A 72089-nucleotide genomic window follows, 5' to 3' on the forward strand; every position below is an offset into this window, starting at 1 on the left:
AAAAACAATTGTCATTCTTCTCATAAAATGTGTATGAATCAAAGCGGCTAGGAGCAATGCCTCAAATAACCAGAAATGACCTTCTGTTGATACAAATTGTATCTCTTTTTTTCCTGATTGTATAGAAGCAAATGTACAAAACTCATCTTAAACTAGGTTTGGTATTGACTTTTCACTATGATGTTTGTGGCACTGTGTGTCACAAGGGAGTAGCCCAGGGGTCATGAGAGAGCTTTTATTTCCAAAGGGCAGCAGTTTATAGACAAAGACAATTTTTCAAGGCCTCTTTATTACTATGTCCAACAGCTACTGTGCATAGTTTCAAGCATTATATTGCATAAGTTTCTCTTTAGCCTGTTAAGTTTAATATATCCTTGCAAAAGAGACTTTGTGTAAAAAAGTGTCAGTGTTAGTGGTTCATCTGCAAGAATCTACAAATCAAGCTGGGAACTCCCCTGGTGGTCCAGGGGGTAAGACTCCACGCTCCCAATGCAGGGAGCCTGGGTTCAATCCCTGGTCAGGGAACTAGATCCCACATGCATGCCACAACTAAGAGTTCACATGCCACAACTAAGAAGTCCGCATGCCACAAATGAGTCTGCATGCCACAACTAAGAAGTCCATGTACCGCAACTAAAGATCCCGCATGCCACAATGAAGATCCTGTGTGCTGCAACTAAGACCCGGTGTAGCCAAAATAAATAAATAAATATTTTAAAAAATATATATAAATGGAGCTGTACAATTATCAATGCATTGAGGTCTGCACACTTCTTGACTTCCATTTTGTCTGCAATTATAAAACAGTAAATACAAAGAAAGCCTGGAACCCCTTTGGCTCCCTTGATAATAAAATCAAGCTTCCTTCCTAGGGCTAAGTGTGTGTCCTTCAGGATACTTACCTCCAAGCACTAAGCAGGGGTTACTGCACAGTGTTTTGTGTGGTTTTCAAGAAGTATATTTTGCAAGAGGTGCTTTGTAATTTTAATTCTTTCACTGAGTTTCTGAACTCATAGCAAGTCTGTGCTTGTTCAGGCCTTATATCTTGTAGATTTTGTGAATTTTTTTTCTTTTTGTGATTTTGTTGTTGTTATTTTTATTTTTATCTGAAGAAGTGTGACTCTGGAGTGGCATGGTCAATCCAGGGCACCATTTCTGTAAAACAACTCAAAGGAAAGTGAGCTTTTTCAAAGGTAACAAATAGCCATTGCACTCTCTCTTAAGGTGCAAGAAATGGGAGGATGACAGATGCTTTATGGAAATGGTATATAAAACTTTTCTTCTATGTAATGAAATATACATCTATATATCTATATCTATATCTATATCATCTATATATCCTCTCTCTCTCTCTTTCTGCTAGTTTCCAGGAGAATACTTCTAAATCCATTTTTTCTATTTTAGAATAAATTATCTTTATACAGTAATTCAAACACTGATATCCATTAACCTTTGGCACTGGGTTTTTTTCTAATATAGAAGAGTTCATTTTGAGAGGCGCTCAGTTACTGTTCTATCTATGCTTTAAGTATGGGACTTTGTATAAACACCCTTTTTGAGGGCCAACAATTTCAATACACTTTAACTGTGAACTAGGTCTGGAACTGCACAGGGAAAGTAATGTCAAGCTGTCCAAAGAGCCCTGCTCAGGTGTCCTCCCAACCCTTCTCTGCCTTCCCCTAGTTTGCTTCTCCTCAGGTCTGACACTGAGGTGTGCATAATCTTCAACTGAAAAGGCACTACACTTAGTTCTCATTGGAAACCAAACTAGTATATTTTGGGAACCTGCTTATCTAAATAGCTGATGCCAAAAGACTCAGCATATTCCATATCTATCATAGTGTAGCTAGCTATATACATAGGCAGATTGACTAATTTTAGTCCTGGTTTGTGTATCACTGAGCTATAGTAGTTTGCTTTATCCATTTGTGGGGTTAAATGATACTGTATAATGGCTATAAACTTTTATAAAATCTCTTTGGGTTTTTTGTTTGACCCAAACATTATGTAAGTCTCAACGACAAAATACACAAAGCTAACCTGAGGTGAGTGAAAATATATCGTGTCCCCAGTTTTGTCTGCCCCTCTAATGCATGTGCAATGCTTTGCAATATGTTCTCACTAGCATGAATGTGCTACGACTACTTCATGAGGTTTTAATTTGTTTCACCTATCATCATGATGGAAAATGCTGTCATTGACAACAATGAACTGTAACCACACTTAATTACTGCATAAATGTTTTGTTTACTAACCACTAAGGGCTCTGTTTCTTTAAGAATATCACCAACAAAGCCATACCACACATATAAATACACACACTCAGCTCCTAAAAAATTAGACTTCTGTCCTTGGGATTTGCATCTTGAGATAAGCTATAATGGGAGGGATCTCCCCAAATGAGTTCATCTGAATTTCATCACAGTAAACATATGCCCTCTAATTTTTGTATACTAACACATCTATAAGTGCTAATCAATCGGTGTTTCCCGCAGGGGTGGGCTGGACCAGGCCTTCACTGGTGGGTCAGAAACTGGTGGAGGGCTCAGGGCTCAGGCTTATTTCTGTAAAAGCCTACTGTTTCCCCCCTGAATAGCCTCAGGTCCACAGAGACATCATCTGCCGAGCCATAGCCAGAATATCAGAGCTAGAAGCAGCCTGGCACCCTACAGTTCACAGAGAAGTCACATGGGGAGTGCTCAGTTGCATGGACTCAATCAAGTTATAGGTATGAGAACTGAGGCTCCAAGAACTGAAGAGATTCAACCAAGGCTTAACAGGGAGTTGATGGCAAAGCCAGGACTGGAACCCCAGGCCTCATTGCTCTCAGGCCAGTGAGCCCTTTATCACAGTGGTGTCTGCTCTTCCCTTAGGTCTCTCTGAAGCCTCATCCTTACCCCTGCACTCCTCCTCCCCTCCCCGACACAACAGGCCAGTCTCATTCTAAAGGCAGAGGTGGACACAGTGGCTGCAGGGGACCCCAGGCTAGGAGACTTCAGAAGGGGCTAGTATTCGTGAATCTTTTTTTCTTTTATCATCCTTCTTGGGACTAAGTGTGCTCATCTCTCCCCGTCCTTTTCCTCTTCTGTCTGTTTACTCCTGCTGTCTCCTCTCACATTTCTCAGACATACATACAACAAATTCTTACTGAGTACCAAATAGGAGCTTGGCCTATACTGGACTAGGGAGAGACTGAAGAGGAGGAAACAGTTCCTGTCTTCTGGAACTTGCACTGCAGTGAGGGAATGAAACATGCTTAGAAAATAAATGAATTCCCTTTCTTAGAGGGCAGTGACAGTGTGAGGTTAGGGGAAGTGATAAGAATAATTAGAATTCTAAGAAGGGACAATTCAATGTCCAATGCTTCTCCCTAATCACAGGCAGAAAATCAATTAGTCTGACAATATCCCTCTCTAGCTTAACCTCTCTGGCCTCAGGACCTCCCATGTTCTTCGCTTAACCCATATTCCAATTATTCTGGACCCCTCACTGGTGCCCCAACATGCCATGGTCTTTCTTATAACCCTCCAGACTTTTACCTTCCTTCTACTGTTTTGACTAGTAAAGTCACCTCCTTATTAAGCTGTCCCACCTCCTTGTCCAGACATTGTTAGTCCTTTCCCCCGGGGGCCTTGCAGGCATCTTGAACAATACCTCTATTTTAGCACTTGCCACTCTGTTACAATCATGTTGGCATGCAGATCCCATACAAAACATGAAACTCCTTAGGGGCAGGAACCATATTCTTCATTACTAATGAAATTAACTCCTATCAGAAGGGGTGTGTTGACTTAAAAAAAATACACAACCTGAGAGTTGCAAGTTAAGTTTTATCTGGGGCAAAATGAGGACTGAAGCCTGGGGAGACAGCCTTTCAGATAGCTCTGAGAAACTGCTCCGAGGAGGCAAGGGGAGGAGCCGGGATATAGGGGAGTTTGCAACAAAGGGCAGGTAGTCAGGAACATCAAAAGATTACTGTTAAGTAAAGAAAACCAGATAGCTCAAATTAAGGAATTTAGCGCTTTTCTGTGTATGGGAAGATGCAAGAGTCTGGGCTTACTGAAATCATTCCTTTGATATGCACCTCAACCATCTGGGGCCAGTATCCTGTATTTTCACATCCTGAGTTTCCTCAGGGCTCACCGCAGGGAGTGGCTGCAGTCTGATGGCTGCTAGATGTCAGGTATTCTTTTCAGCCCTGAGTTTCCTCAGGGCTCACCAGCTCACGTTGGAGGGCTGCAATCGTTGATGACTGTGACATCCTTTGTTTATTGATAAGGCAGGAAATATTCCATTTATAAATATTCCATTCCACTTATATTCCATTTATCAGGTGACTCTCATTATTGTTGTTGACTAGCAATATAATCAGTGCTCCCTTCCCTTGACCCTGAACCCTGCTCCTCGGTTAAATGTGTGCAGTTCAAAGACTTTCTAATCAGTCTCTGGCCTCTAGTCAGAAGGAAAAGGTGCAAGGGCACTGGGCTAAGGTTGCTTCCTGGCCTGTCCTCCCCTATGCCCCCTCCCTCACTTCCTACCCCCAGCCCCCGCCATCTAAAGCAGCCCTTCCCAGGGACCTGGCTTCACAAATCCCAGGTTTCAGGAGGACTCCAGCCAACAATAACGCTTGGTTCTTACTCTCCCTGGACCTGGACTAAAAATGGCTCTGATAGCCTACTTCTCATCTTTAGGTCAGTTTTTGAGGGCCAGGGGAGAGGTCTTTGTCCTAGGTTATATGGAGACCCAAGTCCTGAGTTCAAGGCCTGTGAACCCTGGCATGAATCCACACCACTCACACATACAAAGCATGAAAAGCTTTAGAAAGCAATTGCACATCTATTATCTTATTTGATCCTTACAAGCCCATGAGGCAAATATCCTCCTTCTACAGATCAAGAAACTGTGACATGATTTACCCAAGGCTGTTCTCATTAAGTGGTGGAGCTTGCCTGGAATCTAGGTCTTTGGGTAGCTTTTTCCGCTATACCAGAGCATCTCAAACTTTAGTGTGCATCAGAATCATGTGAAGGGCTTGTTAAACCAGATTGCTGGCCGCCCTCAACATTTCTGATCCAGGCCAGGACTGGGGTTCAATAATTTGCATGTCTAACAAGTACCCAGGTGATGCTGATATTACAAGAAACTCGTTCTACACCAAGCTGTTAACTTGTTCTGTGTCCTTAGGCAAATCCCTTCCCTTTTACTCTGCCTTAGTGTCTCAATGTATAAAATGAGGGGGCTAGACTAGAACTATGATTTCTAAACTATTTTTTTGGCAGCAAAGTCCACTTTGAAAAAAAAATCTTATATACAATACCAATACATACACAATAGATAAAAATCCAGGCTGCTTTAGAGAAGTGCTGGACAGAACCAAGAGCTTGCAGCACCTATCTCCCCACAGGGCAGATGCTGAGGCTATGTCCCAGAATACACATTTGCAAATCCCTTTAGATGTGGCCTAGATCCTCCTTGAGGGCTCCGTTAGATCTGACATTCCTGGATGCTAAGACTTAGCATTTGGCAGGAGAGGGAAGAGTTGGAGGGAAACTGACTTTGCATTAACCTGTGCAGGAGACTGCTTGGCCCATGCCTGGTGCTTGGGTCCACACAGGATAGGAAATTGTAACCTTTTCAGCTGTTGGGCTCATGGACCACTTTGATAATCTGATTAAACCTGTGAACTAGCTCTAGAAAAATGATTACATACACATACCCACAAAGATATTCAGGATATCTTTTAAGAGGTGTTGGGGACTCCTTAGAGTCTTAACTAGTTTAAACCCTTGACTGGGCTCTGGCAGGACACTTACACTCAATTCCTCCTTGGCATTTTATAGCATATGCCCTCTCCTTCCTTTCACCATTCCTTGGCTCAGCCGCTTCTAGAGCCAGCTTCTTGGCTGGAATGTGGCCTGGTTCTGTCCCTTGTTTCACCTTATCTGGGCCCAAACGGGCCCCACAGATGCCCACTCTCTCACCCAGTTATCACTTCCCCAAGTTGGGGTGGGAGATACTGTAGCCAATCTTAACCTCAGTCAACCACCACCCTGGAAATATCATCCTGAGAAAAACAAACAACTTGTGTACACTGGGGCTTTCTTAAGACACTTAACAAAGGCATCAGGTTACCATAATTGGTGGACTTTGTCCTTTTTCACCCAGCAGAGGGCTCTGACCGGTGAGACATATTTTATTCATCCCTGTCTCTTGGCAGCTCAGGGCTGACAGGGTAAGTAAGGCACTCTGAGTGTCTGAAGGAGTTGGGTGACCATAGAAGAACTCTGGTTCAGTCCCTTAGACATTTCTCTTTCCAGTGCATACCACAGGGAAGTCCACTTCATCTTTTCTAGGCAAAAAGGTGACAAAGAAAGGTTTCTCTTTGACTTTCAGCTGCTGTTTGGTGCCCAGTGAGGGCAGGCAGGTAAATGAGTCAGAAGCCTGCTGAATAGCAACAGGAAGACCTGGGTCTTCCAGCTGTCAGGGAGGTTCTGAGCAGATTCCCCTGATGCTGGCTGGGCTTTATGGCCAGCAATGCCTCTTCTGGGGCCTGATGCTTCCTAGTGAGCTGGCCTCACACTACATTCCAATGAGGGGAGTGAAAATGGTTTGAGTCAGAAAAAAAGGCAAAAAAGGGGCAGTGGACCCAGATCCTGCTCTGTTATGATCCCACCTTTTCCGGAGCCCCCAGAATAAAGGAAGAAGCACACAATCCCTCATCTCACAAACACCAAAACAGTTGCCTGTTTATTGTTTTTCAAAACAAAAAACAAAATGAAACAAAGCAAAACAAAATAAAACATATTCAAAATCCTACTGTGATTTTGAATCCTACTGTGATTTTGAAAGCTGAGCTGATATGGCTGATGCAGGCTGTCTCCCAGCTTGTTTTATGGAGCATTAGGTGCACTGGCAGAGTGGGGGAGAGTGGGCTGTTGCCCCAGTAGCACTGGATGAACACCTGCACCAGGGCTGGCATCAGAAGAGCTGTAGGCCACTTTTGAGCCCATGCAGCTGGCCCTGGCTCCAGAGAAGGCCGTCCAAGTTGCCACTGTCATTGCTGCCGTTGCTGCAGTTGCCACTGCCAATGCTGCAGCTCAGGCCCAGGGTGCTGCAAAGAGAGGGGAGAGGGGAGGTCAGTCAGGGAAGGAGGCAGCTTTAGGCTCTAGAGGGGCTAAGGGTGCTTGATGTGTGTGTCTATGGGAAGGGCCCACCCTCTTGCCTGGCTTTACAAAGAGACTGGAACACATCTGAGAAACCACTTCAAGATGGGCCCCAGGGGTGGCTCTGCCCTGCCCTCAGTTGAGGGAGGAGGGAGAAAAGGAGTGGAATTTTTCAAATGAAACTTTATATAGAACCCCAGTACATAAACCAGATTAAAGCAGAGCTAATTGGGTTGAGGTAGGAAAGGAAGACCCGTACCACCCTACCCCCAGGAAGGCATTAAAAGTGGCTGCCTTAATAGGCTTTCTTCTAAGGCCCTAGATCTTGGGGGCCCAGAGGACCCTGAGCTGGATCCCTCCCACCCCAACAGCAGGTTAAGGGGCCCAAGGCCAGGCTTAGGCTGCAGGGCTAGGCCCAGCTCCCATCTCAGGATTGCAGAACTGACCTAGGGAGAAGACTGCCCTCCTCTTCCCTGGCCCTGCTCGGAACACTCTTGCTTCCCCTGCTTCCTGCAGGTCAAAAGTTCTTCCAGGTAGATGAGGGTGACAGCTGAGAGCAAAGCCATCATCTTTCCTCTCAGGGAGATCCACGGTTACACTAATGCAGCTGAAAAAACCCTTAGAGATGATCTAGCCCCATCCCCTCCCATCACTCACCATCTCACAGACAAGGGAACTGAGGCTCAGAGATGAAAAAGGACTTGCTCAAGGCCACACAGCCAAGTCGGGGTGGAGCTGAGACAAGGAGCAGGGGCAGGCACGCTGGCTCCAGCTGAGGAAGTCTCCCTACTACAGGGGGTGTGGGACTGGGCCTCCTTCTGGATAAAACAGCTCTACCTGCCCACAATTCACCCTTGATACCTTGATGTTCATCAAGACAGCCCTACCCAAGGGAGAGGAGGTCTCTCTCTCAGACATGTGGGCCCCACTCGCAACTACAGACAACCTGGCTTCCCCCACTGCCTCCTCTTCTCTCCAAGAGGCCTGCTGCCCCGGCTTACAGCAGAGAGTCCATGACACTGCCTTGGGCCTGGCCTGTTGCTGGGGTCCCTGGGTTCCATAGCCCTCTCTCTGAATGTCTAGAGGAAGAAGGGCTCATCTCCCATGAAGTGGGCAGGCAGCACAGGGACAGACTGTTTCAGGGGCCCACAGAGGTCTCTCTCTGGTACTCACAGGATTGTCCCAGTCACAATGGCCCCACATTCTGGAATGTACAGGCCCTCTGGACGGGCTCCTCTGTGTTACCAGCAGAGCCCCTCAGCAAGGGCTGCTTGGTTCCTGCCTTCCTGATGACCCAAGGGCTCCTACGCCTGTGATCCAGAGGTGAGTTTCGAGGGACAGCATGGAGCCCTGCATAGGCCTTGCTACCAAGATGCCTGGACAGTGCAGGGAGGCCTACTGATTACTCTGTGCACCTTTGGACAAATCTCTTCCCCTTTCTGGGCCTCAGTTTTCTCCTCAGGAACATGAAGAAGTTAATTAGAGCACCCGTTCTTGACTTTTTAGGAGTGGTGGATCCTTTAGAGAATCTGTTGAAAGCTATGGACCTCTCCCTTCCCAACACACACACACACACACACACACACACATACATACACATAAACACACACACACATGCATGCATGCACAAACCAGATGCAATCTGAGAGGGATGCCAAGCCAGTTCTGTGTGGCTGCCTCACTGGTCCCCCACACTAGGGGCTGGGACTCCTGGCAAGGGCCCAGCCAGGGACTGGAGCTTATATTTCACTCATTTTGGCCCTGACTGGGGACAGTTACCTCCCCCAACCACCCCACTCTATGTTCTTCCCTTCCTCCCTCCCTCCTGTGGGAGGCAGAGAAAGGGGTGAGAAATCCTGCTGCCATGGGCACTCACCCAGTCTTGCATGTTGGGGGTTCCAGCCGCTGGTCTAGCACAGGCTGGTCCAAAAGATACATGGTGTCATAATTCTCCAGCATAAGCTCTGATGGGTCTTCGGTCTGACCTGGCATTCGGCCTAAGGGGAAAGTGTCCCATCGTACATCTTCTGTGGAGCAAAGTGAGGAGGCAAGAGAGGGCTGATGAGCTAGTTCTCATATGGGTGCACAAGCCCACCTACTCTGTCCATCCACCCACCTTACTTAGCCTGCTCAGCACAGGCTGTGTATCTTCATCCTCACTCCTCTCTGCATCATTTCTCATCATTTCTCCTCTCCACCTTAGCATTCCCTGTCCCTTCCATACTCCCCCATACACTCTTCATGGTCCTCCTATGTGTTCACATGCAGCACCCCCACCACAGCCACCCCCAACCCCCGCATACCATGCACACAACTATCACAACTGTAGACATTTTTGTTCCTCTCCACTCTTCTTCTCCTACTTCCCCAAACATGTCCCTACACAGATACAGATGACACCTTCTTCAGACCTGGCTGTATCACTGCCTCAATCGCTCACCCTCACCCCTATTTTCACACACGCATATATATATATCCTGGAGAGTCTGGATGCCCCTGAATTCCCACCACACCTCCTCCCCAAACTGAAAGATACCTCTGCATATCTGAATGACCTAGATATCCTACACATCTATGCACAACCACCCCTCCCCCCCCAACATGTTTGAGTGCCACATCATTTCTTAGTAGCCTTGCCTTGAGAGATATACATACAGGCCCACATACCACCTCAGGGTGAACACTCTCTCAGCAGTTATCATGCTCTCCCTGCCCCCTGCAAGGTCTTGTTGCCCCAGATGTGCACACAAAGAACATCCCTTCTCTAGGAAAGGACTGTCTCATTGCATATCCCACCCCCTATAGATGCCTCAATATACATACATAAGCACACCGACCAAACCCTCCACTCAACAAATGTTTCCAGTTTTACTCCCTGCCTCTCATACTTCTCCTGCACAGGCACACAAACCAGAAATCTTAACGTCCCTGCATCTCCACATATGTGTATACACATACAGAGGAAGTAACAACAAGGGGGAGAGGGAAAGATTTCAATGCCCTAGGCCTTTCCACATTCACAACCCCTCCCCGCCCCTGCCATACTCCACTTCGGAATGGACCATGTCAGGCACTCCCCACCCACTCTGTCCTATCACTTAAGTACCCTCCACACAGTATTATATTAAATCCCTTCCCCATCCTTACACTAGTGCATCCAGTGTTTTCAAGCGAAGCCTTCACTGGTGAGCTCCTCCAAGTAGATCCAGTTTCTGGCCTCCTGCATCTCCCTGGTACCCAAAGAATTCTCCCTGTCATTATGCCCCTGGCATTCTGGAAAGTATCAACCCTGGACTAGAGTTTTATGTTACCCAAAGAACCCCCGCAGGAAGGGCTGTACCTCTGCTTGCCCATCTCCCCATCCCTGGCTCTCTTACACGAAGGAAGTTGTGACTCTTAACACCCTGCATTGCCCTATGTATACAAAGACACCTTTGTACACAGGGACCATTCCCCCATGTCTGTCACTGACCTGACCATCCTCCCTACTCCCAACCCTGTCTACATCACTGCCCTTGGCTCTCTAGCCTGATACCTTTGTACATGTCCCCTCAGTGATAGCACAGACCACATAGGCCATCTCAACATGGCTGTTTCACTGCCTGTTTTCAGGCCTTTCCATATCCCCCCACCTCTTATTGTTTCCACTTCTCTCCCTCATACAGATGCCTCCTGGTCCTCATAGGTCTTAGCAACCCTGCCTCCTCTTCCAAAAACATATATGACCATGTGTGCATGTATGCACAGATGCACATACAGCCCACTTCACACTTTCTCTTTTCACAACCCCTACTCTCTCTCTTTCTCTCTCTCTCTCTCTCTCTCTCTCTCTCACACACACACACACACACACACACACAAAATTCTGCCTGAGTCACTGCCCCTCCCTTTGAATATTTACAAACACAGCCCTCCTTGCTCTAAGAGATTTCTCTGTTGCTGCGCCTTGGTTTGTCCAGCACATGCAAGCAATACCCATTCACACACACACACACACACACACACACACACACACACACACACACACAGATATGTTCCCCCATCTGTAGCACTCAGGGCCTTTATGTCCCAGCCCTTCCACACACACGTCCATAAGGGCAAAGACTTCACTTTTCCCCTAAGCTCTTTCACTGCTTCCCCTTTCTCTCCCTATTGTTCCCCACCAAGCCTACCCCACAGCATACCCAGTCCCAGCCCCAGGCTCCATCACATGGGCTGTGCCCCATGTCTACCCCTGCCTCCAGCGTGTACACATACACACATGCCCATGTGCACACATCAGACTGTTCATTCCTGCGGAGTCCCCCTGCCTTAAGGTTCCTGCTCCCCAACCCAAATGAGGGCATTCAAAAAACCACCCTCAGGAGCTGACTCATGTTCCTCCACCTACCATTCAACCCCCTGCTCCCTCCTGGCTTTGTCTCACTAACTTGCATACTCACCAAAAAACTGCACTGCTCCTTATTCTCCCCCTTCTGATCTCATTTCCACTTCCACTGACTGAATACCCTTGGGTTCCTTCTTTCTCATACACACAGCAAAATCCTGTCCTATCACCAACCAGCCTCCACGTGTCCATACACATTCACATATACACAGAAAGCACTATTCTTTGGCTCCTTGCCCTGATCACTGCACATGAAAAACACACGCAGAATCATACATATATCAACCACCTAACTCTAGCTTTCTGTGTTTTGCTGCCCAGTGCCCACACCCACACCAACCTCTCTGAATATGCTCTCTGCATGAGGCAGCTGGCAGCATGACAGTGCTAAGGTCCCTGGCGCTCACATGCTCCATCTTAAGGGGGAGGGAAACCAGCTGTCATCCACACACCAGGCTGTCTCCCAGGCTTGCCTCATGCTGGCTACCTCCTGCTACTTTCCATCCTTTCTCTAGGGTGAAGGGAAGCCTCAAGAGCCAGCCAGAGAGGGAAGATAGATGTGGGGAGAAAGTGGATATCAGGCTTCTTACCTGAGCTAACTTGCCATGTAGAGCCCTCTAAAGCTCCTCTTTTCTGGGCCAGGAGCCTGGCATTCTCAGCAGTGGGGGACTCTTCCTCCATAGAGAAAGGCCCCACTTCCATCCTGTCTTCCTCCTCCTCATCTTCGCCGTCGTCGTCATCATCGTCGTCGTCGTCGTCGTCGTCATCATCATCACCTTCCTCCTCCTCCTCCCACTTCTGGTCATCATTTTCCTCTTCCTCCTCCTCTCCCTCCTCCTCTTCCATCTGGTCTTCCAAGGCCTCTTGCTTCTTCTTCTCATCTTCCTTGGCATCATTAAGGCTGCCCTGTTCCTCCTGTTGCTGGGCTTCTCCTTCAGGTCCAGAGCTCGAGCCAGCTGGTTTGAGGCTCCAGTACAGGCTGTCCAGTGTGTATGGAGACTTCCCAATGGGGGAAGCCTCTGAGCCCTCCTGCACCAGGTTGTTTTCTCCACTCTGGGTATAAATGGAACAGATGCGCAGCAGCTTCTCCTGCTCCTCGTCTGGCAGGACCTGCCCCATGGCTTTGAAGATGCTGAGCAGAGGGATGGAGTAAGAAAGATTCAAAATCTCAAGTCATTTTATATCCCAAAACTCCAGTTTCAATTTGGTCTCTGAGCTTCCAGACCTGCCTCTGAAAGGCAGTGCAGTAGAGCAGACAAAACACAGATACAATAGGGCCATGGACCCTGAACGAGCTCCGTAATTCATCTCTGTGGCTCACTTCCACTCTCAGTAAAATGAGGACAATAATGGCACCTAACTTAGAGGGTTGTTGAAAGGAGTAAATAAGATAGCTCACACAGAATGCCTGGCACAGTGCCTGGCACATAGTAAGCAATCAATAAATGAGAGCTATTAATCTGTACTGAAATGCTATGTAAATACACAAACTAGCCAACAGGCCTGCAGGGCTGGACATGAGAATAGATCCCTCTCTTTAGCCGAGCAATGTATCCTGAGCTCCAAAGATATGCCTGGAAGTGTGCTGTGCTCCTTCTGCATGGAACACAAAGTGTGATCCCTTTTGGGAGACAACTACAGCCCAGCCTGGAATGGAGGAAAAGAAAAAAAAAAAAGCAGCAGCTGACAAGACAAAGCAGAATGTGGGCGGGAGGCCAGATGAGCAATGCAGACCTGGGCACTACAGGAGCTGGGGGGAGGCAGAGAGCACAAGGAGGGCAGGAGAGATCAAGGGAAGGCTTTGTGCAGAGACAAGAGCGAGCACACCGGGCTGTGTGCATGCGGTGAGAGTAGCCTGGCTCGAGCGGAAGGGCTGTGCTGAGCAGCTGTGGGAGCAAGAGAAGCCTGCAAAGGTTAAGTGTGTGTGTGTTGGGTGGAGGGGGTCATCTGACGTGTGCTCAAGCACAGGTGAAGGCTGCATTTCTGAAGATCACCATGGTGACCATGTGGAGGATGGCCTGGGTGGGGCAGCCTGGAGTCAGGGAGAGTCGGTGAGGGCTGACCTAGGGCACTGGCAGCAGCGATGGGAGGGAGAGAAGCTATGAAGGACAGACAGAGAGCAGGGCTTGGTGATCAGATGGTAGGGGGGAAGGCAGAGGGGAGTTAAAGATGACGACATCGTGCATACAAAGGACGGCGCTAACAGCAAAACCACCAACAAACACAGAGCGGTTGGGAAGGAGAGCTCCTGGGGAGGAAGAGGGTGAGTACCCCTTGCAGAGCCTCACATAGAACTGGGCACCCAGCAGGCACCTGGTCACCGCTGGAGGCATGGTAGGATGGACAGATGGATAGTTTCCTTCTAAGTGTATTGAGTTTAAATTGTGGGTTGTTCACAGAAGGAAGGGCCATGTGCTCAGCGGGCTGTTTTCTCTCTGGGCCCCATAGGCAGACCAGACACATAGGTGTGGTTGCTGGTCACTGGCTGCTGGGGGTAGGGCTGGGAGCTAGTGACTCCACTGGGAGACCCTCTCTGCAGGGCTAATTTCACATTCCAAGATGGCACTGGCTCAAACTGACTTGATATTGGCTGGCTGGGGGAAGCTTTCAAAAAGCTTCCAGCCTTACTACTAAGAGGAAAAGCCAGAGAGAAACTCTCTTCCCTCTCACTGTGGTCCATTTGTAGGATTAATAATAAATATTCCCAGGTACTTTATGTTGGCAAGATGCCATATTACCACTGTTTATTATTATTACACACCCACTCTCTCAAGCTGTCTAGTCTGACCACTGAGGTGCAGGGGTGATATGAATCTTAAAATCCATCTCCTTCCTCGGGTTTGCCTGGTCACAGCTAGGGACTGAGAAGGTCACAGGTCAGGCTGGTGGAAAGAAGGTGGACTTTGGACTCATAAGCCCTGGGCCCAAATCCCTGTCCCACCACCAACAAATTGCATGACTTTTGGATAAGTCACTTCACACTATTCAGAACCTTGGTGTCTTTCTTATCTGTCAAATAAAAGTATATAATATCTCCACCTCCAAAGACTGCTGTGTCAAGTTAAATGAAAATGCTTCTACAAACACAGCACCATGTCCGACACTTAATTGCCAGTGGTATCTTTTATTTTTCCTGTGGGGAAAAGAAAAGTCATGTTCTGTATGTGCAATCTAATGGAACACTGTAGAAAGAGCACAGGAGTAAGGACAGTATATCTGGAATCTGGTTTCTGGCCCCAGCTCTGACTTGCAGACTTGTTACTGACTTGCAGCCTAATACCTGGGGAAATCCCATTTCCCAATCTGTGTAACAGGATGATTAGGACTAGATTCACCGATTATCTGCGAAAGGCAGGATCTGTGCACAAGAAATCGTACCCAAGTGAGCCGCTGTTACTGCTGGCATGTGTCGCATCCCGCTGGTATGCTTGGGTTGGGAGAAGATCTCTGTGGTCCAGACTTCTCCAAGACCAGCAGCTTCCACTCTGTAGGCACTTAGGATTGGAAAGTACCTTGAAGGCCACTTATCCAACCTTTCCATGCTGCTCTTTTCATTCCCTCCCCCCATTACATACATATGCCATATTCCTTCAGAATTTTGAAATTTCCTTTATTCTTTCTCTTGCTGGAATTGCTCAAATGCCTCTAGGATTTTTTGGTTCTCCTCCCAGTTTCCCACCCATCCATATCACTTCCAGTCTAGAGCATACACATCTGGAGATTTGGCTGTTTGGTTCAGTCTCATCTCCTGGAGGTCTTGAACTGGCTGTCTTTTGTCAACAAGGCTACTTTTTTCTCTTATAAGTTACTTATAAGATACAACTGTGCCCCAAATGTCATTAGGGTTCAAGAAAGACTTTCTGACTCCATGGGAAAGATCAGGGGACTAAGACGGTCTTAGCATCCAGACTCCCACTTCATTTATTCCTCAAGCCTGGACTCAGCTCCCACCAAAGACAGCACTGCTGGCAATGAGACAGCAGAGTACAGTTCAGTTCAGCATTTACTGAGGTTTATTTGGGGCCTGGACTTGCATGGCGTGCTGGGGCACAGATGGCTAATGCAGAACCCTTGTCCTTGAAAAGCTTAGTCTGATAGAGGGAAGGAGACACTAGGGGAAATAGACACGAATCTCAGATTTGAGAAGTACTTGAGAGAATCAACATGACACAGTAGATAGTGCTGCCACCAAGTGAGATAGGGAGCAGAGGAAGAAGTTCACTTTGGGGCTGGGGTGGGGAGTAAGATGATCCATGCTCTTTTGGTCACAGTAAGGTGACTGGAGGCCATCTAAGGGGAGATATCTGGCATGCGGTCAAATACAGGAGGTTTAATCTTAGGGGAAAGGCCTGAGCTAGATAAAGAGATTTGAGCTTTGGCACTTTACTGGAACTAGTAAAAAAGCACAGGCATTTGAAGGAGGGAGTGGTAAACAGCATCAATGCGGCAGACAGGCAATGGACAAGGGCCCACTGGATTTGGTAATTAGGTCAAAGCAGCTCTGGGGATGAATGCCAAATTGCAGCAGCTTGAGGAGTAAGAAGGTAGTGAGGAAATTGAGACTGCTGAGTATAGACTACTCTTTTAAGATGTTTTGATAGGAAAGGAAGGAGTGATAAGCTAGTGATAACCCAACAGAGGGATGCAGGGTCAAAGGAGATTTTGCTTGTGTTGTTGTTGTTGTTGTTGTTTGGTTTAAAGATAAGAAAAACTCAGGCACTGTTCACAGGTTGAAGAGTAAGAGCCAGTAGAGCAAAGGAGAGGCTGGGGTGAGGCCCCAGTGATGCTAGCAGAGAGCACAAGTGGAGGGAAGGCTTTGAGGTTGGGCAAGGCCACCTCATACTGAGACTGGCGACAACGTTGAGTGTAGCCGAAGATCAGTTCATGAGGGCTGGACCTCAGGTCAAGGGGGCCCTGCTGGAGGCCTCCATGTGCTTGAGGAAGCTAGGGTGAGATGGGAGGGGGGGATGGGGCTTGAGATGAGTGGTAAGGTTTTCAGAACAGTCAGGAAACAGGAGAGAAAGTGGGCAGAAAACAAGTAAAAGTTCAGACAAGCAGAACTGAGGCCTGGCTTGAGATTAAAAATCATACCTCTGCAGTGGCAGCAATCTGCAGGGCTATGTGGTTTTCTCCAGCAGAGCTCAGCTACCCGGGCTGAGGAGTGGGAGAAGCAGAGTGGGGAGGATCACTCCTAGCTTGGGGGTTTGCAAGTCAGACACACCAAGGGATGGGCAGAGCTGAGGATGCTGATGATGGGTGGTTGAAGTGATCAACCACAGATAGGATTGAGGGGAAGCAAAATTGAGGCGGGTAAGAAATGGAGGGATGGAGGTCTGGAGGCAGGCAAAGAGCAGATGTTGTGGGATGCGAGGGTGAGAACTGGTAGGACAACAGGTGGTGGTCACCGAGTGGGATGCTGGGATGTAAGCTTTCAGAGGTGGAATAGCTCTGAGTGATGGAAGTGGGTTGCTGAGTGTAGTGGAGAATGAAGGTCACTGGAGGTGAGGAGCTGCAGTGTCAGATGGGTCACTCAAATGAAACAGATATCATTCCAGAAAGCAGGAAGAGAATTGGGTGCTAAAGCCTTCCATGAGTATGAGGGAAGTGGCTCAGGGTCAGGAAATGACAGAAAAAAAGGGAGACAACCACAGGTATTTACAGGAACCAGCGCAATATTCAGTTTGACCACAGCGCCCAGAGGAGACTGGGTAAAGGGGAATCACAGGAGGTATGGTTGTCATGATAGGTTGGGGCAGAATCAGAAAGATCTTTGAATGTCAGGCTAAGAAGCCTAGACCTCATTAGGAAGGCAGTAAGGAGCCACTGAAGGTAGTTAAGCACCTATGAGAGGTATACTTTGGGAAGATAATAGAGACAGCACTGGGCGTAAAGTCAGAAGAATGGGTTCAATAATAAACAGCAGCTACCATTTATTGTGCACTTACTCTGTACAGGCCACTGTGCTAACCACTCTAGGGGGGTTGCCTTGTCCATTTTCATACTGGACTCAGTTCAGCCACGTCTTAAGCTCTGTGATCTTAGGCAAGAATACCCTACCCTCTCTGGGACTCAATTCTCTCATCTGTTAGTAGGACGGCGACAGGACTAGATGTCCTTGCAAGGGCTCGTCCAACTGTGCCATTCTAGGGCTGTGTGGCCCTGAGGCCTGCAGGGTCTCACCCTCTTACCGAATGGAATTCAAGAGACTTACAGCTGAAGGAGTTGGGGGCTGGCCCAGCAAGGTGAACCCAAGCAGGACTCAACCACCTGGGGCCAGTCAAGGGAGGCAGAGCAGTTGAATAGCCTCCAGTTCTTCCTCGCTTCCCACTGGCTTGCAGAAAACCGGCGGGCGTTCCGTCCTGAGAGAGAAGAGAGGGCCTGAGGAGAAGGAACTAGAAATCCCCCCCACCCAATCTTGCACCTTGAAAAGCTTGGCTCTGCCCATCCCTGTCTCCCCAGACTCCGACTCCCCATTCTATACCTCCCAATTGCTCAAAGTATTCAGGACCCTTTGCCCCAGTCCAGTTTACTTGGTTCTGAGAAGAAAAATGTGAAGGGAGATTTGTCCACTGCTGCTGTGGGGCCCTCTTGGGCAGACCTAAACCTTTCACAAGGGATGTGTCCTCCTGGTGCTATTCAGTCGAGAGCTGAGCACAGTGGCAGATGCTCTTGCCTGGGCTGCATTAGGCCCTGGGGCTAGGGCTAGTCTCCCTCACCAGTTTTGGTGTTAGCCACGATCAGTTCAATGGTCCATCTGAGGATGTAGGTGGGCCGGATCCCAGTGTCCCCCAGGGCTGGCAGCTCAGAGAGCATCCTTTCCAGCAGGGCCTGTGTGAAGGTCTGGGAGTGGAGGCCCCTGAGCAGGGGCTGCCAGAATTGAGAGAACGGCCTTGGCACCAGGACGTCATTCAAGTCCACGTTTTCTGGTTTGTGAGAAACACCCATTGACAGGAAAAGGGGAGGCAGGGAGGGAGAGAGAAGGAAGGAGGGAGGGAAGAAGGCGAGAAAGGGAAAGAGGGAGAGAGAGAAGGAAGAGAGGAAGAGGAGGAGAGAGAGGGAGAAGAAGAGGGGGCCCCACCAACAATAACAGAGTTGCCACCGCAGAACAGGAGGAAAGAGGAAAGTAGAAGAGCGGGGAGAGAAACCAGTTAGTATCTGGTAAACAACAACTGACTCAAAATAGAATATAAAAGAAAAAGAGTTCTGGTTCTAGCTTCGGCTTTGTCAATAACTCACTGTGTGACTTTGGGTCAGTACTTTCCCCTCTCTGGACCTCAGTCTGCCCATCTGTAACATGAGGATGTTGGACTAGATGACCTCACAAGGCCCTTCCAGTTCTGCTGTTCTAGCTCTCTACCAAGTGGCTAGATCACAATTAACATAGCACAATAATGGCATTAAGACCCCCACCCCCACCCCAGCCCACCTTACCCCACCCAATTCCAGGCCACCTAAGGATAGCCCAATAACTACTTATCAGTGGGGCTACATGTTCTGCTCAGCCAAGAGGGCTTCCAGTAGCTATGGAACAGCAGTAAACAGCCCTTACCTCCCAGTCCAGGGCCACCCAGCCCACCCCTGGTGTTCTTGCCCAGGATACACAGTACCCTAAGGCTGCATCGAGCCTCCAGGACCCTACCTTCATAGTCTAACTGCAAAGCCGCCAACTGTTCAAATGTGGGGATGAGAAAGCCGTCATCCAGAAAAGCATCTAGCAGAGCCTCCCTGGAGCAAGAGGACACTAAATTAAGTAAAATGAAACAGGCAGAAGACCCTCTTCTACTCCCCTACCCACTCCCAAGGCAGCTAATGCCTTTGACTCAAATGGCCAAACCAGCATGGGGGAAAAGGAAGGCAGATGACAGTTGGTTCTCAGGCCTCAGCCTCCCTGAGTCAGGGGCTGAGCCAAAGACTGGGATCTGTGGGTTTTGAACAAGCATTTACCTAGCACAGGCAAATCTAAGGCCCATAACAAGGGCAGTAGTGGCTTAACAAGTCCGAAAGCACAGATGAAGAAAAGTCCCAGGCCCACAAAGGAGTTAAATGCCTGAGGTTATAGGGTCAAGGGCTTTTAGACTTTAGTTCCTGCTTAGTCTTTGTTTCCCTTGACAGTCCTCCAGTCTCCTACGCTTCCCTTCTCCCTGGTTACCCTCTTTCAGATCTTACAAGCAGAAACTTTGGGGACTCAATTGCTGGGCCAAATATTATATTATCCTCATTCCTAAGGACCCCAAGAACCCAGAACTAAGATACAGAGGTTAAAAGTATAAGCTATAGGGGTAATCTCTCATCCCCATCTAGCTTAAACCAAAACCAGCAACATCCAGCTGTCTCCTCCAGAGCTAGCAGTTCCCTAAGAGAGGCTCTCCTAGCTGATTGGGCTGAGGGGGAACAAGAGCTCCCAAGGTGTCTCAGTGTCTGGAGGGTTGTCATGCTCAGATCCCTCCCTCTACCAGGCTCAAGGAGGAAAGAGTTGTCCTTCCATCCATCTCCCATCTCCTCAGGTCAGTATGCAGGAAGAGCACTTAAAACAGTCAGCCAGTTGCCTGCTCAGCATGACCAGGCAGACGCTACTGTATAGCACAAGGATAGTTTTCCAAGCTACGGAGGGGGCCACCACTCACCCCTTTACTGAAGGGTACAGCTAAGAAGCCTAGGCTGGGCAGACACTGATAAAACACCTTTGGAACTACTGGTATCCTGGGAATAAAGAAGACGCCAGGGACAATCCTAACCTGCACTGCAGGCTCCCCACCCAGGCCCACTCTGCCACATACACCACCTTCCTATACTCTCCGCTCCATCCCAGATTCTTTCCAACCTCTTCCCAAAGCCCTTTCCAGCTGAATGTAGGTAGCAAGCCCCAAAGAGCCAGGGAGGAAAGGAATGGATAGACACTGTCTGCTCTGACTGAACTGAGTACTACTTTGAGGGGAAAATAAGGCTCATGGCCATACTGGGTGGGTCAGTGGGGACTTAGTCTTTGGAGGATCCAGGCCCTGGGAAGGCCCCTCCTCTCTCTCCTCAACCACAATTATCCAGGGGATGTTGATCCTCTCTAATAGCAGTTCAAAAGAGACCAGCAGTGCCTACCATATATCTTTTACCTCAAACTCGGACAAGAGATCGGCAGTGAAAAAGCAAAAGGTTAACGGCTTTTCCTAGTTGCCAAGAGCTCCACATACCACTGGACAAACAGGAACAAAGCTGGCCAGGGGATGGATGACGGTAGACATTCCTGCCTCTGGCCATTTCAGTTACTCAGAGTAGGCAAACCCCACCTGGTAGCTGGCAGGGTTTGGGGAAGAGGATCATGTGAAATGCAAGGTCACCCGTGGTGGGTCAAGATTATCCCTGGGATTTCCTACAGCAGAGGTTGGCAAGCTGGGATATGAAAACCAATTTCAGTGAGGCTGCTACGCTCTACCCTAGAGAGTAGGCAGCCCCTGATTACCTAGTTACACACCTGTTCTCCCATGTAATGCCCTTGAGCTCTGCCAGGATGCATTCTACAGGTGGGGACAGGTTATTCCACGCCTTAATGGCCTGAGGTAAATACCTAAATTTCTCCAGCACCTGCCAGCAAAGAGGGTCCCATCAGAAGGCTGGTTCAGCCAGGTAACACCCCCCCATCCCTCCAGGATTCCTTCTCATAGGACCTCTCAGCATGTCCCTTCAGGGGATACGGCAGGGTATGCAGAGGTGAGCCCACAATGTCCCTATTGGTCCTGCAACTAAAAATATCCTGACTCTCAAACTCCAGACTTTCTCTTCTTCCTCCCTCCCCACCCTCCAAATTCCCTTGTTATTGTGGCTGTCAATAACCAGATAATCCAATACATAGATATCCAATGGGGGCATTTGGCTGGAGTTGGGCAGAGACTCTTGGACCAAGGGGTGAAAGGAAGCAATGGGTTATGGAAGAAAGTGAATCAGGAGACTCAGGTTCTTGTCCTGGTTCTATCACTAACTGCATATGTGACATTGGGCCAGTCATTTCACTCATCCATGGCTTCAATTTCTTCATCTGTGAAAAGGAAGGGTTGAGGTGAATGGTTTCTAAGCTTACCTCCCTTCCTGCTAAAACAGCACCCCTCAAGCTCACCTGATCTAGGAAGGTTCCTGGACGCCATCTGCTGATCAGCTGCAGTACCGCAGGTCTAAGCAACCACCTAAACCCTGTTGTTCCCTACCACCCAGTGGGACCGATTATCCACAAACTTCCAGTGATGTGCAGGATCGGCCAACTGGACTCTGCTCCTCTTGTCTCCTTCCTACTTCCCCTCTCTCTCTTTCCAAGAAGAGTTTTGGAAGAGCTTTCCAAGCTTTGCCACTTTTCTTTAAATTTCATTCTCAAGACTTCTCTCAGGTAGCTGGCAAGGGGGAAGAAATGGCTGGGGCAGATGAAAACAGGCCAAGTCAAGGGCACTTTCTTACCTTAAACTGCTCCTCTTCATAGGATACCAGCAGTTCTCGGGCTCTTTCTGAAAACAGAATAGGGAAACAGATAGAGCAGCCAGCCCTGTGTCTTGCTCCTGATGGAATTTTGAGCCCTCTCACCTCATTTCTTGAGTTGTAAATTGGGAACTAGAATTCTTGGCTCTCCTGCCTCATGGAGCTCAAGGAAGATGATTTGTGACAGTAATTTTTTTAAGCTAAGCCTCACCACAACCCCAGAGGAAATACTGAGCCAGGGAAATAACCAGAGTCAACCTAAGTCCGAGTCTTCCAAGCTCATGGGCCCCTTTCTGTATCAAGGACACCTACCATACAACTCTTTATGTCTCACAGCCTTTTGCCAATGTGGATCAACCTCTTTGTTGCCTTCGCTGTCTCCATCAGCCTTAACATCCAGCTCTGCACCTTTCTCCTCATCCTTAGGCTCTGGTTTCTGTTCTGTGATGTCATCAACGACAATGTTCTTATCTTCCTCTTGGTCTTCTTCATCTGTCTCTTCCCTGTCCTCCTCCAACTCCCAGGTCTCTCTTAGGCTGTTCTCCAGTTGGCGGCACCAGTAGGTCTTCTGGAGCCAATCCAGGACAAAGTAACAGCCTAAAGGAGGGGAGGAAGGAAGGCAGCGCCATAGTAACAGCCCAGGAAAGCAGCTCCTAGCAGGCCTCCAGCCTCATCTTGCTAACATTATGGGGAGGCCCCAGGTAAGAGGCTTGGCTCCAAGGAGGCACAAATCTCAAATATCTAGAAGCAGCCCCTCTTGCTCTGGGTTATCCCCGAGTTCTTTGCTTCCTCCCACTCACCAGCACATTTCCTAGAAAAAACCTATACCAGACTTGAAGATGGGATGCCAAAAACGGCACGGGGCTAGCAAGTGGGAGAACAGAGACTCCTTAAAGTTTGTGTCCAAGGCAAATGCCTCACTCACCTCACCCTAGTCTCAGCTCTGACCCCAAGTGAAGACCCTCCTCCCTCTCTCTCCCCCCACAGTGCCACGTAGCCCAGGCCTCTGGGCTAAACTGTGATAGGTATACTCCCTGGGGACTCACCCCTGCGGCAGTCATTTATATGGGGCATTTTCTTGTGGGTCAACTCATGGCGAAGTTCAACAATCCAATCCGGAATGTTCACCTGATTATGGGGGAGGGTGTGAGTGCAGAAATTAGAAAATATTAAAGCAGAAAGGGCCACAGAGATGAACTAACCTGGCTTCTCCCCATTTTACAGATAGAGAAACTGAGCTCCTGAGAGGAGGTTCCGTTCTTAGTGGCAGAGCCAAGATTAGGAACCAAGTCTCCTGATTCTCTTTACGCTCTGTGGAAGTGATCTTGAAAATCAGAAGACACTCGCCTCCCCCAACCACCAACTACCCTCCTCCAATGAAGAGATTCCTGTGAATGAGCATTAACAATCACCTTCTTCAGCCTCCCTCTGCCCTTGTCTGTACCAGTTGCTCTCCCAGGGTACCCTTTACTCTCCCCTCTCTTCCTCCCTTCCTCCTTCTCTCCCAGACCTCCTCCAGGAAGCTTCTCTTGATGGCTGAGAACCTGTCTGCCATCTGGGTCTCTACACACCTCCCATACTCACTCAAGGCGGGAATGTCTTGCATTTTCACCCTGCTTGGCTGAGTTTTTCTCCTCCTTCAGACTGTCAACAACCAGAGGGCAGGCACTTTAACTGCCACCTCTTTCCTGTCCCCACTCAGGGGTGCATTGGGGTGCTTCAGCTTCACCTGGGCCACTCCCAGCAAGCTGGGCAGGCCAAGCCCACTGAAGATAGCAGCCATGAGCAAGGGAGCAGGTCTGCTTCTTTCAAGCTAGAAGTTGAGGCTCTGGGGTTCTTGCTGGGCTTGGCTGACAGTGATGGGATGAGCTAGTCTGACTGTATCCATATCACCCCATGCCCCATTAGTGAGTCCTCCTGAGAAGAGAGAATTTAGCAAGTCCACTTTATCATACACACCTCCTGAGCCAGGAACTTGAGAGGGAGCTTGGCAAACTTTGTCTTCCTCTCCGAGATAAGGTTCACAAACCTGAGTTTGGGGGAGAAATAAGTGGCATAGCCCAAGTAACTGTTTTATTCAAACCAGTGGGGCTTTAAAACACCTTGCTGAGTTACTGTCGACTTGCATTTCCACAACCTTTCCAATGACTGTTCTGTCCTGTTCTTATGGTTGGTGTCAACCAGAGCAGGAATGGTTCCATCCAGTCTAACATTTACTGAGACTCTGCCCTGTACTGAAGCCATACAAATGAATAAGACACTGCTCTGGCCTTGAAGAGTTCAGTCTAGGATAAATAATCATGACATAATATAATATATTATGCTAGAACATAATATGTTATAAATGCTACAACAAAGGACTACATCAAATGATATGGGGAGCACAGCTAAACAATGGAGAAGGTAAGAAGAGCTAGGGAGGACCTCAAGGCAGACAAGGCAAACAGTATGAGCTAAGCAAAGACTCTGACAGATGAGAAAACTCAGAGGCAACCTTTTTCCTGATGTACATGATACAGCTAGAACCACTCTGAGTCGCTTTGTAAATCAGGAACTCCTGGCCCATGTCTCCATCTCCACAACTCAGTAACCTTTCAGTGTTCGTGGAGAGAATGGAAAAAAGGTGTAGGTAGGGGTAGGATTAGAAAATCCACATTAAATCATGGGCAAGGGCATTGAACCATGTTGAAAAGTTCCTCTGGGTGAAAGAGTAAAAGGGGGAAAGTAAATCAAACTGTCAAGGCTGGAAGAGACCCATAGAGACCACTTGGTCTGAACCACCCCCACCCAACATTCCAAAGAGAGGGAAAGAAAAACGGAAGAGAGAAGGCTCTCAGGAAAAAAGAGGAATGTGTGTTAACAGGGGGTACCAAAAGCTGTCACATTAAGCAATCATAAGGTGACCCATACACAGGGACACACAAGGCTTTTTGCTTCAGGTAGAACCCAAAGCCAAACTTTGCTTATCATGTGCTAAGCCCACGCCCCCCCCTCAAAAAACCACCCCCCCACACCCCTACCCATGTAGGTCTTACCTGACCAATGCCATGCCATAGAGCAGTCTAAGTTCATCAGTGCCCAAGCCACCAGTTACATCCATGAGCTTACAGCGTACCAGGTCTGCAGTAGAAGCCACTGCCAGGGGGAGTTCGTTGCCTAACCTAAAGGGCCACAGTCCAGCACCATCATAAAGGTCCTTTACACAGGCCCACCCTCCATCTCAGAACCTAGGTTGTAGGTTATTGCAATTATATACTGGCTCAAGAGTGTGTGGATAGACACAAATCAAGAAGCTGGGAAGAGGGAGGGTAATGTCCCTGGGATCCAATAGTACACAGGACATGAGAGGCTGGTTTAGGACATACAAAGGATATCTAACTGCTACACAGCCAATCAACAATTAAGTGTGGACACACTCCTTTCTTTCACCGTGAAACCCTCAACTCTTTCACCCAGAGAAGACCTTATTCTTGGAGGCATTAGCCCCTTGTCTGCTCCCAACTAAATCTTACCAACTGGACTGAAGCGCTCCATTCAAACATGCTTTTGCAGGCAAGCTCCCCCCACCCCCTTTCTATTTCGAATCAGAAATCCACCCTAGAGTGCTACTCCTTAAGACAAGGCTGGCTCAGCCACAGCGGTGCCCTCTCATCGGCACCCACCCCAAGATGAGAGAAGGTAAGGATCAAAGCTCACAGACTTGACAAAAGGGCTGTTGAGGCACACCCCGTTTCTTTCCGCAAAAGGGATTAGTGCACGAGCTTGGCTGCGACCTTCCCCCGGGCACTTGGGAGACAAGCAATGCCCAAACTACGCGTAGCGGGGGGCCATTAGGCATTTAGGAGAAAACTGGGTAATAAGGCCTTATGGAAATTCTACAAAGGAAGAGGTGAAGTGCCACCAGCACGCAGGCAGGAGGGCTAAGCCTGCCGCCTTACCTGCTCCTCCACACGGTGATGCGGTTCAGCGCGTACCGCTGCAATTTATGGTCGTCAGAGAACAGATACACTGTCACCTGATCCCACTCGGCCCTACTGAGCCAGGCGACCACGATGCGCTGGGCCCAGAGTGGCGGCGACCCTTTCTCTTTGACGCACTTCCCGCACCACGCACTCCACACGCGATCCATCCCCCGGGGACTCAGGCCTGGCTCAATCCCGGATTACCACCAGACACCGGGCTCGTTGCCAGGCTTTGGGCCGCCGCACTCCGCACAGCCTCCAGCTCAACGTGCTACCCTAACTCCAAACCGCCGCCGCAACAGCAACCAATGGGAGAGTGTGACCCCGACGCAAGCCCGCCTCCCACCGTTAGCGCGGCAAATCGAAACGCGAGAGCTAGAGGCTGACCAAACCACAAGTTGCGGGAACGGCCTCTCCGACCGGAAGTGTTCTTTCCTCAAAGCAACCGTACCAGCTGCAAGCATTCAGCCTCAAGGTTCCGCTAATTTCCTGGTTGCTAACGGAATTCTGTCCCAGACCCGGAGGGACACTTCTGGGCTGCAGGAGGAATTTTAGTTTGCGCTCCCTGGCGGGCCGGGGAGGGATTGTGGGCGTCCAGTGTACTGGAAAAACGCTTAATGTTTTCATTGCCATGAATCAATACCTGATCCAGTAAAACACTATGGACTCTAAAGCAAGACTGCAGAACAAATATCTAGTACCTAAATATCTAAAGTTGGGTTAAAAAAACTCTGCTGGGTTTCACATCTGTACAGTGAGGAGCTTAGACTGGGTGATCTCTAGGTTCTTTTCCATAGCTGAAAATTGTAGGATTTTACTCTGCCAGCATTCCACTGCTATGTTGGTTTCAACATCCACAAAGGTATACTTAGTTTTTCTGCACAATTTCTTGGGATTCTGGAGTTCTGGAGGGGAAAGCAATATTATGAAACCCTTCTGATTTTATGGGTTGGCTAAAATATGTTCAAGACTCTGTCCCAATCTTTCTCACAGAAGTTATTTTCCAATCTAACACATGAGAGAGAACTGTTGCTAACACTCTAACAGCATTGCTGGGAGTAACTCTTTTGCACTTTACATCAATAAATTCCAATCCATTCTCTATATGTGCTTCTTTCTCCAGCCATCTTCTCCTAAGATCTAGTCTGCCCATGGTTCTTGAATGATAGTTACTCTGTCCTGAGTAGCCATGCCAAACAGTAGGCGAGGTGTCTTCCAGAAACCAGATACCCTCTCCATGCTCAGGCTCTTAGCTGTGTGCAGGCAAAGACAGGGAGATGGCTTATATGACCCCTTAAGATTCAATCCAGTCAGAGAAGTTGCCAGGTCTGCAGGAATCATTCATGAACATTTTGGTTTAGAGGTTATTTTTGGATAGTACTTTTCAGGTAAAGGGCCCTATCCTTCCCCATTCCTTCCCTATGAATTTGAGGGTCTCCCTATTCCATGTGTTCCAAGAAAACTTGACAAAGCACATAACAAGAGTACCATGTCTAATATGTGGCAAATGAGGCCTGACACCTATTGAGAATTAGGAATTACTGGATCAAGTCTGTTAAGTAGTGATAGCTTTGAGGAGGCCCTGCATTAATTTCCTGTGGATGCTATAACAAATTTCCACAAACTTGGTGGCTTAAAACAACAGAAATTATCTCACAGTTCTGGAAGTCAGAAGTCTAAAATCAGTACAGTTTGGCTGAAATCAAGGTGCTGGCAGGGCCAGAGTCCTGCTGGCTATTCTAGGGGGAAATCCATTCCTTGTCTTTTCCAGCTTCTGGAGGCTACTGGCATTCCTTGGCTTATAGCCACATCACTTCAATCTTCAAAACCAGCATCTTCAAATGTCTCTCTGCTTTGTCTTCACTTCACCTTTTCTTGGTGTGTGTAAGATCTCCCTCTGCGTCCCTCTACTACATGTGATTGTATTTAGGGCCCATCTGGATAATGCAGGGTAATATCCCCATTTTAAGAACTTTAATTTAATTATATCTGCAATTAAATTTATTTTTAAAATTAATGTTACTGTATAAAATAGCATTCTTTATTTATTTTACCATATAAAGTAATGTTCACAGGTACCAGGGGTTAGGATGTGGATGTTCTGCCAGTGGGGGGGGGGGGCGTTGCAATTCAGCCTACCACAGGCACTATGGAATCTATCCTAGCACATGCTCAAGAATCCTAGGAATCCCTAGACATTTGATGCTGCAGGACACCTCTAGATGTGCCAGTGGGCTTGAATTAAATGAGCACTCTCCAAGTCTAAGGCATTGCTTGTAAAATCTTAAAGTGGATCAAATTTGTCTTCAAGCTACTGCTTCCCCTTATATGTTTCACCATTTCCCTCCCTCTACCCACCCCCAATTTGTGCATCCCATTCACCTAAGGCAGTCCTAAGGCCCCTTCTGAGCACCTGCCTATAAGTAGATGCCCTTCAAATCTCCAGCTCTGATCCTAATCTTTCTCTGGAGCTCCAGACCCATTTAATAATTGCACTCAATATCAACCTGTCCAAAACTAAAATATTTTCCCCATAAGTCTGCCCCCATCCAATAGCCTTCAATCCTAGTAAATGGCAACACTATTCACATAGTCATCCAAAGTTCAGTCTCTGCACTCAGACAACTTGGGCTTGAATTCTAGCTTCACCACCTACTATCTGTAAAAACTTGAGCAAGTTATTTAACTTCTGTATGCCTCATTTTCTTCATTTAAAAATGGAGAAAAAAGAGCACTTACTTCATAGGACTCTTATGTGGGTTAAAAGAGATAAGTGTAGAGCCCTTAGAACTGTGCTCAGCACATTGTAAGTACTTGAAATATTAGCCTATACTGCTTTTAACAGTATCATTGTCCACTATTCCACTTCCTCCCTCACCTCCATGCTGACCTTCCCCACAACTACATAATCTGTCTAGTAAATTCTACTTACTATTTTTTAAATTCAGTCCTCTCCTTGACATCCTCATGGCCATTGCTCTAGTTCAGGCCTTGATCCTCTCTGGATCATGTACTACTTTGCTAACTGATCTCCCTGCCTCCATCCCTTACACAGCAGGGAAGGGGTTCTCATAAACTGGAATCTAATCTTGTCAGAATCATAAATTCCTGGACTATTTTCCTGAAACAGCAGGCATTAAATGGCTTTTGAAGCATTTTTACAATTTGGCTCTAACCTACCTTATGTCTAGTTACTCCTTGTAGCACATTGAAGTTACAGCTGGTCTCTGAACATGCAAATCTCCTGTAAGCCGCTATGCCTTTATCTCTTACATTAGCACTATCAATAATGTTCTTTCCTCCCTCTTTTTGGCAAAAAATTATTCATCCTTTAAGATTCAACATCCTTTGTCAAATCTAGTTCTCTCATGCAGAGTAAATCTGTCAGGCCTTTCTCACCACAGGTTTCTCACCACACCACTATCCACATCTTTCTATTGGAGGAAGAGAAGGAAAGAAACATTTGCTGAATGCCTACCATGGGCCAGGCCCCATGCTAAGTGCTTGATAACATTAAACTTTACCTGAGCCCTGGGCTCCAAGAAAGCAGCCACAGTTGAAAAACTCCCTCACCCTTTCTTGTTCTAAAAAAGATGCTAATTGTATAGTAACACATTGCCCTGGCATATTCCGAGATCAGACCCTCTCCATACTTCCTCATGACTCCCATAGACTTGTGATGACTCTTTTGTTTACCTATGTCTATAAAACTCTAAATTTACTTTCTTTTCTTTGAGCCTTCTCCCTATGGCTATAACCTGAATAAAATCATCTCCTTAATTGCCCTGTGCATTTTATCTTTCACGTGGTGCTCACAATTCTATGAAGTTGGTTTTATTCTCATCAGTCTACAGATGAGAAAACCAAAGCTCAGCTGCATGGCTTTAAATGGTGCCATTAAGAAAGGAGGGAAATGCAATTCCCTCCCAGGTATATAAGGCTCTGAAGTCCAGGCTTTCCATAACCTCAGACATAGGCTATGATTTACCTGTTTACAGATCTGCTTCAGACCATGAAAGCTTCAAAAGTGGGGAAATCCAGGGCTTCAATCAGCCTTATCCTTGCTTGCTGAATGAATTCCTGAATAAACCACATCAACTCCTACTAAGGTAGTATTGCAGTTTTTCTCAAACTTTGTTTTTAATCCAGGCCTCTTTTTGATAACTAGGAAAAACAAATTGAAAGGCTAAACTTCTGAGACAAAGGAGAATTTACATTTTAAATGGAGAAGATAGTGCCTTATCCATAGGAATGGAACCTTCTGAGGAATTTCAGGGCAGGTTGTGGGGGGTGGCTAATGTCCCTTCCAAAATCACCAGCCTTCTAAAGCCATAAAGTGGTAGAATTTCCTCAGAGAAGTAGATAACCCATTTGAGAATGGAAGCCACTGTGTCACATTTATTGTTCTATCCAACAATACTCGGAATCAGCTCTGGGAGGTAATAGCCAGAGAACACATCTCAGGTTAACTGCCTGCTTCTATTGTAAGATTCTCTCTAGAATCATAAAAACTTCCCAATGAAGGGGACTCCATAGTTCATCTTATCCAGTGCCCTGAATAAATAGGTTGTATCTCAGTCAAAAGGGAACTTTTATCTGCTTAAGGATTGGTTGTAGACACTAATAATGCTCACATTAGGGAGTTGTTATTTGTGTCTAGCCTCCATCTTTTGTTCTGAAGTAACAGTTACGACTTGGCTTCTTTCAGCTCTCTGCCAAAATTGCGGACAGCCTTATAGATCCAAAGTTCCCACTTAACCCTTAATCTACCTGGACAGGGCTTCTGTTCCAATTCTTAGATTATGTGTTTCTCCTTAATAAAGCTAGATGCTCCTCTACTATTAGCATGAAAGTTTAGATTGGAGCAATGTAAACTGGCTGAGAGAGGGGATCATCCCTTTTAGGGGTCTGTCAGCATTTTTTTAGGCATTAGTTTTCTAATATTTCTGGATCCAGACCTATTGTAAGAGACACATTTCACTTCATGACTCATTTCACACATACACATGTATAACTGAAACAAAATTTCCACAAAACGATTCTCATCCTTACTAGATACAATTCAATTGTAATTTATTTAGTTCATTTTTTGAAAAATGCTGGTCATCACTGCCATGTAAGGGGGTCATGGACATACACCACAATACCTGAGAACCAAAACCTTCTATTCCCAAACTTAGTCTATACATTGAGAACTGAAACCACACCTTACTGTCTACACTAACACTATTTTTATTCTACTGTCTTCATTAGCATGACTTTACTTTTCCAGGACTCCCCTCTGCCTCAGCAAATGGTTCATTACAGGAACATCCCGAAAATCCCAACAACTAACTCCCCAATGGAAAACAACAACAGGTTTTGAACTGCCATAAGATTTTTAAATCCCTCATCTCAAAAATCCTTGTCTTGGGCTTCCCTGGTGGCGCAGTGGTTGAGAGTCCGACTGCCGATGCAGGGGACACGGGTTTGGGACACGGTTCGTGCCCCGGTCCGGGAAGATCCCACATGCCGCGGAGCAGCTGGGTCCGTGAGCCATGGCCGCTGAGCCTGTGCTCCGCAACGGGAGAGGCCACAACAGTGAGAGGTCTGCGTAACGCAAAAAAAAAAAAAAAAAAAAAAATCCTTGTCTTGCTGTTTCCACGAATCCTAGATTATTATATTATAATCCTTACCTAATTCTAATCAAATCCCTGCATTGAAAGACCTATGTCAAACTAAACTTCCAATTCTTTAGTTCTAACCTTGCCTTCCCTCCCTCTGAGGCACCTCCACTGAAGCTTTGCAGAATTGGAGTCATCCTTCACCCCTGTAAGCAATAAACTCAGTTTGGTCTTATCAATAGGCTGTGTAGGTAATATTTGGGGAACCAGCTTTTGATATGCTGCAGGGTACAGATCAGCATGGGGTTTATTGGGGGAAAACTTACAAGCAAGCCAAGAAGTAGTAGGACACACAATCTCCCGAACTCTCCTTGTTCCATGGCGTAGGCCAGTCATGGATCTTCTGAGTGCACCAAGGCCAAAGTCCCAGCAAAGAGGGGTCTGCTTGGACTGTATACTGAATGTGCCACTGTGAGCAGTCCAAATGAACACAAGCTCTACCTCCACACTGGGAAAAAGGACTAAGGTGACATCTAGTTTCTCAAAGTAACAAGAAATGTATCAACAATCTCCTAGATTGGGAACAATGCTAGGGAGTGTGCATGCCCAGGGCCAAGGTCAGCATACTGAGGGCCTCCTTGGAAGAGCCTAGTCTGCCAGGAATGCTGACATCAGCCAAAGGCCTTGTCTTTCTGCAACTGGCTCAGTACAGCACAGCCAGCTCTCAGCTAAGCTACTGATAAGGGGAAGGAAATGAGGCTGCAGGGCTATCCAGAATTGTCTCTCATTAATCATCCCAGAAGTGATTCCACAAATGTCTATTGGGTTGCAACCTGCAGTTAAAAAAACACTGTTTTAACTTTTGGGGTGATTAACATGTTCATTATACTGATGGTTTCATAAGTGTATACATTTACCAAAACTCATCAAATTTTACAATTTAAATATATGCAGTTTATTGTATGAAAATTATACCCCATTAAAGCTGTGAAAGAATTATAAAACAGGTGGGTACGAATAGAGGGTATAAATGCAACAAGATTGGTTTTTCGTTGATAATTGTTAAAGCTACTTTTGTCTGCCTTTGAAATTTTCTTAAGTAATTTTTAAATGAATTTTACCACACAGATATGAAAAAAAACCAACATAAAGAACCTATTCTAAGGGTCTGAACCATGGCTTCACAGTTATTATAAGGAGAATAACGAGTGAAAGTTGCTCCAAAGCTCCAGACACAAGTTTCTTTAGAGCCTTTTGTTACCCTGGTAGAAGAATTTCTAATATCCTAAGGGCATAGAAGAAATATGAGGAGAGTGGTATTCATGCATTCAATAATTCATTGAAGAAATATTAGTTGAGTACTCATACATACCAGGTACTGTTCTGGACACTGGGGATGAAGCAGTGAACAGAATAAAGTCCTGGCCCTCATGAAGCCTACATTCTAGTGAAAGGAGAGAGACAACCTAGGAGAAAACAAATATTGTGTGATATAATTTCGGGTAATGATAAGAGCTATGAAAAAAAGAAATAGGTACAGGAATAAGCGAATAATAAGGAGTTCAGAGAAGGCCTCTGAAGAATGGATTTGATCTAGAATTTAGAATGAAACATTGGTAATGGAGACAAGGGAAGGAACAGGAGGAGGGGATTAAATACTAGAAATGAATATTATTTACCAGATATTGGAGGAAAAGTGCTAAAGGTAAGGGAGATATTGCTCAAGTGAAGTGTGTCAAAACCCCTGCATTTACCCTTACTAATAGAAGGGAATAAATACAGGGTTTGTGGGGGGCTAAATTCTAAAGGACTGGAGCTCAGGAGTCTAGTCCTGGCACAAGCTCAGGTACCATTAAGAAGCACCCAGCTTTCCCTGTCTGGGCTGGTGCTGTTAGAATCAAAATAGAATTGCTGATTTCTAGTTCATCACCTTTCTGTGTTTTATATTCCATCTATTAAATGACCCACTGGTGCCCTATTTTGCTCAGTAGTTGAACTATATATTAGGTTGGAAAGCCAGAGGTTGGGGATTGGGCATCAAGCAGCTAAGAATTGTTAAATCCTGATCCTCTACTGACCAGGGTTAAGTGACTGCTCCACTTGGGGGAATGTGACACGAGATGGATCCTTTATACTATGCCATGCCTACTATCACCTCACCACCATCCAATTTTATATTGTTTTAATTATATTCTTCCAAACAGGTTTACATTTATGGAATATGTAAATAGTCATTAGCTATGTAAATCTGACCATATAAATATTGGGGATATTTGGAACAGTTTTTTTTGTGGAAATCCTCCTTCTTATCATTCCCATAATCCATGTTGATATGCTATTATATGTATTTCCCTTCACATAACCAAATATTCCTATGCATAGATACACATATCATTTGTTTTCCAAAATAGGACTATATCATAAAGACTTTTCTACATATTGCCTTCAACAATACCTCATTAAAGCCCCTTCAAGTCATCTGGTACACCTACAATTATGTCTTTTAATGGTTGCATAATATTCCCTGTCAGGAATGTATTGTAATTTCTTCAACCATTACCTATTGCTGGGCATTCACTTTGTTACCAATATTTTTCAGCTAAGAATACAATAACATTTTTGTATAGATTTGCAGCTAAGAAATATGATACAGTAATATTCTTGTACAGATTTGCTAAAGAGGCAGTGTTGTAGTACATAACTCACACAGCTATACCCAGAAGTCCTGCTAGGAAAAGTAAATAGGATCTTAAAAAAATTTTTAAACCCTGAATTGTACTGTTTGCTGATTTCTGTGGTTTAAATACTGTCATCATAGTCGATTTCAAGCTACCAGTGTGAAATCACTGAGCGCAGACTTGGAAAGAGATGCACACAATTGGCTCTAACCTGTATGAACCAGCTTTAGGACATCACCGTGACGACTAATAGATGTAATGTTCTGTTCTTGTTTTTTATTTGTTAACTTCTTTTAGTGGCAGGAAGAGGAATAACATCCTTACTAACAGGTCTGCACTGCACATCTCTGTATGGCACCATTCACATTTACATGAAGGGTAGCCTCTGGAGTTGTGCAAAGCATAATTGAGTTCAGTGGCCCTACTTCCTAGTACCCCTAAAACGATACCACTCTACTTCTTTGTAAGGCTAACCTAAGGGCACAGGGCAGAACTTCTCGAAGTTCAGCATGTAGCAGAATCACCTGGGCTGCTGGTTAAAACCAAGATTATTGGGCTTCACCCTCAGAGTCTCTGACTCCGTAGATCTGGTGGGGGCAATACTTTTTATTTCTAACTAGATAGTGGTGCCATTGTTGATTTAAAGACCAACTTTCGAGCACTACTGGTTAGAGTAAACTAGGTGTTTTCTCTGTGAGCAAGAAATACATGGCTGGAATACTCAATTCGACTGCCTGCCTTAGGTAATAAAGGCTCAGGGTAGAGTGGAGTCCCAAATTCAGATGTCTGTTGGGGCTTTGCTGGTAATAGAAGTATGTGTAGTGGCTAGCTGGGGTGTAGAAAATGTTATATTTAAGGTTAATTCTTTGCTTTGAGATTTAGGAGCTTTAGAAAGGACAAATTGACCAAGGTTTAGGGCATTGGGGGAATGGGAGCTAGGCAGTGAGGACAGGAGATGGGATTGAAATGAGAGAGAGTCAGCAGTCCAGGACCACAGTGTAAAAGAAATGTCAAAAGCGGGAGGGGAAGGGTTTATAGCCCCCTTCCTTTCTAATATTTCTCCATCTCCACACCCTAACATCTGCCTCACGATCCTCAAATTCCAGTTTATTAAGAGAGCCTGCTGGGTGAGAATTGAGGATACAGAGGTGTGTGGAGGTGTATTGACCTGCATTCAGCAGTAATGTAGAAGGGCCTCCTTGGCCTGCAAGCCTGATTCCAGAGGATGCAGTGACATGAGCTCTGCACTAGGTGGCAGGACACCTTAGTATTCCTGTCCGTCTTCACCTTCAAAACAGTGAGCCAGACCTTTCTCTGGACTTCATTTTTTTCTATCTGTAAAATGAGAGTTTGGGGCTAGATTATATCAACAGGCCACCTCTATAAGTTCTATAGTGCAAGATGTGGCCCTTCTTGGGAACTAGTTTTGGAATCAGGGGCTGGAGACATTCTTGAGGATGCTAAGAGGCTGAAGGGATGGGCTTGCTGCTTCCCAATAACTGACTACTATCTTGGCAGGGGTGGACTTTTCACTCTTCCCTCTGCACCACCACCCTGGTCCCCAGCTGTCACTCACCTCCAGGCCTCTCAGGGGTTCCAGCCAATGACCAAATCCTCACTGCCATCATATCCTATGCCTTGTGGGGTGTGTGTGTGTGTGTGTGTGTGTGTGTGTGTGGCAAGGGTAGGCTGTAGGGTACAAGCTAAAATTGACTGAGAAGCTAAAAACCTGAGTTTTGGAGGCTCCATCTTCCCATCTCTAACAAACGCTATGTCTTATCATGCCAGGGACACAATAAACCCAAATGGGGTGAGAAACAAAACATTTCTCAGGGGCATTGCAATATTGTAAGATAAGAGCTGGATCCAGAGTCGACCAGTCTGGGTTTGAATCCTATATTTGTCAATTTCCAGCATTTTGACCTTGAGCTACTTCTCTCACTCAGCCTCAGAGTCTTCATTTGTAGCACTATTGAGCTATAGATAATATATCCACTAGACTAGACTTTCTCAACCTTAGCACTATTGACATTTTGACACAAATAATTTATTGTTGAAGTTGCCTTGTACATTGTGGGATGTTTAGCAGCATCCCTGTCCCTCACCTACTAGATGCCAGTAGCATTCTTCTCCCCTCAGGTTGTGACAACAAAAAATGCCTGCAGACATGCCAAATATCCCCTGTGGGTAAAATCACTTCAGTTGAGAAGCACTGTCCTAGAACACAGAGTTATTAGGAGGAATGGACATTAGAAGCACATTGCAATTTGTTGAATCTATGTATTTTTTTTACAAATTTTTAGAATTTTGATTAGAGAAATACAGAAGTAGATTGGTTTGTGAGTCAAACAAATAAGAATGTTGGATGGTTAGACTGTGCCTTCATTTGGAGAGTTGAGAAGAGAGGATTGAAAATAGGGTGAACTGCTAACATATATATATGGAATCTTAAAAAAAAATGGTTCTGAAGAACCTAGGGGCAGAACAGGAATGAAGATGCAGACGTAGAGAATGGACTTGAGGACATGGGGAGGGGGAAGGGTAAACTGGGATGAAGTGAGGGAGTGTCATGGACATATATACACTACCAAATGTAAAACGGATAGCTAGTGGGAAGCAGGCGCATAGCACAGGGAGATCAGCTCGGTGCTTTTTGACCACCTAGAGGGGTAGGATAGGGAAGGTAGGAGGGAGACGCCAGAGGAAGGAGATATGGGGATATATGTATATGTATAGCTGATTCACTTAGTTATAAAGCAGAAATTAACACACCATTGTAAAGCAATTATACTCCAATAAAGATGTTTAAAAAAAAAAAGAAAAGAAAATAGGGTGACAAACGATCCTGTTCTGCCAGAACTCAGGGAGTTCCCCACAACGTGAGACTTTCAGTGCTAAAACCAGGAAAGTCTTGGGCAAACCAGGATGTCACTCTAGTTAAAAAAGGCACCGCCAGTATGTATTGTACTACATTGTCAGGCATCGTGTTGGGCACTTTACACATATTGCTCAATCCTGGCAGGCAGGCCTGTGACAAAAGTATTGATCCAAAACAAATATACTGCTAGTTATTTCTCCAGCAAAAAAAAAAAAAGGAACTTATTCCAGATCAGCAAAGAATTGCTATTTGGGGTCTGCAGCCATGGTGAGCCACATGCAATTCTCCAGCAAAAATGGCGAGGAAAACTCTTTTACGGAGGGAGAAAGGAAATTGGGAGGGCTGTAGTAAATGAACAGTTCATGACTTTTCATTGGTTGAGTTGTGACTGGCTCTCATTGGCTGAGCTCTTCCCAGGCAAGAAAAGGGAGTCTTTCTTCTTCCTGTTGGACTCTGCTATGTCATAGGGTGTGAAAACTCCCCGTTCTGGTCTCCTGACTCCATTTAATTGAGGTTTCTGTTTATTACATTGGGTTGGCCAAAACATTCATTCAGAATTTTCCGTAAGAGGTTATAGAAAAACCCGAATGAACTTTGTGGCCAGCCCAATATTTTTTACAAAAGTGATATATTTATTTCCTTGGATAGGTAACCAAGACTCAGTGCAGGAGGATAGTCTAGACACAGACATTTGGGCAAATTCACTTAAAGGAGGTGAAATGGTTTCAGGCCTTCCAAAAACCCAGTGGGATGATCCAGATTCCATTCCACCTCACTCTGGGGTCTTCTTCCCTCTAAGTCCTGGCCCAAGATGCAGCCAGTAACTTGATAATGAGAGTATGGACATATGATTCTGAACATACCATGCCCAAAGCCTTCGGCATGAAGTGGACTGGAATGAGCCTCCTCAAAATATACTCTACATCAGCAAAATCATCTCCAAGGGTAAAGAGATGGTAATAAGGAATGGGGGAACCCCAGGAAGAGGCATCTATAAGATCATCTGGGCTCCTTTGGGGGTATTACCCTTGAATAGGAGGAGGTGGGGTAGGAGAGGTGAGTGGAGTAACTTGGGGCAGAAAAGAGACAGTAAATCCAACGTGCCATTCTGGAGCTTACATTTCCTCAGTGCACCATCATTTCCCAGGAATCCTCAACACTCTGCCCAAACCCCTACCGGAAAAAAAACAAACAAAAAACAAACAAAAAAACTTTTGCCCTGGAAAGGTCTGCTTAGTTGTCTGGCATCACAAGCTCTTGCCAGGCTTTTTGGAAGGAAGCTTTCTTTTCTGGGATGAGGAATTTTCTTTAGGGAAGTCTGGGGCTTTCTCTGCTAATTGCTGGAAAATATGCTGTCTATCTGTCTCTTCTGCCTGCATTTTGATGTCCTAAACAGCTATCCTCACTCTAGCCTTAGCAACTTGAAAACAGACTTTCATTTTCTCCTAGTACCCACAGTAGAATCTGAGCTGCTCACTTCTTTCCATGAGTATCTTTTGATCAAAGGCCAGGATTTATTAGTGCTGCTGTTTGCCTAATAGGAACTGCCCACTCTATCGCAGTTTTACTTTTCCTCTCTGAAGTCCACGGCTGCCATAGAATTATGTTCCCCTTCCTACTTCTACTTTCTGGTCTCTGGATAGCCAGAGAGACTTCAAAAAGGATGAGGAAGCATGCTCACATAGATTCACTCTCATACTTAAAAACTTCTGAGGTAAACTCTCCTAGAAGCGTGAACTGTTGGAGTTGGAAGGACCTTCAGAAGATCAGCCAGTTTAACTCCCTAAGCTTAGAGAAGGGGAGGCAGTGATGACCAGAAAGGCCAATGGCCTAGCACAAGATCACTCAGCAAGTTGTGGACTGAATCTGGCACTAGAATCCACAGCTGCTGGAATCTAAATTATCATTCAGAAGACTTTTTACTTTCTGAACACTACCCTAGCCCTGGTGCAGACAAAGGGACTGAAAGTTCTAGCTAGGAGTCTGGCTATGTGATACCTTGAGCTGAAGACCAGTCTGCTGATTCCTTGCTCCTTGGAAAGGTCAGTGTCTTCACTGAAGTGCTCAGCACCAGCAGGACAGCCTTGGAGTGGGGACAGAGGAGGCCAGATCATCAGAGGGATTGGTGAGGTGACCAATGTCTCAGTGGCTTTCACTGCCAGGTGTGATCCTGAATGTAATTCATTGCCTAGGTTGGCATAATTAAGTTAAATAATTGACTTTTCTTTATGTTTTTTTAATTACATAAATCTCTATTAAACTACTGCCACAGGTCAGCAACATGTGTTTAAGATGAAAGACCTGAGCAGCTTTTCTCGTTTTGTTTTGTTTTCTTTTTCCTGGACATGTGTGCTGTGGGTTGTGATTTTAGACACATATGTATTATATGTTGTCTGCTGGGAAATTGTTTTGTGGTTTTCATGAAAGAATGAAGTAAAGAGCAGGAACTTTAGAGACCAACATACGAGAATTCTAGCCCCAGTTTTTTTTTAACATCTTTATTAGAGTATAATTGCTTTACAATGGTGTGTCAGTTTCTGCTTTATAACAAAGTGAATCAGCTATACATATACATATATCCCCATATCTCCTCCCTCTTGCGTCTCCATCCCATCCTCCCTATCCCACGCCTCTAGGTGGCCACAAAGCACCGAGCTGATCTCCCTGTGCTATGCGGCTGCTTCCCACTAGCTATCTATTTTGTCCTGCCCCTAGGTTCTTCAGAACCATGGTTTTTTTTAGATTTGATATATATGTGTTAGCATACAGTATTTATTTTTCTCTTTCTGACTTACTTAACTCTGTATGACAGACTCTAGGTCCATCCACCTCACTACAAATAACTCAATTTCATTTCTTTTTCATGGCTGAGTAGTATTCCATTGTATATATGTGCCACATCTTCTTTATCCATTCATCTGTCGATGGACACTTAGGTTGCTTCCATGTCCTGGCTATTGTAAATAGTGCTGTAATGAACATTGTGGTACATGACTCTTTTTGAATTATGGTTTTCTTAGTGTATATGCCCAGGAGTGGGGCTGCTGGATCATATGGTAGTTCTATTTTTAGTTTTTTAAGGAACCTCCATACTGTTCTCCATAGTGGCTGTATCAATTTACATTCTGACCAACAGTGCAAGAGGGTTCCCTTTTCTCCACACCCTCCCCAGCATTTATTGTTTGTAGTTTTTTTTCTGTTTTTTTTTTTTTTTTTTTTTTTTTTTTTGCGGTACGCGGGCCTCTCACTGTTGTGGCCTCTCCCGTTGCGGAGCACAGGCTCTGGACGCGCAGGCTCAGAGACCATGGCTCACGGGCCTAGCCGCTCCGCGGCATGTGGGATCTTCCTGGACCGGGGCACGAACCCGTGTCCCCTGCATCGGCAGGCGGACTCTCAACCACTGTGCCACCAGGGAAGCCCTGCTTGCAGATTTTTTGATGATGGCCATTCTGACTGGTATGAGATGATATCTCATTGTAGTTTTGATTTGCATTTCTCTAATGATTAATGATGTTGAGCATTCTTTCATGTGTTTGTTGGCAATCTGTATATCTTCTTTGGAGAAATGTCTGCTTAGGTCTTCTGCTCATTTTTGGATTGGGTTGTTTGTTTTTCTGATATTGAGCTGCATGAGCTGCTTGTAAATTTTTGAGATTAATCATTTGTCAGTTGCTTCTTTTGCAAATATTTTCTCCCATTCCAAGGGTTGTCTTTTCATCTTGTTTATGTTTTCCTTTGCTGTTCTAGCCCCAGTTTGAATTAACTCTCTAAACTGGGGTGAGTTGCTTAATCTTTCTGAGCTTTAATTACTCTAGCTGCAAATTGAGGCTATCATACTCACTTCAGTGGATTCTTGGTATGATGATATGAGATAATGTGAGTAAAGTGCTTAGCTTAGTGCCTGGCACATACACTGAATTTGTGCTCAGCCAACAGGATCTATTAACATTGTTGTTATGTCCCATGATGTTCTAAGAGTTTTGGGACCTCTAGGCATTTTGTAGCCACTCATCTGGGAAGCAGTAAACCATCCCCATAAGCCACGACCCAGCTACCCAACTCCTATCCTCTTCTGTGCTCCAAAACCAATTTTGGAGTGTGGCTAGGCTAAAGGGAATTTCCCCCTCCTCTCTACTAGCCTGGGTACTTTGCTAATATCATGGGTATATATCTTTACCTCTGCCTTTTTGCATTGTTTTATAATTATCTGTTTATATCGCTGTGTCTGTCCAGCTACATTTTTTTTCTTTCAGTTTTATTGAGATATAATTGACATATAGCACTGTGTAAATTTAATATGTACAGCATAATGATTTGACTTACATACTTCATGAAAAAATGATCACAATAAGTTTAATGAACATCCATCACTTCATATAGAGACAAAATTAAAGAAATAGAAAAAAATGTTTTCTCGTGATGAGAACTCTTAGGATTTACTCTCTTAATAACTTCCATACATAAGTAGTGTTAATTATATTTATAATGTTGTATATTACATTCCTAGTACTTTTTAATCTTATAACTGGTAGTTTATACCTTTTGACCTCTTTTATCCAATTCCCCCTCCCCCCATTACCCACCTCTGGTCACTACAAATCTGATCTCTTTTTCTATGAGTTTGTTTGTTTTTGAAGTATAATTGACCTACACCACTTTGTTAGTTCCTGTTACACAACAAAGTGATTTGGTATTTTTATATACTTCAAAATGACAACCAAGATAAGTCTAGCTGTCATCTGCCACCATACAAGAATATTGCATAGCTATTGACTATATTCCCCACACTGTTCATAACAATATATATGTGAATATTTTAAGTTGCTGATCTTTCAAGTTCAAACACATTTAACAAGACTGCAATTTTACTCCTCCCACCTCATGGTTACTGTTTTTGACATCATATTTTACATCTTTTTGTTTTGTGTAGCCCTTAACTACTTATTGTCGATATAGACGGTTTTACTACTTTTGTCTTTTAAACTTCCTACTAGCTTTATACATGGCTGATTTACTACTTTTACTGTATATTTCTCTTTACCAATGAGATTTTTCCTTGTGTGATTTTTCTGTTTCTTTTCTTTCTTTTTTTTTTTTTTTTTTGGCCATACCTCATGGCTTGTGGGATCTTAGCTCCCTTATCTGGGATTGAACCTGTGCCTTTGGCAGCGAAGGCATGGAGTCCTAACTACTGGACCACTAGGGAATTCCCTAATTTTCCTGTTTTTAGTTGTGGCCTTTTCTTTTCTGCTTAGAGAAATCTCTTTAACATTTCTTGTAAAGCTGGTTTGGTTAACTCTTCTAGCTTTTGCTTTGACCTTTGACCTCTCCATCAAATCTGAATGAAAGCTTTGCCATGTAGGGTATTCTTGGCTGTAGAATTTTCCCCTTTGATCACTTTATATATATATATATATATATATATATATATATATATATATATATATATATATATATATATATATATATATCTTGCCACTCCCTTCTGGTCTGCAGAGTTTCTGCTGAAAAGTCAGCTGATAGCCTTATGGGATTTCCTTTGTATATAACTTGTTGCTTTTCCCTTGCTGCTTTTACTATTCTGTCTTTAATTTTTGCCATTTTAATTACAATGTGTCTTGGTGTGGTCCTCTTTGGGTTGATCCTGTTTGGGACTCTCTGTTCTTCCTGGACCTGGATGTGTTTCCTTTCCCAGATTGGGTAAGTTTTCAGCTATTATATCTTCAAATATGTTCTCTGCCCATTTCTCTTTCTCTTCTCCTTCTGGCACCCCTATAATGGGAATATTAGTATGATTGATATTGTCCCAGAGGTCTCTTAAACTGTCCTCATTTCATTCTTTTTCCTTTTTTCTGTTCAGCTTCAGTGATTTCCACTACTCTGTCTTCCAGCTTGCTAACCCATTCCTCTGTATTATTTAATTTACTGTTGATTCCTTCTAGTGTATTTTTCATTTCCATTATTGTATTCTTCATCTTTCTTTGGTTCTTCTTTATATTTTCTAACTCTTTGTTAAAAAGTTTCTGACTTCTCTCTCTGTTCATCCAATCTTCTCCTGAGTTCTTTGAACATCTTTATTATCATTACCTTGAACTATTTTTGGGTAGATTGCCTATCTCCACTTCACTTAATTCTTCTTCTGGGGTTTTATCTTGTTCCTTCATCTTGAGCATATTCCTCAGTCAATTCTTTTTGCTTAATTTGCTCTTTTTATTTCTATGTATCTGGTAAGTTGGTTATGTTTCTTGACCTTGGAGAAGTGGCCTTCTGTAGGAGACATCCTATGCAACCCAGCAGCACACTGCCCCCTGGTCACCAGAGATATATGCTCTAGGTGTGCTCTCAACTTGGGCTGAGTGGGTACTTCTGTTGTGGTGGGCTGACTACTGTGGGTGGTCTGACAGGCATGGCTGGCCCCCAGTCTGGTTAGTTGCCAGGCTCTGCCTTGTGTGGAGGTGGCCAGCCACTGGTGGGCAGGGTCTGGTCATGAGGCTGCTGGCTGTGGGGCTCTGGGGGTATCACTGGGGTAGTGCTGGCTCTTTAGTGGGCAGAGTCAGGTTCTGAAGTGGGTGCTTTCAGGGCAGGGGTTCCCAGATCTAGTGTTGGCTTACTGGTGGGCAGGATCAGTTCCAGACATGGCTGGCTGCAGGGTCTATGGTGTCTCAAAGTTGCTGTTGGCTCACTGTTGGGTGGGACTGGATCCTGGTGCTGCTTTCTGAGGGCCCAATATGTCCCAGAGCTGGAGTTGGTCTGCTGGTGGGCAGTGCTGGGACCCAAGTGTCCTGGGGCTGGTGCTGGCCTGCTAGTGGGTGGGCTACGTCTTAGTATAGCAGGCTGCAGGGCTGTGGTGGTCCTGGGGACCCTGGGGCTGGTTCCCTACCACCAGTGGGTAAGGCTGGCTCCTGAGGCTATTGTCAGCCCACTGTTGGCCATAGCTAGATCCTGGGGTCTCTGTCTGCAGGTTCCTGGTGGTCCTGGTTCTAGTACCAGTGCGCTGGTGTGTAGGGCCAAGTCCTGGGTCCTCTGGTGAACAGGGCCAGCTCCTAGGGTGGCTTTGGACTCAGGGGGTCTTAACATAGCAAGCCTGGTGGTGGGTGAGGCTGTGTCTCTGCCTGGCTAGTTGTTTGGCCTGAGGTGTCCCAGTACTGGTGCAGAAAGGTTGGTGAGTGGGGTTGGGTCCCTGTGCTAATAAGCTAGAAGGAAGTTTCCAAAATGGCACTTGCCAGCTCCAGTGCCCACATGGTGGAATGTGCTCCCCCAAATGGCTGCCACCACTGTCCATGTCCCCAGGGTGAGCTGCAGTTGCTTCCTGCCTCACTCAGAGGCTCTCCAAGATCAGCAAGTAGGTCTGACCCAGGCTCCTTCCAAATTACTGCTTCTGCCCTGAGACCTGAAGCATGTAAAATTTTTTTGTGTGCCCTTTAAGAAGTGGAATCTCTATTTGCCATGGCCATCTGGCTCTCCCCAGAGTAAGTCTCTCTGGGGTTCAAAGCCAAATGTTCTGGGGGCTTGTCTTCCTGTTGCAGGACCCCCAGGCTGGGGAGCCTGATGTGGGGCTCTGACCCTTTGCTCCTTGGGGAGAAACTCTGCAGTTGTAATTATCCTCCCATTTGTGAGTTGCCCACCCTTGGGTATGGCTCTTGACTATATTATGTCTTTGAGAGTTGTCTTTATATCTTTAGTTGTAGGAGGTCTTTTCTGCTAGTCTTCCAGTTTTTCTCATCAATAGTTGCTCTCCAAATGGTTGCAATTTTGCTGTGCCCATGGGAGGAGGTGAGCTCAGGATCTCCCTACTCTGCCATCTTTACCTCTCCTCCTCCAGCTAGACTTTAAATAAGATCAGAAACTGTCTTAATCCTTTTTGATCTCCCCCACAGCATTAAACCCATAGCAGAGCACGTGCTTAGGGTGTATTTAAATGTTAACAATTGAATGAGCCCCCAGATGCTAAGGACTAAGCCCTCAAACTCTTTCTGATTGTTAAGGACCTATCTCTCTCCTTAGATTACCATCAGTATGCTCAAAGAGTCCTAGTTGTTTCCAGTAAAAGGGTTGGTTCCAAGCTGTTTTGAGATTTTTTTTCCTTTCCTTTTCTTTTTCCTTTATTTTTGGCCACAGTCATCCCATTTGAGTTTACTTCTTGTTCCTCTTTATGTGCACAGAAATTTGCACTTTTTTTCCTGGAACTTAACATAGTCAGTCTTAGAGTACAGTGTGTTGTATATTTCACTTACCCCGTAAGAGTGGTTACTCCTGGAGGGTGGGTTTGGCTTTGGAGCACCAGCTTTGGAGTCTGACAGGTCTGGCTGGATTGCAACTCTGGCTCTACCATTCATTTATTGGCTGTATGACCTTCAACAAGTGGCTTAACCTCTTGAGTCCAGTATCTGTATTTGTAAAATGATGTAAAAAGTTTGTAAAAATCTTATTTAATCTTTGTGACAATCCTATCAGGGATTTGAGTTGTCACAAGGGTCAAATAAGATAATGTGTGGGATGTGCCCAACATAGTCTTGGCACATAGTGGATATTTAACCAATATTAGCTTATCATTTGTTTATTAAAATAACCGTATTATAGAAAAAAATGTAGAAAATAGAGAAAAGAAGGAAAAAAATATCCATAGTTCCAGTACCTTATCATAATGTTTGGCCTTTGGGTATCTTCAGGGATCCTGCCTTATTCATCTTTGTAGTTCCTACAGTGCCTGGCACTTAGTGCACACTCAATCAATGTGTTCTATTCAACTGACTTAGAAGGGAGAAGTAAATAAATGCCAAACATATGTAGAGACCTTGACAGTTTACAAAATCCATGTCTATTACACCTTTGTTTCTCACACCAACACTTCTTTTTTTGAAATTAATTAATTAATTAATTTATTTATTTTTGCGTGTGTTGGGTCTTCGTTTCTGCGCGAGGGCTTTCTCTAGTTGCAGCGAGCGGGGGCCACCCTTCATCGCGGTGCGCAGGCCTCTCACTGTCGTGGCCTCTCTTGTTGTGGAGCATAGGCTCCAGACGCGCAGGCTCAGTAGTTGTGGCTCACGGGCCTAGTTGCTCCACGGCATGTGGGATCTTCCCAGACCAGGGCTCGAACCCATGTCCCCTGCATTGGCAGGCAGATTCTCAACCACTGTGCCACCAAGGAAGCCCTCACACCAACACTTTTAAGCTAGTAGATTGTCATTCCTCCCATTTTACTGAGGAAGAAATTGAGACTCAGAGAGGTACAAAGTGATTTGCCCAAGTCTACATAGCTAATAAGTAAATGGCAGGACCTGGCCTCTGGTCCAGGGTTTCTAACTCCACTGTCTACCCCTCACTCCCTGAGCCCAGTCCTCCCCTAGAAAGCCTAAATTGCGGGAGGTTCCCTGGCAGTCCAGTGGTTAGGCTCTTTCACTGCCATGACCCCAGGTTAAATCCCTGCTCAGGGAACTAAGATCCTGCAAGCTGTGCAGCATGGCCAAAAAAAAAAAAAAAAAAAAAAAGAAAGAAAGAAAGAAATAGAAAAGAAAAATAAAAAGCCAGTTAAAAAAAAAGCCTAAATTGCCATCCTTCCTCTTCCTAAAAGTGTAATGTTCCCAGGCAAACTGCCCAGCTATGCCCCCTCTTTACTCTTGGCCCTTGGGACTTAGGTTGGGGAGTGGGGATGGTGGTGGACAGGGAGCTGAGACACGGAGGGCATTGGATCTGCCAGCCCAGAGAGAGTGGAGGGAGAAAAAGCATGCCCAGAGGTGCCTGGGGCCACTTCCATTGAGGGTGTGGGGAGAGGAATTCACTTTAGAGAAGGTTCAGCTTGCCCTGGACCAGTAAACTTTGGGAGAAAGAGAGCTCCCTCTGAAGTCTCTGTCCAGGAAATTGGGAAGGGATTCTGGGCCACTTCAGTTTATCTCCGTCTCCTGTGCCTGGGGCAGGCTTATGTTCCTGAGACAACCAAAACTCTACTCTGCCTCTGCCCTTAGCTACCCACTCCTGGTATTTCAATCCCCACTCTAAAATGAGGGCTTTTGAAACTGCTCCCAGGTGAGCTAAGCTAGGACTCCAAGTAAGCCTCCTCCCCATCATACATCAGCCCCAGGTTCCATCCCTGCACTCTACAGCAGGAAGCTGACTTACACACCTGTGAGGCCCTCTCGAGACTGCCTTGATTCCTGAGATCTAAGCATGTTTTCTCAGATTGATGAAATGTCCTTGCAGATACTCGTGGAGAAAATCCAGATGACAGAACTCCAGCAGGGGTTCAACAAATTGAATACAGTGGAGAAGGGTAATATAGGGGAGCAGGGAGAATGGGATGGATTTGGGGTAGGGGTTGGGGAGGCATGGCCATACTCATCTGCCTCCAGTCTGCTGGGTAGGCTTTACCTCCCTGGGCCTCAAATGCCACCCGAGTTTGAGGAAATGATTTCCAGAATGTTAAAACTGAGATGGACTTCAGGGGTCTTATCCCACCTGAGACCCTGAGACTTGTGCAAGGTAAGTGGCTGGAACTCGAATACAAGGAAAAATGCCTAGACAGTACCCAGCACACAGTAGGGACTCGAATGTTCATCTCCTTTCTTCTTCCTGACCTTCTGGCCAGGATTCTTTTTAGGGTGACCAACTTGTCCTGGTTTCCTTAGGATTTTCCCAGTTTTAGCATTGAAAATCCTGGTCCTGGGCAGACCAGAACAGTTGGTCACCCTAGTTCTCTTATTGCTGTCCTCTCACCACCCTGCTTCCCATTGGGAAATTCAAGCTTGCAGGCAGAGTTGATATTACTTCTTGAGGAAGCAGACGCTGCATTTTTTTTTAAACCTGAGACTGGCATGTTTCAGCAGCATTGTGTCTTTGGATTTATAGATCATTTTACAATTTTTAAAGGCTTTTGTAGTCATTATCTGGTTTAATCCTCCCTCTAGCCCTAGGAGGAAGATAATCATCAGCCTATTTTACAGATAAGGTATCCAGGACTCAGGTAGGTTAGATAGCTTGCCTTAAGTCCATGTGTGTCCATGGTGCAGGGGTCAGGGATGGACAAGCAAAGCCAGGGCTTATGAAACTAGGTTCAATGTGTTTCCCATGGTACTCCCCATTGCCCCTCAAAATTGGACCTGTGACTGGACTCATAAATCTTTGGGGCTTCTCTTCTAAGGACTGAGACCAGGGTTGTGCATCCAGTAAATCCTCAGTCAGAGTACTGCCTGTCCACATGGTGTTTTTGTGTGTGGTAGTCAGATGAGCAATTGAAGAGGGCTGGCATCTTGCTGGTTCTGGGAACTTGTTTGTAGAGTGACTCATTCTACAAGTTTCTGGGAGCCTTGAGATCCCTTTCTGTCTGCTGGTAGCCTGCCCCTCGTTCCTCCTTCTCCCCCACCCCGCAGGTTCACGTTACATTTCTGGTATCTTTTTAAGATAGACTTTGCATATACTATGGAATTGTCTTGACTGTGTCAGAAAACATCCACCTAGTATAGGAGCACGTCAGCAGCCTACTGAAGATGTGTCCCCAGTAGGCATGCCAGTGGGAAGTGAGTACTAGGGGAGTGGGGGACCCCAGCCTGCTGCACCTTCTGGAACACCTCTGTACCTTCACTTTATACTCTATCAATGGTTTCTGCGCTTGAGGTTTGGGGAAAGAGGCCTGAGAGGGTACAAAGAACATGGGTTTGGGAGTCAACAGAACAGGGTTGGACCCTAGCTCTGCCCTTAATTGCTGCATGTCTTTGGGCAAGCCACTCTGCCTTCCTGGGGCTCAATTTCCTCCTCTGTACAATGGAAGGACCGCCCCACAAGATCCCTGAGGGGCATGAAAATTTTGTCACTGTTCTAGTCTCTGATTTTAGCTCCTCTGGGATTCTGGGCTTTCAGAAATGATTATGATAGTTAAGAGAAATAATAATATCATTTATTGAACACTGGACATTCACCAAACAAGCAGAGCAGATGAGAGCTTGGGCTCTGGAACCAGGTGGTCTGGATTGGAGTCCAGCTCTGCCACTTGCTAGTTGTGTGGCCTTGGGCAAGTGACTCAATCTCTCTGTGCTTCAATTTCTTTCATTTGTAACTCGAGAAAAATAAGAAGCGCTGAGCACAGTGCCTGGCACTTAAGAAGTTAGATATTATTATATAAACCACCATTTATTTCTCATAACAACCCTATGAGATAGGGACTATACTTACAACCATTTTACAAATGGAAGAAATGAGGCTCAAAGCAGATAAACCACTTTCCCAAGATGACAGAGTTAGCAAGTGTCAGTGATGAGCTTCAAACCAAGCAGTCTGACTCCAGAGCCTACTCTCTTAACTCCTGTGCTATGCAGTTCAAAGTCATCTAGAAAGGCAGTGGGTCAGTGGCAGGCCCAAGCAAGAGACCTTGGGAAGGTGGCTAAGTCCAGGAGGCCAGGAAATGAAGAAGAGCTGCTTCCTGAGCAAAGGTCTCCTGCAGAGTCAGTCCTGGCCCCCTCTTGGGACCTGGGAGGGGAAGGGGCAAGGCTAAGGAGCCCCACAGGATACAGGAGCCTAGGAGTGTCAGGGGGCCTAGTCCCTGTCTATTGCAGCATGGAGGGTCCCCAAGCCAGCTCTCTTCAATCCCAGAAACACAGTTTGACCAAAGTTTCCTTCCTCTCCTCCCTACTTGACCCAGCCTGGCCCTAGAGCAAGGAGAGCCTCCCTTATATGGATCCCTTACTCCCATGGAAAAGCCCCGTGCTAGGCTTGATACAGCCAGGTCTTCAGACAGCTCCACTTGCCCTCTTTGTACAATAACAATAAACCTATGGGTTTATAAGCAAATCATAATTTTCATATGTGTACACTACTTTAGCTGTTTACAAAGTATTTTCTCACATACCTCTTTATCTTCACAACTACCTTAGGCAGAGGAACTTCTCTCCTATTTTATTGCTGAGGAAACAGAGACTCCTAGTCAAAATGATTTGCCAAAGTCAAACCATTGAGTGTACATGGGTTCCAAACACAAGCTGGTTGTCTCTTGCCTCTTGTTCTACCATGAGAGGCATGGAGGGAGAGGGAACCAGAAGTTAACTCTTGCCCATGCCCCCATTTGGTTCCTTTCCCTCTCTGCCATCCAGGGCATTGTCCTTACTGTAGGATTGGCAGGTTCTTGATGTCTGGATCTGACCTATGTTCTGCTAGAAGAATTTGGCAATGACATTCTAAACTAGGTGACCTAAGTGGATTCACAGTGTGCATTATTCCCAGGGAGAGGAGAGTTTGTGGATGACTGACCTCTGGGGACAAGACCCTGTCCTTCTTCCAGTCCCCACCTCCCATCTTCACTCAGGCCTGTCCTGGAGCTATTCCCAAAGAGGTCTGCCATTAGGTTAGTTGGAGGTGGGGAGGGCTTGAGTTCTCCCTACCCACCATCTAGTTCTATCCTAATAAAAGGGTCTTTGCCATGGCCTCCTTGCTGCTCATGAGGGAAAGAGAGTTTGCTGTGCAGCCATAGCTCTCACTTAGAAGGGAAAGGCAGCTGAGCAGGTAGTGGGTTCTGGGACATGCTTAGGAGCTGCACAGTTTCTGTGCCTCTGTGAATTGCCTGCTCTTAGGGACAGGCATGTAGGTCTGAGGCCCTTGACCTTCTTCATGACTGAGGAAATGTCTTCTAAAAACTCATAGAAACTGAACTCTCACTTACTAACTCATACTTGTGACCCAAATTTCCTTTCGGTGTGAGCTCTGCAACACTCCTGGACAGGTTTATGGCAAAAATTTGAGAGGAGGGGCAGTAGGAGAGGGAGTATTGGCCCTCTTGCCATCCAGCATACCAGCTCCTATGGCCATGAGCCTAAGAGTGGGCATTGTTCCCTTCACTAGGGCCTGTCGCCACAGAGCCCCAGAAGGGCTGCACCCTGCTGCTCTGCTATGGCCTCATGGCTTCACACTCCCAGGACATCCTCTCAGCACTGGCTGACCACCTCGTCTCCTGCACTGTGTTTTACTTTCAGAACAGCCACTGAGTACCTTGTTCTTTTTCCCCTTTCCCTTCCCCATGGTACCTCTTCCCATTCCTCTGGCTTGAAGGAGATTGAAGAGCCAGAAATCCTGGGTTTTGACCTGTTTCCTTGCTCTAGGACTCAATTTTCTGTCTAAAGTGCATTCACCCCAACCTAGCCTCACTCTGAACCAGCGGCTCTATTCCTTCTACTGGCGTTGTTTACATAGTAGAGGTCCCCTGTACCTCTTAGTAGGTTTTATAGTCCCAGACCAGGACTGCAAAACTGAAGCAATAATATTCATTTATTTAAAAAATTGTTCAACAAACATTTATTGAGTCTTATCAAATGCTAAGTGCAACGCCAGACCCTGGGGACACAGGAATGAATCACACACAATCCTTGACTTCAGAGAGTTCACATGGTCATAGTTACGTAGACAAACAGGGAACTTCACTGCAATGTGATTAAATGGTGTGATCATGGGAAATACAGGGGCCTGTGGAAGCACCAGGAAGGACCAATAACTCACTGGGCGTGGAACAAAGGCTGATTACAATGGTTTCTCAGATAAGAGTGTGAGGAGGGGCAATCAAGTCTGAGAGAAAAGCTGGTGCCAAGGTTCTGAGGCCTGGGTGGCATGCGTTCCTGGGGAATATAGAGTGGCTTGTTTCACCTGAAGCCTCATGCCTGGTAGCTGGAGGACAGGAGTGGTAGGAGTTGAGGTTAGTCAGGTAATTCTAGGTTAGGCTGGTGTGAATTTGACATCCTCTGAGTGAGGAGCCATTGATAGTTTTTAAGTAAAAGTTGTTACATGATCAAATAAAAGGTTCCCCAAAAGGAAGTCTGGTAACAGTAAAGGAAGGTGCACTAGAAAGAGAGAGGAGGAAGAAAAATGGATTAGGAGGTGAAAATTGCCTGGCCCAGTGCATTGTGAGTAGGGACAGAGAAGAGGGGAGAGGATGGAAAGATAAGAAAGGTATTCAGAAAGCAAAATATATGAAACTACCAAAGTATTAGTTTCTTATTGCTGCTTGCAATTACTACAAACTTAGTTGTTCTGTATGGGAGGAAATATAATTTTCCTTCTATCCTCCTAGGTTCCCACTGAGAATCCCCCTGTGATAAAAAGACAGATTAACAGAAGAAAAATAAATTTAATTTCCTACTTATGTATGGAAGCCCCACAAAAATATGAGATTCGAAGGTAGTCAGGCAATTAAGGCTTATTTACCATCCTGAGCTAAAGAAAGGGATAGGGTGACCATATGTGCATGGGTTTATCTCTGGGATTTTTATCCTATTCCATTGATCTACCTTTCTGTTTTTGCACCAGTACCATACTGTCTTGATTACTGTAGCTTTGTAGTATAGTCTGAAGTCAGGGAGCCTCATTCCTCCAGCTCCGTTTTTCTTTCTCAAGATTGCTTTGGCTATTCGGGGTCTTTTGTGTTTCCATACAAATTGTGAATTTTTTTGTTTTAGTTCTGTGAAAAATACCAGTGGTAGTTTGATAGGGATTGCATTGAATCTGTAGACTGCTTTGGGTAGTAGAGTCATTTTCACAATGTTGATTCTTCCAATCCAAGTACATGGTATATGGTATATCTCTCCATCTATTTGTATCATGTTTAATTTCTTTCATCAGTGTCTTATAATTTTCTGCATACAGGCCTTTTGTCTCCTTAGGTAGGTTTATTCCTAGATATTTTATTCTTTTTGTTGCAGTGGTAAATGGGAGTGTTTTCCTTCTTTTTTTTTTTTAACATCTTTATTGTGGTATAATTGCTTTACAATGGTGTGTTAGTTTCTGCTTTATAACAAAGTGAATCAGTTATACATATACATATGTTCCCATATCTCTTCCCTCTTGCGTCTCCCTCCCTCCCACCCTCCCTATCCCACCCTTCCAGGTGGTCACAATGCACAGAGCCAAAATCCCTGTGCCATGCGGCTGCTTCCCACTAGCTATCTACCTTACTAGGTTTATTAGTGTGTATATGTCCATGACTCTCTCTCGCCCTGACACAGCTTACCCTTCCCCCTCCCCATAACCTCTAGTCCGTTCTCTAGTAGGTCTGCGTCTTTATTCCTGCCTTACCCCTAGGTTCTTCATGACATTTTTTTTTTAACATCTTTATTGGGGTATAATTGCTTTACAATGGTGTGTTAGTTTCTGCTTTATAACAAAGTGAATCAGTCATACATAAACATATGTTCCCATATGACTTCCCTCTTGCGTCTCCCTCCCTCCCACCCTCCCTATCCCACCCTTCCAGGTGGTCACAAAGCACTGAGCCAATATCCCTGTGCCATGCGGCTGCTTCCAACTAACTATCTACCTTACTACGTTTGTTAGTGTGTATATGTCCATGACTCTCTCTCGCCCTGTCACAGCTCACCCTTGCCCCTCCCCATAACCTCAAGTCCGTTCTCTAGGAGGTCTGCGTCTTTATTCCTGCCTTACCCCTAGGTTCTTCATGACATTTTTTCCCTTAAATTCCATATATATGTGTTAGCATACGGTATTTGTCTTTTTCTTTCTGACTTACTTCACTCTGTATGACAGACTCTAGGTCTATCCACCTCATGACAAATAGCTCAATTTCGTTTCTTTTTATGGCTGAGTAATACTCCATTGTATATATGTGCCACATCTTCTTTATTCATTCATCCGATGATGGGCACTTAGGTTGTTTCCATCTCCGGGCTATTGTAAATAGAGCTGCAATGAACATTTTGGTACATGACTCTTTTTGAATTTTGGTTTTCTCAGGGTATATGCCCAGTAGTGGGATTGCTGGGTCATATGGTAGTTCTATTTGTAGTTTTTTAAGGAGCCTCCATACTGTTCTCCATAGTGGCTGAACCAATTCACATTCCCACCAGCAGTGCAAGAGTGTTCCCTTTTCTCCACACCCTCTTCAGCATTTATTGTTTCTAGATTTTTTGATGATGGCCATTCTGACTGGTGTGAGATGATATCTCATTGTAGTTTTCATTTGCATTTCTCTAATGATTAATGATGTTGAGCATTCTTTCATGTGTTTGTTGGCAGTCTGTATATCTTCTTTGGAGAAATGCCTGTTTAGGTCTTCTGCCCATTTTTGGATTGGGTTGTTATTGAGCTGCATGAGCTGCTTGTAAATTTTGGAGATTAATCCTTTGTCTGTTTCTTCATTTGCAAATATTTTCTCCCATTCTGAGGGTTGTCTTTTGGTCTTGTTTATGGTTTCCTTTGCTGTGCAAAAGCTTTGAAGTTTCATTAGGTCCCATTTGTTTATTTTTGTTTTTATTTCCATTCCTCTAGGAGGTGGGTCAGAAAGGATCTTGCTGTGATTTATGTCATAGAGTGTTCTGCCTATGTTTTCCTCTAAGAGTTTGATAGTTTCTGGCCTTACATTTAGGTCTTTAATCCATTTTGAGCTTATTTTTGTGTATGGTGTTAGGGAGTGATCTAATCTCATACTTTTACATGTACCTGTCCAGTTTTCCCAGCACCACCTATTGAAGAGGCTGTCCTTTCTCCACTGTACATTCCTGCCACCTTTATCAAAGATAAGGTGTCCATATGTGCGTGGGTTTATCTCTGGGCTTTCTATCCTGTTGTATTGAACTATCTTTCTGTTTTTGTGCCAGTACCATACTGTCTTGATTACTGTAGCTTTGTAGTATGGTCTGAAGTCAGGGAGCCTGAATCCTCCAGCTCCTTTTTTTGTTCTCAAGATTGCTTTGGCTATCCGGGGTCTTTTGTGTTTCCATACAAATTGTGAAATTTTTTGTTCTAGTTCTGTGAAAAATGCCAGTGGTAGTTTGATAGGGATTGCATTAAATCTATAGATTGCTTTGGGTAGTAGAGTCATTTTCACAATGTTGATTCTTCCAATCCAAGAACATGGTATATCTCTACATCTATTTGTATCATCTTTAATTTGTTTCATCAGTGTCTTATAATTTTCTGCATACAGGTCTTTTGTCTCCTTAGGTAGGTTTATTCCTAGATATTTTATTCTTTTTGTTGCAATGGTAAATGGGAGTGTTTTCTTGATTTCACTTTCCGATTTTTCATCATTAGTGTATAGGAATGCCAGAGATTTCTGTGCATTAATTTTGTATCCTGCTACTTTACCAAATTCCTTGATTAGCTCTAGTAGTTTTCTGGTAGCATCTTTAGGGTTCTCTATGTACAGTATCATGTGATCTGCAAACAGTGACAGCTTTACTTCTTCTTTTCAGATTTGGATTCCTTTTATTTCTTTTTCTTCTCTGATTGCTGTGGCTAAAACTTCCAAAACTATGTTGAATAATAGTGGTGAGAGTGGGCAACTTTGTCTTGTTCCTGATCTTAGTGGAAATGGTTACAGTTTTTCACCATTGAGGATGATGTTGGCTGTGGGTTTGTTATATATGGCCTTTACTATGATGAGGGAAGTTCCGTCTATGCCTACTTTCTGCAGGGTTTTTATTATAAATGGGTGTTGAATTTTGTCTAAAGTTTTGATAAAGGAGGCAAGAATATGCAGTGGAGAAAAGACAGCCTCTTCAATAAGTGGTGCTGGGAAAACTCGACAGGTACATGTAAAAGATTGAAATTAGAACACTCCCTAACACCATGCACAAAAATAAACTCAAAATGGATTAAAGACCTAAATGTAAGCCAGACACTATCAAACTCTTAGAGGAAAACATAGGCAGAACACTCTATGACATAAATCAAAGCAAGATCCTTTATGACCCACCTCCTAGAGAAATGGAAACAAAAACAAAAATAAACAAGTGGGACCTAATGAAACTTAAAAGCTTTTGCACAGCAAAGGAAACCATAAACAAGACCAAAAGACAACCCTCAGAATGGGAGAAAATATTTGCAAATGCAGCCACTGACAAAGGATTAATCTCCGAAATTTACCAGCAGCTCATGCAGCTCAATATCAAACAACCCAATCCAAAAATGGGCAGAAGACCTAAACAGACATTTCTCCATAGAAGATATACAGATTGCCAACAAACACATGAAAGAATGTTCAACATCATTAATTATTAGAGAAATGCAACTCAAAACTACAGTGAGATATCACCTCACACCAGTCAGAATGGCCGTCATCAAAAAATCTGTAAACAATAAATGCTGGAGAGGGTGTGGAGAAAAGGGAACCCTCTTGCACTGTTGGTGGGAATGTAAATTGATACAGCCACTATGGAGAACAGTATGGAGGTTCCTTAAAAAACTAAAAATAGAATTACCATACGACCCAGCAGCCCCACAACTGGGCATATACCCTCAGAAAACCATAATTCAAAAAGAGTCATGTACCGAAATGTTCATTGCAGTTCTATTTACAATAGCCAGGACATGGAAGCAACCTAAGTGTCCATCAACAGATGAATGAATAAAGAAGATGTGGCACATTTATACAACGGAATATTGCTCAGCCATAAGAAGAAACGAAATGCAGTTATTTGTAGTGATGTGGATGGATCTTGAGTCTGTCATACAGAGTGAAGTAGTCAGAAAGAGAAAAACAAATACCGTATGCTAACAAATATATATGGAGTCTAAGAAAAAAAAAGGTCATGAAGAACCTAGGGGCAAGATGGGAATAAAGACACAGACCTACTAGAGAATGGACTTGAGGATATGGAGAGGGGGAAGGGTAGGCTGTGACAAAGTGAGAGAGTGGCATGGACATTATACACTACCAAATGTAAAATAGATAGCTAGTGGGAAGCAGCTGCATAGCACAGGGAGATCAGCTTGGTGCTTTGTGACCACCTAGAGGGGTGGGATAGGGAAGGTCCGAGAGAGGGAGATGCAAGAGGGAAGAGGTATGGGAACACATGTATAAGTATAACTGATTCACTTTGTTATAAAGAAGAAACTAACACACCATTGTATAGCAATTATACTCCAATAAAGATGTTAAAAAAAATAAAAAAAGAAAGAAAGGGATAGGGACCTGGGGCTTCAAAGGGGAGGAAGGCAGTTCACAGGAAAATGAGAGGAGGAAATGTATGGTAAACGAAGGTTGCCCTGCTACGTAAGTCTCTCAGATGAAAAAGTTATCACTGGTAACAGCTTTCTTCCTGGTGCAGGCCCCCTTTCTAACGTTCCCTTACAAAAGGGTAACTTCTACTCTGTTTTTAGAGCTTCCCCTGTATCTGCATTTTCTCAAAATAATTCTTATGCCAAAGAGGCATATTTTGGGGTGATGTATTGAAAGTGCTACCCTTCAATGAATTGGAATATACTGTTCAAATAACTGACTGGTGCTGACCTGTTAAAGCCTGACTCATTAGGCCTGATTCACCCATAAACCAAGAAATCAACATTGGCTATTTCACTAATCACTTAACAACCTCTCCAAACAAAACAACTTTCTAATTAGCTGACTGACCTGACCTCAGGTAGGAATGACTGATTAAAACTTGCTGTATAATTAAAGAAGTGAGACAGAATTCAGAAAGATTGATTGGGTGAATGGCTGCCCAGCTCTTTCTAAGACTCAGACCCCTCTGGAGTTTGGGCCTTGCCCTGGCTGCCTATGTAATACATTCACAGAGATAGAGACAGATTCTTCCATTCTCCATGACTGAGGCTCTACAAGGCCCAGTTTCATGGAAATGTAACTTTGGAAGTTCCTAAGGTCTTTTCTGATGGTGAGTGAGGTAGAAGAGGAAATGAAGAGGATTCTAAGGGATGTTTCTGTCAACCTAAATAAGGAGGTAAACAGAGGCAAGCTCGAATTACCTGAAATTGAGTTTATTCAGGAATAGCAGAGGAACTGCAATTTGAGAAATGCATGCTGTAGCAAGCTACAGGTGAGTCCATTGAGGGTTTGGACTGGGCTGCATTTACGGGCAAGGATTGCAAAGAGAGAGAAGTCCAGCCAGAATCAAAGCAGTTAAGTTCATTGATTTGAAGATAGGGAGAGATTCTTGATAGATGTTCATTAGTCAGTAGATTAGATTCAGTTTTCTGTAAATCATGCATTTATGGGAAATCAATCTCTCCATTCTTAAATTCTGTTCTTCTCAGTGCACATGCATGAGATTCTCCATTTCATATCCTCTGGTTCCATTTTAGATTGAAATCCTTTCACACTTCAGTCCTGTGCTCAAGTATAGGTTTGATGAGCCCTGTGTGGTACTTTTCTCCTTTGTGCCTGGGGCAGGGAGGGGCAAGAGGATAAGGGGGAGTACCTGGTGCTAGGATTCTAGCAAGAGATTCAGGGAAACAGGTAGCCTTAGTTTAACACTTGGTGGAGACACTTCATTCAGGACTGAGGTAGAATGATCCAATTATCAGATTCTCTGCTTGGCAGGAGGTGACTTGTCAGGTAGGAGTGCAGGATAATAATAATAAATGTGCAGAATAAATGCAAATATCTATTGACACTGTGAGGGGTGGAGCATGTAAGTAGGAGTGGTGAGTATATAAGTAGGTATGTATATTTATATAAGTATTAACACGTGTGTAAATACTGTGTGTACAGTGTCTGAATGTGTATATTTCTGTATATGTATTATATATGTAGCCTGAATGAAGCCACATAACATGTTGTGTGAATGCTGTCCCAAGTCATTTCTGGATTGAGGGAGGTTAGGAAGAAAGGAAGAGCAAGAAAGAAATATTTTCATATATATATATAAATAACCAGGCCTTACAACTTGATAGAACTTCACAGATTACAAAGGACTTTGACATCTGTTATTCTACAGCCCCCTTGTGAAGCAAGCAGACTAAGTTTTATTGTCTCCATTTTCTAGATAAGGATTTCTAGATAAGCTCAAGAAAGTTATGTGATTTTTCCCAAGGTCATACTGTAAGTAACAAAGCAGGGACAGAGACCCAAATCTCCAGATTTCCATCTCACATTTCTCTTTTCACTATGCTATGCTGGAAGCAGCAGGGTATATATATTTGTATCTCATGTGATTCTTTGAACATATGGAAATGTATCTGTGGGCGCTACACTGGGAACTCCTGGAGAGCAGGGGTTATGAGCTGCTTGATCTCCAGAATTCTTATAGCAGGCTCAGCCATAGCAAGAAATGAATGTATATAAACTAACACAATATTGTAAAACAACTATACTCCAATAAAAAAATAAATAAAATTTAAAAAGAAATGAATGTAAATGTAAAGTAAGAGAGGAAAGAAGACAGATGGAAGAATGGAAGGTGGACAAGAGAAAACAAGTAGATGGAAAAATTGAAAGTTTGGAAAAAATAAAGAGAAAAAAGAAAAAGAATGAGTATACATTGGCTTGTGAACTGATTAAAGAGAGATTCTCTGTGATATGAAAGTCCTTTCAGAGACAGAAAATATACTGGCAAGAACATGAACTTGGAACTCAGAGAAACTTGGGTTTAGAATTCACTTCCCATTTAAGTGCTCTATTACCTTGGCTGAAATTACTTTCCCTTCTAAGTTCTCAGTTTCTTTTTCTTTAAAATGGGGTTAATACATGCTCTTAGGGTGGTTTGTGGGGAAAACTTGAAAATGGAAAATGTGTGTATGGAATCTGACAAGAACTCAATAACTTAATATTCCCTTCCCTTTTCTTTCTGTGCTATCATCCCATCCCACACCTAGGGTCATTCCACTGGGATCCTGGGGTCCCAGCCATTCCCTGGCTCATTCATTTTATTCCCTGTCACATTCTCAATGAGTAGATGATGCAGGCCTTGGTCAGGCGCTCCAAGGCTTCTTCTCTGAGAACCCTGGTGCAGGTTCAGACCTGGAAAAGACTCCCTGACCCAGGAGTCGTCACAGTTAGACTCCCAGGGGATGTTGGCTGCCCAGCAGAGATGATAGGAGGAGGAAAGAGGTGGTGTGTAGAAGGGTTAAAACTAGGTTTGAATTAAAAACAAACAGCAAAAAGCCTTCTGGAGTAATCCACTGGTTATTATCACAAGGATAATTGAGAATTGACCATGTCCTCTGAGCCTCTCAAGCCTTTTATTATTTGGGTTAAACGTCCTCTGGGCCCTTGCTAGCTACCCCTTGGCTCCAGCTACTGCAGGGTACCAGACAGGCCTGAGTTGCTTGCATTGGACTGACCAGGGCCTAAGATGCTGGGAAGTTCAGGCCTTTGTTCTCTCCCTGATTCTCTTTCCCCTCACTTTCAGCAATTGATATGTTGGGTGAGTTCTGCACTCCCCTGAGTGCCAGCAGGTGCCTGGGCCGGTGCCCTCCTTTTCAAGCCTGTCATGGAGCACTTCAGCTATAATGTGAATCTGGCTGAGCCTTTGCCCTTCCCTGCTTTTGATCTTCCTTTCCCTATCCTGGCCTGTTTCTGGGCTCCCTGGACACGTCTGTCTTTGCATTTCAGGCTTCTTTCTGCTTTTTCATCATTCTCAGACCCTTCTGGGCCCTCTACTTCTTTCAAAATCTCCATTTTGCTTTACTACCTCCTTCTCCTTAACTTGCTAAATTTTATTATGATGGGGATGCCTTGATATGGTCTGGTTCATGATCCTTTACAAAGTGTCCTTCTGTCTGCCAGTTTTCTCCCTGGAGCTTCACATAATGTTAGAGAAGCAGACAGGTCAGACAACTAGCACCTAATGTCAAGCTAAGCCCAGAAACAAGTAAGCTTTTCCTCTTTTTCTCCTCTTCTCTCCCTCTTTCCTTTTCATTCAGTCAACAAGCATATGCTGAGCCCCTTCTATGCACCAAATTTTGTGCTGGGCATTAAGGAAACAAATGGGTCAGATGGAGTCCCTGCCCTCAATGAGATAAGTACCTCTCCCACCTAGGTCTTTGCCTCTTACTAGCAATGTGTTCTTGGGAAGTCATTTAACATTTCTGGGCCTTGCTTCATACATAACTAGAATTCAAGACAGAATATAAGTGCTATAAGAGAGGCCAAAGGAACACAAAAAATGGAAAGATTAGTTCCGTCTCTGAAAGTCAGAGAAGGTTTCATGAAAGAAGTGGTATTTAAGGTGGACCTTAAAGAATGGGTAGAATTGAGATTTAAATTCCACTCATTGAAGAATAGGTAGTGGGAAAACATGGTGAAGCATGAGAAGTAGATAGAGAATTGGGGTCATAGGATCAGGGAGTTTGAGATTGATCTTGGGGACAATGATTCCTGCCCTGCCTGTCTCCAGGGGGTGTTGTTAGGATCAAGTGAGATAAGAAATACGAGGGATATAGACTTGGGTTTTTTTGTATACAGATTTTTAAATCTAGGGGGGCGCCAGATCTTAGAGGTCCTGAAATGCTACACTAGGAGTTTAGATTATTTTGAGTTACTTTGAACATTTCATGTATATTTTTTAGAATGGATAAATACTATATTTGAAATTAAAAATTCACTGGATGAGCATAAAAATGAAATGATGGCAATGACTGAGGAAAGAGACAGAGAATTCTTGTCTAGTAGAGTCAGGAATCTATTATCCAACGTAAAGAACAGAGAAAATAGAAAGAAAATAAACAGATAATATAATGCAGTCCCAGAAGGAGAAGAACAATAAGGGGGCAAAAAATATTTAAAGACTAAATAGTAGCTGAAACTTTCATATGTTGCTGGTGGTATGCAAAATGGTGCATCTACTTTGGAAAGCAGTTTAGTGTTTTCTTATGACAATAAACATATACATGCCAGGATCTCTATTAGGACCCAACAATTCTACTTATAAGTATTTACCACAAGAAATGAACATATAGGTCTACACAAAGATTTGTATGCAAATTTTCATAGTAACAGTTTTTTATAATGGCCCCAATCTGGAAACATGTCATTAAATGTTCATTAACTGGTAAATGGATAAACAAATTGTATTACACCCCTACTTTGGGGTACTACTCAGCAACAACAAAAATAACATAACAAATCTCAAAAACATGCTAAGTGAAAGAAATCCAACACAAAACACTGTTTGCTTCATGATTCCACTGACATGATGAACATTTCATATATTTTTAATTGTAAAAGAAATACATGCTCATTGGAAAAAATCAAATAATAGGGAAAAGATTAAAGTAAATATAGAACATCCACCCACTCCCTACACCCACTTCCCATGGGTGTCCATGGCAAATGGTTTGACATTCAGCCTTCCAGACCATTTTCTATGTATGTACAAATATCCATATGTAGGTATGTGAGAGAGTGTGTGTGTGTATGTGAACAAAGGGAAGGCATGTGACAATATGAGAGTTGGTAGTGGATATGTTTGTATGTGGAATATACGTGAATGGATGGAAAGTGTGGTGTCTTGGAGAAAGCATTTGCATTGGATTGTGGGGAGCAAGACTATGGTGGAATATGTGTTGAAGAGTGAGCCGGATGTGCCTATACTCACGCATGCTTTGAGTATATCTGTATATGAGTGAGAGTGCATGTGAGAGTTTAAGGTGAGCATGTGCAGAGATAGGGTGAAGGGAGGACACGTGTTGGTAAGTGTGAGTGTGTGGGTATGGAGAGTGAATTAGTGGGAGGTTACTTGGGCAGCCCTAGTTATACCCCTTAGTTTATACTGCTCAATGAAAGCCTTCCACTGAATTCCTTTCAGCACCAGTCTTTGGGATGTGGACACTCTAGGTTTAAGAAAACTGTTATTTCTCCCCTCAGGCCCTGTGCCAAAGGGTACCCTCATTTAGCTTCATGCACATTCCATGAATACTTACTGTGGCACAAGGCACTGCTCTTATATTGCTCCTGGCAGATAAAAATAACTTCTGAGGAGTCATATCTCTTGACACTGTCCCAAATCCCTTTCTCTCATTGGATTCTCTTAAGAGCTTATTCTCTTCATTGTATGAGCAGAGGAAGCAAGAGCTGCTCAGAACTTGGGCCTGGGGGAGGGGGGGAGTGGTAAATTCCTGGCTCTGCTATTTCCTAGCTGTATTAGTTTGCTAAGGTTGCCGTAACAAAACACCACAGGCTGGGTGGCTTAAAGAACAGACATTTGTTTTCTCACAGTTCTGCAGGCTACAAGTCCAAGATCAAAGTGTTGTCAGGTTTAGTTTCTTCTGAGACCTCTCTCTTTGGCTTGCAGATGGCCACATTCTCTTTCTGTCCTCACATGGTCTTTTCTCTGTGCATGTGCATCCCAGGTGTCTCTGTGTCCAAATTTCTTCTTATAAGGACACCATCCAGATTAGACTAGGGCCCACCCTAAAGGCCTCATTTTAACTTAATCACCTCTCCAAATACTCTCACATTCTGAGGTACTGGAGGTTAAAGTTTCACATATGAATTTTGGGGGAATGCAATTCAGCCCATAACACTAGCTGTGTGACCTTGGCCATGTCATTTCACCCTCTGAACCTCAGTTTTTCCCCAGAACAAATGGAGATAATCAGAGATGATATTTAAAATATTTAACACCTGGCAGAGACTCTGACCAGGCTCAAACTTCAGTGACTTTAGTACTACAGCAGAGTCCTAGAGGCCCTTTGCTAGGCCAGGCATTAACCCTTTGGTTGCTGGATTGTATCAGGAGGTCTGAGGGAGGAGGTGTCCCAAGGGAGGGTTCAGGGTGGCAGTGGTGGGAGAGAAGGGTGATACCAATCAATACAGAGGTTTTTCAATATCTTAACAACCTGTACAGCTCTATCTGTGCATACCACCCAAATATCAGTCCCAAATATATAATGCCTACATGCATAGTCTAATTCCACACGCACTGGAATGCTGACCTCCTCCCTAAACACTCAACTTGGTTTCTCTAAGGAAATTCCCCAGGGCTCAATTGTAGGGTCTTAAAAACCCTGCCACCTTAAGACTGAAGAGATCCTCTCCCCTCTTTAGTATACTATGGTGTTCACCAAAGTAAACCTGGTGGCTGCTTGGGGCATGCTCTCTGGCGATTCTGAGGAAGAAACCCATCTACATGCCTTGGAATGAGTATTTTATGTTTACACCATTATGGTGCAGCAGAAGGGTCAGATTCCAGTCTGGGCTTAGCTACCTTCTCACCCTTGGTGGGCTTCACTCTTCCCTCTGTCATACAAGGAGTTGGATAGTTCAGTGTTCTGTGAAAATCTTTGCTGGGAAGCAGAAAGGAACTTGAACAGTAGTTGTTGAGTTAGAGGACACATACATCTCCCTCGTAGCAGACTATCTTGACCCTGGGATCTGTTCTTTCTCACCTCCTTTTCTTTCTCCGGGTCCGGACGTGACTCATCTTTGAGCAAGGAAGCCAGAGCAGGCTGCCTCTTGTTACTTGACTGAGGGCCACAGCTCCTTATCTCCAGACCCGTGTCTCACCTAATCTCTGACTGGGTGGTATGGTCAAGGGGAGATGGAGGCAGAACCTTTCCTTGGGGTGGGGGCTCCTTAATGGGAACTCAGGCCAAGAGAGGGTAATGGGAGATTTCAGGGCAAGCTGTTGATCCCAAGCCTCAGGGTTTAGCAGGACCTGAGTGAAGGGTGAAGTCAGCTTCAGAATCTCAGCCCTCCTGGGGCTATTTAGCAGGGCTCTTCTGGAAAGCTGAGGCCAAACGGAGAGAGAGAGAGACAGAGACAAAGACAGAGACAGAGGAAAAAGCCTCATCATAGTGGTAGCCAGTCAGAGGTGGTTTTAGCTCTGTGCATTTTTGTCACCAATGGTGAGAGTCCAGAAAAACAGGACTTTCTTGCCTTTTAGAATGTATTCATAAAGGATACTAGGTGCAGTGCTCTACCTCCAGCCCCTGCTAAATTACATTGGTTGACCCTGGCAAGAAAATCTCCTGTTTGGGTTTGACCAAGGTATGTTCACACTTAGACTTTAGCCCGACCCATCTCCCAGTGGAAGTGTCAAAAACTATCTCTGAAACACTTTGGCATGACTGTACTCACCTTAAAAAAATTTTTGCAGTAGGTAAAAGTTATTTTTAAATTAACTAGTTTTTTTTAATTTAAAAGCAGTATGTTCACAAAGTAAAGCATTTAATCAGTGCAAACAGCCAGACTGCCAAAGTTCACTACCCAGGGGTACGCACTGGTAACAGTTTATCGTGTGTTTCTTCCAGAAAATGTTAATGGTTTATACAGAGGAACATTTTTTTACATAAATGAACTCATACCATACCTTTCTTTGTTTACTTAACTGTATTTGGACAGCTTTCCATATCTCTACAAACATATTTACTTCATTCTTTTTAATGAAGGTATAGTTGGAGGTAGAGTTTATACCTTAATTTAATTGACCAGTTCCCAAATGATGAATATTCAGGGATTTTCCCCATTTATAGGGGAAAACTAGAAACAACACTGTACTGATTATCTCTGTACACTTGTCCATGCACAGGTGTGATACATCTGCAGGCTAATCCCTAGGCATATAATTGTTGGGTCAAAGGGTATACACACCAGAATTTTTGATAGATATTGATGAACTGCCCCTGAGAGAGATTGTCCAATTTACACTTCTACTAGCTATGTACAAGAGTGATTGTTTCTTCATATTGTCACCCACACTGAATACTATCAAACTTCTTAATCTTTGTCAGCCTAATAGGTGAAAAATATCTCACTTTAAATTGAATATTTTTCATTATGATTGAAGATGAGCATTTTTCATTGATATTTCTCTTTCTGTACACTCCCTCTTCATGCTCTTTTCCCATTTTGTACTATTATTCACCTTATTCTTATTGATTTATAAGATCTCTGTTATTGAGGAAAGTAGTTCCTTCCTTCCCTGTTTTATGTAAATATACATTCCTAGTTTGCTGCTTGTGTTTTCATTTTATATCCTATGTATTTGTGTGGTGCAGAAGTTGTAAATGTTATGTAGTAAAATGTATCAATCTTTTCTTTTATGGCTTTTGAATTTTGTATGGTGTTTGTTTAGAAAAGGTTTCTTCACTTAGAGGTTATAGAAATTTTGCCTGGTTTTCTTCTTGTACTTTAAATTCTCTTTCTTTTTCTTTCTTAACATTTAAATCTTAGAATCTGGAAATGTCCTAATTTTGTACTTAACTTTCCAAACTTAGCACCTCTAAATCTGTTTATTTCCCTCAAGCTAGTACTTTTCAAACATTCCCACAAAACATCTCAGAGGAGAGGGAAATGTCCTTGAGCCCCTGGGGATCTGGGGAGGAAATTTGGTGCCAACTGAGGGTCAACATTTTTTTGAAGCCTCATGTTTTATTGTAAATAGCCATGCCAGTTTTGCATTATATGTCATGCTATATCCATGTTTCCTTTAGTATAAAAATAGAGATTTAAATTATTTATCCACTGAGTGAAACCAGTGCCTTAAGAAGATGGGTTGTGCCATATTTAGTCTGTGATTTCATTGCCCTGCTCTAGCCTGCTATGCACACACAGTGCTGCTGTGTTCTCCGGGACGTTTGTTGGCTACACTTTGGAGAAGCAAAGCCTCAGGCTGTTGGTCTGCAGTCAGGGTATACCACCATCAGAGGAGCATATGCAACCAGTAATGTCTGTGTTATTTTGCTAGGGCTGCCATAATCAAGTACCACAAACTGAGTGGCTTAAGACAACAGAAATTTATTCTCTCACAGTTCTGGAGGTTAGAAATCTGAAATCAAGGTGAGGGTTCCTTCTTGGGGGCTTAGAGGGAGAATCTGTTCCATGCCTCTCTCCTAGCTTCTGGTGGTTGCTGGTAGTCCTTGGCATTCCTTGGTTTGTGGTGGCATAAATCCATTTGATGTCTCTGTCTTCATATACATATGGCATTCTCCCTATGTGTCTCTGTGAGTCTTTTCTTTTCTGCTTAATGACACCAGTCATATTGGATTAAGGGCCTCCCTTACTCCAGTATGACCTTATCTTAAATAATTACATCTGCAATGACGCTATTTCCAAACAAGGTCACATTCAGAGATTCTGGGATGTATATGAATTTGGGGGGACACTATCAAATCCAGCACAAGGACTGAGTTAGAAGAGACTGGTTCAAAGAAGAGGGTGACCCTTGGTTATGCCTGCCATATCTTTCTACCCATTTATTATATTTTTTAACAAAAACCTCTTTAAAATTTTTAAAATATTTATTTATTTATTTATTTTGGCTGTGCTGGGTCTTAGTTGTGGCATGCGGGCTCTTTGTTGCAGCATGTGGGCTTCTTAGTTGAGGTATGCATGCAGGATCTACTTCCCTGACCAGGAATCGAAACCAGGCCCCCTGCAATGGGAACATGAAGTCTTACCCACTGGATCACAGGGCATGTCCTCTCTTTTAAAATTTTTATTTAAAACATTTTATTGTAGAAAATTTTAATGTATACAAAAATAAAGAGAATACTGTAATGAACTTCATATATCCATTACCCAGTTTCAAAATTATCTACTAACAACTTTTGTTTTTGTAATATCTTTATTGGAGTATAACTGCTTTACAATGGTGTGTCAGTTTCTGCTTTATAACAAAATGAATCAGCTATACATATATATATATATATATATATATATATATATATATATCCCCATAACTCCTCCCTCTTGCGTCTCCCTCCCACCATCCCTATCCCATCCCTCTAGGTGGTCAAAAAGCACCGAGCTGATCTCCCTGTGCTATGCAGCTCCTTCCTACTAGCTATCTATTTTACATTTGGTAGTATATATAGTCCATGCCACACTCTCGCTTCATCCCAGCTTACCCTTCCCTCTCCCCATGTCCTCAAGTCCATTCTCTACATCTACGTCTTTATTCTTGTCCTGCCCGTAGGTTCTTCAGAAACTCTTTATTTTTTTTAGATTCCATATATATGTGTTAGCATACAGTATTTATTTTTCTCTTTATGACTTACTTCACTCTGTATGACAGTCTCTAGGTCTATCCACCTCACTACAAATAACTCAATTTCCTTTCTCTTTATGACTGACTAATATTCCATTGTATGTATGTGTCACACCTTTTTTATCCATTCATCTGTTGATGGAAACTTAGGTTGCTTCCATGTCCTGACTATTGTAAACAGAGCTGCAATGAACATTGTGATACATGAATCTTTTTGAACTATGGTTTTCTCAGGGTATATGCCCAGTAGTGGGATTGCTGGGTCATATGGTAGTTCTATCTTTAGTTTTTTAAGGAACCTCCATACTGTTCTCCATAGTGGCTGTATCAATTTACATTCCCACCAACAGTGCAAGAGAGTTCCCTTTTCTCCACACCCTCTCCAGCATTTATTGATTGTAGATTTTTTGATGATGGCCATTCTGAGTGGTGTGAGGTGATAGCTTATTGTAGTTTTGATTTGCATTTCTCTAGATGTTGAACATGTTTTCATGTGTTTGTTGGCAATCTGTAAATCTTCTTTGGAGAATTGTCTATTTGGGTCTTCTGCCCATTTGTGGATTGGGTTGTTTGGTTTTTTGATATTAAGCTGCATGAGCTGCTTCTAAATTTGGAGATTAATTCTTTGTCAGGTGCCTCATTTGCAAATATTTTCTCCCATTCTGAGGGTTGTCTTTTTTTCTTTTTAACATCTTAATTGGGGTATAATTGCTTTACAATGGTGTGTTAGCTTCTGCTTTATAACAAAGTGAATCAGTTATACATATACATATGTTCCCATATTTCTTCCCTCTTGCGTCTCCCTCCCTCCCACCCTCCCTATCCCACCCTTCCAGGTGGTCACAAAGCACCGAGCCAATATCCCTGTGCCATGCGGCTGCTTCCCACTAGCTATCTACCTTATGTTTGTTAGTGTATATACGTCCATGACTCTCTCTCTCCCTGTCACAGCTCACCCTTCCCCCTCCTCATATCCTCAAGTCCGTTCTCCAGTAGGTCTGTGTCTTTATTCCTGTCTTACCCCTAGCTTCTTCATGACATTTTGTTTTCTTTTTTTTTTTTTAACATCTTTATTGGGGTATAATTGCTTTACAATGGTGTGCTAGTTTCTGCCCCATAACAAAGTGAATCAGTCATACATAAACATATGTTCCCATATGTCTTCCCTCCTGCATCTCCCTCCCTCCCACCCTCCCTATCCCACCCCTCCAGGCTGTCACAAAGCACCGAGCCAATATCCCTGTGCCTTGCGGCTGCTTCCCACTAGCTATCTACCTTACTACGTTTGTTAGTGTGTATATGTCCATGACTCTCTCTCACCCTGTCACAGCTCACCCTTGCCCCTCCCCATAACCTCAAGTCCGTTCTCTAGGAGGTCTGCGTCTTTATTCCTGCTTTACCCCTAGGTTCTTCATGACATTTTTTTCTTAAATTCCATATATATGTGTTAGCATACGGTATTTGTCTTTTTCTTTCTGACTTACTTCACTCTGTATGACAGACTCTAGGTCTATCCACCTCATGACAAATAGCTCAATTTCGTTTCTTTTTATGGCTGAGTAATACTCCATTGTATATATGTGCCACATCTTCTTTATCCATTCATCCGATGACGGGCACTTAGGTTGTTTCCATCTTCGGGCTATTGTAAATAGAGCTGCAATGAACATTTTGGTACATGACTCTTTTTGAATTTTGGTTTTCTCAGGGTATATGCCCAGTAGTGGGATTGCTGGGTCATACGGTAGTTCTATTTGTAGTTTTATAAGGAACCTCCATACTGTTCTCCATAGTGGCTGAACCAATTCACATTCCCACCAGCAGTGCAAGAGTGTTCCCTTTTCTCCACACCCTCTCCAGCATTTATTGTTTCTAGATTTTTGGATGATGGCCATTCTGACTGGTGTGAGATGATATCTCATTGTAGTTTTCATTTGCATTTCTCTAATGATTAATGATGTTGAGCATTCTTTCATGTGTTTCTTGGCAGTCTGTATATCTTCTTTGGAGAAATGTCTATTTAGGTCTTCTGCCCATTTTTGGATTGGGTTGGTTGTTTTTTTGTTATTGAGCTGCATGAGCTGCTTGTAAATTTTGGAGATTAATTCTTTGTCAGTTGCTTCATTTGAAAATATTTTCTCCCATTCTGAGGGTTGTCTTTTGGTCTTGTTTATGGTTTCCTTTGCTGTGCAAAAGCTTTGAAGTTTCATTAGGTTCCACTTGTTTATTTTTGTTTTTATATCAATTTCTCTAGGAGGTGGGTCAGAAAGGATCTTGCTGTGATTTATGTCATAGAGTGTTCTGCCTATGTTTTCCTCTAAGAGTTTGATAGTTTCTGGCCTTACATTTAGGTCTTTGATCCATTTTGAGCTTATTTTTGTGTATCATTTTAGGGAGTGATCTAATCCCATACTTTTACATGTATCTGTCCAGTTTTCCCAGCACCACCTATTGAAGAGGCTGTCCTTTCTCCACTGTACATTCCTGCCTCCTTTATCAAAGATAAGGTGACCATACGTGTGTGGGTTTATCTCTGGGCTTTCTATCCTGTTGTATTGAACTATCTTTCTGTTTTTGTGCCAGTACCATACTGTCTTGATTACTGTAGCTTTGTAGTATAGTCTGAAGTCAGGGAGCCTGATTCCTCCAGCTCCATTTTTCGTTCTCAAGATTGCTTTGGCTATTCGGGGTCTTTTGTGTTTCCATACAAATTGTGAAATTTTTTGTTCTAGTTCTGTGAAAAATGCCAGTGGTAGTTGGATAGGGATTGCATTGAATCTATAGATTGCTTTGAGTAGTAGAGTCATTTTCACAATGTTGATTCTTCCAATCCAAGAACATGGTATATCTCTACATCTATTTGTATCATCCTTAATTTCTTTCATCAGTGTCCTATAATTTTCTGCATACAGGTCTTTTGTCTCGTTAGGTAGGTTTATTCCTATATATTTTATTCTTTTTGTTGCAACAGTAAATGGGAGTGTTTTCTTGATTTCACTTTCAGATTTTTCATCATTAGTGTATTGGAATGCCAGAGATTTCTGTGCATTAATTTTGTATCCTGCTACTTTACCAAATTCCTTGATTAGCTCTAGTAGTTTTCTGGTAGCAGCTTTAGGATTCTCTATGTATAGTATCATGTCATCTGCAAACAGTGACAGCTTTACTTCTTCTTTTCCGATTTGGATTCCTTTTATTTCCTTTTCTTCTCTGATTGCTGTGGCTAAAACTTCCAAAACTATGTTGAATAAGAGTGGTGAGAGTGGGCAACCTTGTCTTGTTCCTGATTTTAGTGGAAATGCTTTCAGTTTTTCACCATTGAGGATGACGTTGGCTGTGGTCTTGTCATATATGGCCTTTATTATGTTGAGGAAAGTTCCGTCTATGCCTACTTTCTGCAGGGTTTTTATCATAAATCAGTGTTGAATTTTGTCAAAAGCTTTCTCTGCATCTATTGAGATGATCATATGGTTTTTCTCTTTCAATTTGATAATATGGTTTATCACATTGATAGATTTGCATATATTGAAGAATCCTTGCATTCCTGGAATAAACCCCACTTGATCATGGTGTATGATCCTTTTAATGTGCTGTTGGATTCTGTTTGCTAGTATTTTGTTGAGGAATTTTGCACCTATGTTCGTCAGTGATATTGGCCTGTAGTTTTCTTTCTTTGTGACATCCTTGTCTGGTTTTGGTATCAAGGTGATGGTGGCCTTGTAGAATGAGTTTGGGAGTGTTCCTCCCTCTGCTATATTTTGGAAGAGTTTGAGAAGGATAGGTGTTAGCTCTTCTCTAAATGTTTGATAGGATTCGCCTGTGAAGCCATCTGGTCCTGGGCTTTTGTTTGTTGGAAGATTTTTAATCACTGTTTCAATTTCAGTGTTTGTGATTGGTCTGTTCATATTTTCTATTTCTTCCTGATTCAGTCTTGGCAGGTTGTGCATTTCTAAGAATTTGTCCATTTCTTCCAGATTGTCCATTTTACTGGCATGGAATTGCTTGTAGTAATCTCTCATGATCTTTTTTATTTCTGCAGTGTCTGTTGTTACTTCTCCTTTTTCATTTCTAATTCTATTGATTTGAGTCTTCTCCCTTTTTTTCTTGATGAGTCTGGCTAGTGGTTTATCTATTTTGTTTATCTTCTCAAAGAACCAGCTTTTAGTTTCATTGATCTTTGTTATTGTTTCCTTAATTTCTTTTTCATTTATTTCTGATCTGATTTTTATGATTTCTCTCCTTCTGCTAGCTTTGGGGTTTTTTGTTCTTCTTTCTCTAATTGCTTGAGGTGCAAGGTTAGGTTGTTTATT

General features: G+C 44.1%; 1 protein-coding gene across 5 annotated transcripts; it reads right to left on the reverse strand.

Annotated features, from left to right (window-relative positions):
* Window positions 1–6734: 6734 nt before the first annotated feature.
* LAS1L (LAS1 like ribosome biogenesis factor) lies at window positions 6735–26355 on the reverse strand. 5 transcript variants are annotated; one of them, XM_082680930.1, is made up of 15 exons: window positions 25944–26355; window positions 25041–25166; window positions 23965–24034; window positions 23052–23133; window positions 22318–22602; window positions 21988–22034; window positions 21017–21126; window positions 19190–19275; window positions 18787–18837; window positions 18267–18473; window positions 17762–17909; window positions 12141–12682; window positions 9040–9190; window positions 7610–7770; window positions 6972–7111 (listed from the first exon to the last, which is right to left on the reverse strand). In XM_082680930.1, exons 1-15 carry the CDS (start codon window positions 26132–26134, stop codon window positions 7098–7100), a joined length of 2271 nt encoding a protein of 756 aa, XP_082537056.1. In that variant the 5' UTR covers window positions 26135–26355; the 3' UTR covers window positions 6972–7097. The 5 variants fall into 5 exon arrangements, with proteins under 5 accessions (XP_082537057.1, XP_082537058.1, XP_082537056.1 ...); XM_082680933.1 differs by having other exon boundaries at window positions 6993–7111; window positions 7610–7673; window positions 25944–26354; XM_082680931.1 differs by lacking the exon at window positions 7610–7770 and having other exon boundaries at window positions 6735–7111; window positions 25944–26351.
* Between the last annotated feature and the right edge of the window lie 45734 nt (window positions 26356–72089).

This window comes from Grampus griseus, assembly GCF_964374135.1.
Source record: "Grampus griseus genome assembly, chromosome: X".
NCBI classification, from domain to species: Eukaryota; Metazoa; Chordata; class Mammalia; order Artiodactyla; family Delphinidae; genus Grampus; species Grampus griseus.

Bases quoted from the DNA above. Each gene is read 5' to 3' on its own strand.
- LAS1L (XM_082680934.1), bottom strand. From the start codon at position 26,134: ATGGATCGCGTGTGGAGTGCGTGGTGCGGGAAGTGCGTCAAAGAGAAA. The intron at 25,167-25,943 runs GTAAGGCGGCAG...GTGGCCCTTTAG, and splicing joins ATCACCGTGTGGAGGAGCAG to GTTAGGCAACGAACTCCCCC. The intron at 22,035-22,317 runs GTAGGTGTCCTT...TTCTGTTTTCAG, and splicing joins GAGACATAAAGAGTTGTATG to AAAGAGCCCGAGAACTGCTG.